Source organism: Triturus cristatus, chromosome 6 (genome assembly GCF_964204655.1).
Source record: "Triturus cristatus chromosome 6, aTriCri1.1, whole genome shotgun sequence".
In the NCBI taxonomy this organism is placed as follows: Eukaryota; Metazoa; Chordata; class Amphibia; order Caudata; family Salamandridae; genus Triturus; species Triturus cristatus.
In genome coordinates this window covers 1610521823-1610593911 of record NC_140589.1, presented here as the reverse complement: position 1 = coordinate 1610593911, position 72089 = coordinate 1610521823, and the positions used below count along the sequence as shown (strand labels likewise).

At 48.8% G+C, this 72089-nt stretch overlaps 1 pseudogene; it reads left to right on the top strand.

The window, feature by feature from the left end:
* The first annotated feature begins 39200 nt into the window (after positions 1-39200).
* LOC146821709 (apolipoprotein L3-like) lies at positions 39201-39837 on the top strand (annotated as a pseudogene).
* The last annotated feature ends 32252 nt before the right edge of the window (positions 39838-72089 follow it).

Genomic DNA, 72089 nt, shown 5'->3' with positions numbered 1-72089 from the left:
TCTCTTCTCTTCTTGCACTCCACCTTAATTGATGCTTTTTTTTTATCCATTGATTTTTCAATAACCCTTTTGTTTTTCCATCTACACTTACTGGCCGGCCTTTACCCTGTGCTATACTGGGAGAAACAACTCACACTTATCTTACCAATCTGCATCAGGCAGGCAGTGGCACCCAAGATTGATGTGCGGAGTGTCCATTGAAGGGAGGACCAAGAGGGTCATTCATCATTCGTCTTTTAATTAATTTGATTCCTGTTGTCTCTTCAATCATTACGACTGTGTGTTGTGTTGTTGTTTCTTTGCTAATTGATCCCTACAACTATTTTTTAAATTTCTTTGCTAGCTTTAAAAGTAAGCCCGGTACAACATGTAATTTGGGTCTCTCTGAGGGCATACAGGCAAGGCAAATTGCATATTAATATACTGCTGCCCTATACTGTCTAATTGTGCAGTTGTAGTTAGTAAGTACTACTCATTAACCATCAAGTTATCTTCATCATCATGCAGGCATTTCCGTTTTCTCCCTTTATAGATTTATTGGATAAGATAATGGTTGTCTGCCAAGATTGCGTTTTGCTTTTGTTGTGTCCATGCGTACTGTTTTTCTTTGTCAAACCTTTCCCCAAACCCCCCAACCCATCCATTCATCAAACCCTAACCCTCTTCCCCCGGGCTGTGTGATTTATATTGAGGTGTGATGTAACTACATTAAATGTACACCAACAATTGATCACACGCTTGCTGGGGCAGATGTGGTGAAAGCAACACTAATTAAATTTCAAGGCAGGGCGAGGATCTTCTTCTGCTTGCCCACCCATGCTCAGTCTATGTGTAAGCCATTTTGTTTTCCAAAGGGACCCACCAAATACATCATAATTAATTGCCGACATTGATTGGATTCATTATCAACATCCTACCACACAGCAGTAAAGGTTACGAATTACGATAGTGTTAAGTGACTCACTCGACACAGCTACAGTTTGTAACTTCTTGTACTAGGCTGTCCCCGCCACCATTATGTTTTATTTTACTTTAGCAGTTGCAATATTGTTTGTTTGGCAGTCTTCTTCTGTACTGTACTTTACTTCATTCTACTACTCCTCCCACAGTCTCTCTCAGGCAAGTGACTGTCTATTTTTTTTGTTTGGGAATGCTACTGCCAGTGTCCACTACTACCACCACAACCATGGCATCTTCTCCATTCTCTTTTTAAACCATGCAGCCATCGCTGTGCAGAACTTAATCCTCATCAATCACAGGTAAGATAAGTTTGGTGGGAAGTATAATGGACTAGGAGGAGAGGCTGACAGTACTAGTAGGACAAATAACTCAGTGAGGTGTACCGCATCTATTTATTTATTTGGGGTATTTGTAGAGCGCAGCATTCATCCCAAGGGATATCAAGGCGCTTAATGAGAAAGGGCTGCTGAGGTTTGGACCGGGGGTTTATTATTTGGGGAAGAGATGAGTTTTGAGTTTTTGCCTGAATACAAGGAGGTTCGTGGTGTGTCTCAGATCCGCCGGTAGTTCATTCCAGCGTTTGGCCGCCAAATGCGAGAAGGCTCGTCCTCCTGTTCTTGTTTTGTAGATACGCCTGGGTTTTGCTAGGGCTGAATTAGTGGATCTTAAGTTTCGGTTTGGAATGTAAAATTCAATTTTCCCTTGCAGGATAGTAGGGCCTGTTTTATGGAGGGTTTTGTGCGCATGACAGAGTAGTTTGAATGTGGCGCGCTGGCGCATCGGCAGCCAGTGGAGTTGTTTTAAGCATGCCGATGCTGAGTCCCTTTTGCCTTTGTTACATACCAGCTTGGCAGCCTGGTTTTGCAGGACCTGGAGGCGAGAGAACAACTGCTCGTTCATTCCTTCGAATAGAGCATTGCCGTAATCCAGGCGGCTAACTAGGAGGGCCTGTGTGATTGTGCGACGACAGTCCAGTGGGATCCATTTGAAGATCTTGGCGAGGAGTTTCAGGATTGCAAATCCCTTACCCCAAAGTGTGCGTACGTGGTCCTTCATGGATAGTGCGTCATCCATCATGACACCCAGATTCCTGGCGTGTTGTTTCGGGGCGGGGGCTGTCCCCAGAGCCGGTGGCCACCAAGAATCATTCCATGATAGTTTAGCTCCTCCGAACAGTAGAATTTCGGATTTTCCGGCGTTGAGCTTAAGACAGTGGTTACGCATCCAGTCGGCCATTTCGGAGAGGCAGCTGTGGAGTTTATTTTTAGTTGTTTCTAATTTCTCCGATCTTTCATCCAAGGTCACCATCAGCTGCGTGTCGTCGGCATATGAGCAAATGCCGATGCCCCACTTTCTCCCGATGTCGGCCAGAGATGATACATAGGCATTGAAGAGAGTGGGGCTTAGGGAAGCCCCTTGTGGGACTCCGCGATTGATGGGGCGGGGTTCAGAATGGAATTGGCCCATGTGCACTGCCTGGGTGCGGTTGCACAGGAAGGATTCGATCCATTGCAACGCTGTGCCTTGTATACCTTTGCACCGGAGGATGTTCAGTAGGCATTTGTGTGAAACAGTGTCGAACGCTGCCGACAGGTCTAACAGTATCAGAGCCACCGAACCCCCTTGGTCAGTGATGCATCTGACGCTGTCCGACACTGCCAGCAGCGTGGCCTCGGTGCTATTGTTGGATCTGAAGCCGGTTTGGGTAGGGTCCAGAAGCAAGTTGTCCTCAAGATATTTGGATAACTGTGAGTTAACCATCTTCTCCAATGCTTTGGAGAGGTAGGGGAGTTGTGAAATTGGCCTATAGTTCTCTGGGTTGAGAATATCGGCTCCAGCTTTTTTCAGGAGGGGGGTTACAGATGCGTGTTTCCAGCAGTCTGGAAAAGACGCAGAGGTGAGGGATTGATTAAAAAGTTTGGTGATGATTGGGCATAAGGTTGGTGCAATTTCCGAGAATACAAAGTGTGGACAGGGGTCTGTGGGGGAGCCAGATTTTATTGCTCTAAGGACTGTTAGTACTTCCTCTTCAGAGAGCGGTTGGAAGTTGGATAAGCGAGGGGAGTTGCCCAGGTCTGTGCGATCATTGTCATTGTCGGATGTAGGTGGTCGTGCGTCAGAATTATCATGAGGAGGGACGGTTTGGGGGAGAGTAAAAGTTGAGTAAATTTTATTGATTTTTTCAGAAAAGAAGCAGCTTATCCGTTCGCATGCTTCTGTCGAGGGGGTAAGGTTTTGCGAGGTGCAGGATGGATTGCTAAGCTCCTTCACAATTTTAAACAACTCTTTTGCCGAGTTGTGGTTTTCGTTGATTCGTTGCACGAAAGATGCCTTTTTTGCCTCTCGGATGGCAAGGATGTATTGTTTCCTTTTGGCAGTGTAATTGACTCTGGTTGTGGGGTTTTTCGCTTGTCTCCATTGGTGTTCCATCTTTTGGCATTCCCTTTTAAGGCTCTTGAGGGAGGGGGTGTACCATTTTTCGTTGATGGTTGTTTTTTTTCTGACGTCTCGCAGGGGTGCAATTTTGTCTAATGTTTGGCGGATGCTGGTTTCTAGCCGGATGGCGTTATTCCCAGTAGGTTCGTTATCTGGAAGGGAGACATCTGTCACGTGAAAATGATTTTGGAAATTGGAGTCTTTGATTAGTTTCCAGACTCTGTTGGAGGTGAGGGGGGAGTATTTGATTTTTACGGGTTTGCCAGGAAGTTCAAGTAGAAATGAAAGCATAAAGTGATCAGACCATGACAGGGGGAGAATTTCCTTGAGAGTGGTCCGCTCGATGTTTGTAAAGAGGAGATCCAGGGTGTGCCCTGCTGTATGAGTAGGGTTGTCGATCAGTTGTTTCAGTTGGAGGATTTCCATGTCGTATTTAAGCTGAGCGACTCCAGGGGCATTGGAATTTTCGTAGTGGACGTTAAAATCTCCGATGATCATGTAGTGTTTGTGTTTTAGGCACAAAGGGAGTACTTGGTTCAATAGTTTCGCACTGAGGTTAGTTTGTTGTCCAGGTGGATTATAGATGACTGCACCCGCTAGCATGACATGATTCTCGGCGAGGATTCTAAATGGTAATAGCTCATGCTCAGGCTCCGCATTAGTTGTATCCGTTAGGCAAGTTAGGTGGTCCCTAAAGATTACGGCTACTCCACCTCCTTTTTTGTTATTTTGTCTGTTTTGTGTTATTATTTTATAATTGGGGGGGAGAGCGTTAGCTAGATCCGGGGCACTGGCATCTGATAGCCACGTTTCGGTGACGAAAACCAGATCTGGCGTTTTAGAGGTTAGGATATCCCATATGTCAAGTGCATGCTTGGGTAGTGATCTAGCATTAAAATATAAACATTGTAGTTCATGCTGAGGGTTGGTGGGGGTCATATGAAGATCCGTTGGAGATTGACCCAAGCTGGTCCAATGACAGGAACGGCATGAGATGGGACCGTAGGATAGACCTGGGCCGGTTAGAATACAATTTGATGTTTCAATAGGTTTACGTAGGGCTAGTAGGTCGGTGCGGTTATAGCGAATGATGGTTACCTCGGGTGTGCTGGGGCTGGCAGGGGGTATGGCCCCTGGTCCCGGTCGGTCGCGGACGGGCGCAGACGGGCTTGCCTTAGGCGCGCCTTCGGCGCGCAAAAGTCGCGCCCGCTGCGCTCGTCCGCTGCGCCTCCTCCCAAGACACATACTTTATACCAGTGGGCGAGGAGGTTGGGGGGGGTGTGGCCAGCCGAGGGGGCGTGTCTCGCCTCGCCCTCGTGAATGGCGCCTGAGGGAAGAGTTCGTTGCAGCGCGAGGCGCTGTTCTGAGCTGCCAAGATTCAGGTGAGGGTGGATAGCAGTTTTAAAATCACGTTAAGTAAATGCACACAATACGATTTTTAAAATGTCCCTGCTCCCGGCTTTCCGCCTCAGGAGCCAATTAGCAATGCAGCGCCTGAGCTGGCGCGCGCTATTTGTATTCGCGGCGGGGGGGCGTGGCCAGCCGAGGGGGCGTGTCTCGCCTCGCCCTCGTGAATGGCGCCTGAGGGAAGAGTTCGTTGCAGCGCGAGGCGCTGTTCTGAGCTGCCAAGATTCAGGTGAGGGTGGATAGCAGTTTTAAAATCACGTTAAGTAAATGCACACAATACGATTTTTAAAATGTCCCTGCTCCCGGCTTTCCGCCTCAGGAGCCAATTAGCAATGCAGCGCCTGAGCTGGCGCGCGCTATTTGTATTCGCGGCGGGGGGGCGTGGCCAGCCGAGGGGGCGTGTCTCGCCTCGCCCTCGTGAATGGCGCCTGAGGGAAGAGTTCGTTGCAGCGCGAGGCGCTGTTCTGAGCTGCCAAGATTCAGGTGAGGGTGGATAGCAGTTTTAAAATCACGTTAAGTAAATGCACACAATACGATTTTTAAAATGTCCCTGCTCCCGGCTTTCCGCCTCAGGAGCCAATTAGCAATGCAGCGCCTGAGCTGGCGCGCGCTATTTGTATTCGCGGCGGGGGGGCGTGGCCAGCCGAGGGGGCGTGTCTCGCCTCGCCCTCGTGAATGGCGCCTGAGGGAAGAGTTCGTTGCAGCGCGAGGCGCTGTTCTGAGCTGCCAAGATTCAGGTGAGGGTGGATAGCAGTTTTAAAATCACGTTAAGTAAATGCACACAATACGATTTTTAAAATGTCCCTGCTCCCGGCTTTCCGCCTCAGGAGCCAATTAGCTCCTATCTGTTTGTGTGTTACAAAATCGGCAGCTATTTTAAATCAAACATGGCTGCGGCACTGCATCAGCAAGGAAACCATGTGACGTAAATTCGTAAAACAGTAACCCCCCCACAAAACATTAACATCGTATGTTTAAGTATAAATATAATGTATTACCCTAACAAAAATAAACTATCCCACTGTGACCTGACCCACCCCTCTCCCTAACCCCAACCAATGTCCTAAACAAAAAAGTCCAAACAATGTCCATAAACCCCAACGCTCAATTCCCACCCACCAACAAAACGAATGAAAAAGGGGCAATCCAACATGGTCCTAAATTCAGCGGGCTTTGAGGTGTTTATCCACGAGGATCTTGACCCGCTCCTCTAGGTGCTCCTCTAGGCGTGCCATCTGGAGGAGCATCTGGTGGTGAAATGCCCTGCAGTTTGATCCAGGGTGGGGGGCAGCAGTGCTAGATGTTAAAGAAGTGCGGCAGTGGGCGGCTGCCTGACCGCGGAGCCGTACCACTGGAGGTGGGACCTGGATGGGGCCCGGGGAATTGGAGGAGGCTGCATCTGCAGCCGCCTCCTACTCCTCCGCCTGAGCCACTAGCCGCCGGTACTCTTCGCAGATGGCCTCCAGTTTCCGGCGCCGGGCTCTGGCTGCCAACTCCTTCCATGTTGGTCTTTCTTGGGAAGGAGGATCTATATCAAGAAAGAAAAAGAATATTGTAACCAATACTCTTAGCAAAACAGTAACACAAAATTAATTCAACACATAGTGGCACAGTAGCACTAGCAAGCACAGTACATAACATTTGTGGTAAGTATCTATCCTCCCACTTCCTCGGCCTCTAACATTTGTGGGAGTTTCAGGCATTATACTAGCACTGTGGACTCCAGTACATAGTACACCAGTCGTCTTCTTCTTATCTCTAGTTTAGCAAAATTACATAACCATGTTGTAGTCGGCATGCCAGCTCAGTCAGCTAAGCTTGCACCCAAGACAAACATACGAGTCATGATGCAGACTCACATTACTTTTATTTACTACTACTGTCTGCAGGTGGGGAAGCTCGTATTTTTCTATTACGGGTGGCACTGGCCATACTCTCTCTGTTACATGAGGGCAATTGCTCAATTACACTTTCACCCTGCCCTGGCTACTACAAAAAGGCAGATTATATATCTGATCCAATGATCATTGCTTATATATGGTACGACGACATAAGGTCAGTAGCGGTCGGTGGTGGGAGTGCTGTCGGGCGGTGATGTGGGGAGGGGCAGGGTGGGGGGTAGTAAACTATGGATTACGGCCGATTGCCGGTAAGTAAACATATAAATAAATAAAACTAATTTTGTTGCGCGCACTGCATCGCATTTGGCAGTGCAGTGCGCACAATGAAATTTGTTTTATTTATTTTTAAGTTTACTTACCTGTATTTGGCCATAATCTATAGTTTACTACCCCCCACCCTGCCCCTCCCCCTCGCCACATCACCGCCCGGCAGCACTCCCACCACCGACCGCTACTGCCTAAGGTACTTTGTTTTGATTGATTGTGTAACCATCAGATAGGCCACCCTTTGCAGGCTGGCTGCACAGTCGAAAATATATTAACATAGGTAGGGAGTGGTCCTCGGAGTCGGAGGAAGGCGCTTGATAACTATACACAATATATCTATATGATGTGCTTGCAAACTACTGTGAGTCAACTGTATTCTGAAAATACAAGTTATTATATTCCCCTCGGCATTGCTACTCTGGCGCGGTTTCTTTTACGTTCTCTTCAAACTAAGACTCTGCATCCAGTGACAGTCTCCACCTATGCTGTCTATGATGAATACATCCAGGTATCCATCCATTCAAAGTAAATGTCTATCAGTCTTCTTAATCTCTCAACAAACCTTAGTTTGTTTCACCAACAACCACCCATGCGTCCACTCCTTCCTTGCTTGCCTTGGCTTTGAGTTTGACCCAAACACCACTGATGATTCTTGCTATCCAGTATCCACCCACACTGTGTCGCCTACCCAGGCAGGCATCTTCTTTCACCTTTCATCCATCCTTCAACAACCCATACATCTGATTCCTATCAGCCACCTATGCATTCTGCTTCCAACGTATCCTTCTCTGCCAGTCGTATTACATCTCGCCCGTCCTTCCTCCTTCCACCCTTCTTTCCCTTTTTGTTCAACACATCCATCAAGGTCATCTGATCTGACTTTTAGTCTTCTCCATAAAACATTCACAGCTGAGTTGGAGTCAGATAGAAGAGGCCATTGGTTACTCAACTCACACTGCTAATGCTATTGCTAATGCCATTGCTAAGTAAAGGGTGTCTTCTTCAACCGTTGTCTAATGTTCACTACAACTTCATACTTGCTAAGTCTCAACAATGCAGTGGGTGTACAGTACACCCTTCCCGCTAGTGTAATGTCAAAAAGTAAGGAATATAACTTACCACCGCCCGCTGCTGCTGCTGGCTCACCCCCTGTAGTAGCTCCTGCAGGTGCCGCTGCCACATCTCCTGCCCCCTCCAGAATGGCCACATCACCATCGCCGCTGGCCCTGCCAGCACTGGTGGTTGGTAGTGCGCCTAGAAAAAACATTACACTTTTTAGAGGCCTGTACACCTCCCCCTATTTATTCGTTTTCACTAGCAAGATTGAAAAACAAGTTAATACATACATATACAACATACATCACTAGTCCAAATCGGGTACTAGAGTAGAGTCAGTAGAGACTAGTAGTGTAGGGTCATTATAGTCTACTCTACTCTTTGCAAAGTTAGCTTGAGACATGCAACCATTTTAGCTTCATGTCTTTTGCGCATGTTACCTCACAGCTTGTTGTGCAGTAGACGCCTTTGAGCCCACATGAGCTCATACAGCTACTGTCTGAGCGTTGCGTTACAAGAGGACGAAAAACAAGCCACTTAGTTATGGAGTTCGGTTAGTCCGTATTGCTTAGCCATAACATGTACATGTTACACTTTTTGGCGTGACTGAGAAATGCTTGCATTATACTATCTAACGCGCACCATTTTTCTCATAACAGGTGGAAGATTGCCTTCTACGAACCAGAGGATTGCACAGCTTATGATGCATGTAACCAGTACTTCTACGTTCTACGGTGAGGGGTCTCCCAGAATTCGCACAGATTTTTTGTCTTCTAGTTCTATCATCCACTTGTAACAATGTTTATTATTTTAATCTTATGCATTTTGCTGTTGGAGCTGGCTGTAGTACACTGAATTTAATAGAACAATGTACAGAGCTTGTTAGTTGAAAATAAACCTTTTGAATTTACAAATAGACTCTGTTGTATTTGGTGTGGTGGTGGACTTACACGAGTGAGTGAGCAAAAGGGTGTTATGTTCTAGGTTGTGTAATCATTGGGTGTCTTCAGGTGGGGGTTCGGGGACCTAATGAGACACTATAGTTAGTCGGTCAGGGGACTGTGGGTTCTGACTGAGGTGTGAGGATGGTCCAACCTCCCATCACCAACATCCTATTTTCTTGTGCATAGTTCTGTATGTGGCTGTGCAGAATCCCCACAACAGTAGTAGTATGTACTATATCCCATCAAAAATAGTCAAATATCGGGTTGGGCATTTTGTTGGTGGGAATTGTCAAAGCCTCAAGATTAAGAAGACTAGAAGAGGACAACCCAAAGGACTTGACTCAGTGGATAGAGCTATTGGTCAATCTGAGTTTTATTCAAAACCTTAAATAAAGAGTGGCCAACTGGGCTAGCTTAGCTACAGACAGACTAATAGTAGTAGTACAGAGAATCATAGCAGGGGCAGTTAGAACTTAGAGAGGCAGGGATAACCAGAATTTAGAAACAGATAGTCAAGAAGATCAAAGAAGCTTTTGTAAAAAATAGAATTAGGAAGTGGAACCAGAATTAATAGTTCGTAAAAAATAAAGTGCAGTAAAAGTTAGGGAAATATCATTGTTAATATTAACCCCTGGAAGACTTACTGGGGCAAGCAGCAGGGCCCTCGGTAGAGTAGCGGTCCTCTGGTTGTCCCGCTGACTCGGACCCCGTCTTCTTGCCCCTGGGTGCTGCTCATGTAAGATATAATGAAGAAAGAGACAAATATTAATGATTGCTGTGATTGTGAAACAAATAAATTATTTTAAAAAACGCTCAAAAAACATTTTTGGGAAACAACAATTGCAATAAAATTGACCTATCTAATCAGATCGACTACTGGCTTGCGGGATTCACGGACCGTCTACTTATTTATGAACACTAATCCAGTGTTCCATTCTGATTCCAGAATACTAACTAAGCCTAAGTACCACCTAACCTAGCCCACCTATTCCAGACGGGCTAATTGTTCACTAAGTCTGCATTTCCATTTTTTTTAGCCCTCAAAAATGCATACATGAGATGGAGGACACATGCATAAATTTGTGCATACACCAAATTGTTGGTTGGTTGCATCTGATGTTCTGCTACTGACTGACACTGCTAAGTCTACCACTCACTAAACAAACTACAAAAGGTTCTACTAAGGACTGGGGTAAGCAGCACTCAGTGACAGAGTATGTGTCACGAAGACCGCTAAAAAATTATCAACTAATACTAACTAAACCTAGTATCAATTAACCCCGGGCGTAGCACTACGCTTCGCCCACGTAGTGTACGTAGCGCTGCCTGCTTCGCACTTTCCAAAGTAGGCGAAGCAGGGCAGCGCTACGCACACGCCGAGGGCGAAGCGTAGCTGCTTGCCACCCGCCACCCACCTCCCGCCTGCCCTCCTTTTAATAATATCAGCAATGAAAAATAAATTAAAGTACAGCGACTTACCGTAAGCGCGGCGTCTCCGGGGCTTCCTCTTTCTCGTTTCTAATTTCTTCTGGCAAATGCGCATGCGCGGACACCCGCGCATGCGCATTTCTTGCGAGAAATGCGCATGCGCGGGCGTCCGCGCATGCACATTTGTCAGAAGAAATTAGAAACGAAGAAGAGGGAGCCCCGGAGACGCCGCGCTTACGGTAAGTCGCTTTACTTTAATTTATTTTACATTGCTGATATTATTTAAAAGGAGGGCGGGTGGGAGGTGGGTGGCACGTAGTGGGGCTACGCGAAGCGCGTAGTGTGCGTAGATTTGGGCACACTACGTGCTGCTTCACGTAGCCCCACTACGCCCACTACGCCCACCCTTAGTATCAATCCATCCACCACTATTTGACAGGAGGACAAAGGAAGGACTAGAGAGTCTCTCTAGCAATAGCATTACCTAACCTAAGTTCTCTGAAGTAAACTCTTACATAATAATCAGCCCAAGCTAGCGCAAAGTTGCAAACAAGTAAGAGTAGCGCCGAGCACCTGTGCCCTACAATCACAGAAGATTTTGAAATGTAATTTACCTGCAATGTTCGCAGCAGTATTCTTGTTATTCGTAAAAAAATTATACCCAATACTTATACTACCATATATTAGCTACTCACTAAGCCCCACAACCTCGACACCTAGAAGGTCCAACAGGTCCTGCTCCCAGTCCAGGATGTCTGACCACCGGTGGGCCAGCTGGTTATGGGTGCACCGGACCCCTGAGCAGCGAGCCTTCACCCACTGGCAGTGACGCTCCTGGGTAGGGTACCCGGAGCCTGGCCTGCCGCCTGCTGCCAAGGTCAAGGGGAGGTGGCGCTGCACAAAAAAACAAGGGCAGCCACCTCCGCCTCGCAAAAAAGCTCCCGGGTCTGCACCCCTGCAGGCCGCAGTCTGCCGCAAGGCATGCGGCTCTTGGGCGCAGGCGCCTTGCCCTTGGAGCCGCTAGTGCTGCTGCTACCCTTCTCCATGGTTCTGGGGTGTGTGGGGGTGGAAAAGAAAAGTTAGAATGAAAAAATAAAGTTAGGGGAAGAAGTAGGAGCTTACAGAAGGAAGTAATATAAAACAGTAGAAAAGTAAAAAAAGCACAGTAAAAGTAGAAATAAAATGCCAAATATAGACTTAGGGACAGAGAGAGATAGATAATAAATAAAAAAAATCTGAAAAACAGTGTAAAAAACTAAGGATTGCAAAGATTGAGGGAGGATAGAAAAGCAGGCCCAGAACCATAGCATAGAGTAAAAAACAAGATGGCCGCGCCCATCGCGACCGCGTGGGTAAGTTTGTGCGATATTTTCCCCCGAGCACGCAAAAAGCATCGCAAACAAGTAAAACGCATTCCCGAACATGAATTACTCATCGCAAACACGCTATACGCTACTCGGAACAGGAAATAAGGCATCACAAATGGGCGGGACAATTGAAAAACAAGATGGCCACACCCATAGGTGCCCGCATGGGCAAGTTCGCGAGGTACTCTACTATCCCCCCGAGCACGCAAAAAGCGTCCCGAACATGCACAACACGCTCCCAAACAAGAAAAACTCATCGCGAAGGGGTGCGACAAGCAACTACGCATGCTCACGTAGCTACCCGTAGCTCGCATAGCGTGGTAACAACTTTGCGTAGATTCGCGTAGCGCGACTACGCGAACTACGCCCAGGGTTAATTACTAGTCTTGAATTCTGAAGCCCTGTTCATAATTCTTTGACTTTGTTTACTCAATGTCTCCTTGTTGTCTTGTCTGTCCTGTATTCATGTTCATTCTTTCCACTCTTGTTGTCTCTTCCATTTCAAATGCAGTCAACTGTCTGTTGCAGTCCATGGGCCCTATTATGACTTTGGCGGTCCAATGACTGCCATCGCAATTGTGCAGTCCGACCACCTGCATACCTGGTGGTCGATCGACAAATTAGAATTCGAGCATCAGACCGCCACAAGACCGCTGCCACTACCGGAATCTTGGGTCCTGCTGTAGCAGTGGTGGGGAAAGCAGCGGTCTATGGAGGCAGTACCGGCATTGACCCCGTCATGAAAAGTCGGAGGAAAGGAAGGAAAGGGGCCTGAAACAGGGCCCCAAGGCAATTTAGCCTATGGGCATGGTGACCAGAGGCACTTGTTGTGCCCCTTATGCCTACACTGTTGTGCGTGCACTGAGAGCCATGCATGACATGGATCATGGCAGCAGTGTGCCTGACATGCAAGATGTGCTCTACAGCGATGGCATTTGCTTAAGGCTCTCTCTGTGAGCTGAAGCATGCCACTACCATGGCACTGCCGCTGCAACACCGCCATCTACTTGATGATCAGTTTGCAATGAGGCCATCAGGATACCACCGGATTGACGGCCTTTTCCGACCACCACCGCTGCGGCTTGGCAGTCCAACCGCCAAGGTCGTAATCAAGGCCCATACCCATTTATAGTGTGATCTCTACTTTGGTCTCAGTCCTGATCAGATATGGGACTTGTGTGGTTACACCAAGTTCTTTTGGATTCATACCTGTTTCAGTGTTGTTGGTCCATCTTGCTCTAAGTAAAAAAGTATCTAAACCAGCAGGTCCAAATTTGGCTTAGCTGTATGATTGTTGTTTAGAGCAATTTGCTGGTGTCAATCTAATAAGGTTTCCCTATGCTACTAAGAGACGTCTTTTTTTAATCAGTATATCCCTTACTTTGACCAAACCTTGTTTTTTACTGCCACCTGTCTCTCTCTGCTTGTTCCTGCTTGCCACCATCTCTTATCCTTTTTCTAATTCTGTTACCACAATTATACTTTGGATAGCCTCATATTTACCTAGCACTGTCACCTTGCCAATTATTACTTCTGGAATCACCCTTTCATGTCTTCACTCCCTGACAGAAGCATATCTTTCATCCTCCATTGCAGCAAATAATAATTCTTTTGTGCTGGCGCTTTACGAAAATATCAAATACAATTATTTTGTTACCAAAATATTGTTGCCTTTATATTGCAATTACCAAAATATTGTTGTTTTTAAATATTACAGAGAGTAATATTATTTTTGTGTTTTATTTAAAATCATCATATACATTATTGTTAAATGTTTGTATAATTTGTTTATTATTCATTCTTATTCCAAATGAAATGTTTTAGGAGCGGGATGTTTTATTAAAGTGGTATGGGATATGTTTTACATGATTTGCAATTCTGTAACTTTTTCATTTCATTTTTTTAAGTATTCACATACATTTTTGTTATTTTTGTATTTTGTTATGTTAGGGAGTGTTATTTTGCTTATGTTTTTATTGTGGGCTTTAGGGTTGAGAGAGGAAAAATGTGGGCAGTGATTTTTAAATATATAACTGGTAAAAAAGTTATTTTAAAATTATTATTGATTGTTTATTTTTCTTTGCATACTCTGGAACCTTTTAAAGTAAATATTTGAAACTGTAAATTATTCTAATTTTTATTTTACATTTTATTATATTTCTTTCTTGGTAAAAATCCATGGCGCTTGACATTTTCTTTCCATCCAGGTTGCGCTGCCATGGAGCTTAGCTGCTTTCTGCACTCACGGCCACATTCTTCACATCTTCTGGCTTCCCTGACCAAGGGAAGTCTTACAGCTATGTGCACCGTGAAGGTCTGACATACATGGAGGCCATGGTGGAGCAAGCATGCCCTGTGTGCCACCGAACCACATTTGCGTGCTGGCTTACCTTCTCTGTGATTCCAAGGACTCCGATTTGGAGACAATTGACATGTAAAGAGAAGGCCTTGCTTTGACAGCGATGAGTGGCCATTCCTTTTTCAAGTCATGTCTAGTTTCGTCCTTGGGGCCAGAATTCATCCACAAGATAAAGTGGATCTATAAATCCCATAAGGCACAGATCAACAGAGCAGAGCACCTTACATACCTGATATGCATCTGCATGTGTATGCTTTACATGTGCACATTTGTTTGGGGGTGCTTCAGGGGAACCTCAGGCTCCCAGGCACCCTTGCTTTTTCATTACCTAATTTGCATTTACCAATTAGGTAATTGAAAATTAGGTAATGCAAAACCATTCGCACCTATGAGCCTTTATGCCTAAAGGAACGAATTGAGTGGTATTACATATTAGCGATGACCTAATTGGGATTACGCCTCTGTAGGAATCGCTATTAGGTAATCACTATTTTCTTACATACCATTTTGCATTCCTTAAACAGCGCTTACCTAAAATTATCTGTTTTGGGGATGCAAAATGGGTTTTTGATAAATTTGGCCCTTACTCTCCTAAGGCTTGAGATTTGCTGATGTGTGACCACAACATCCTACTCTGTTAAGTGAGACTGACATTTGTGTATATCAAACTTTTACATAACTGGCATTGGTCCCCTGCTAAATCATGTAGGGCTGGACTGTTACCCCGTGACACCTGCTGGTGATGTGGGGAGGGTGATTGTGATGGTACAGATCCTTTGGGAATGCCCACAATTGTCCGGCTACTGGAAGGAGGTCTGGATTGTCAAGACAAGATCAGAAGATGCAGTTGTCTGCCAGTCTGCTTGTCCTGTCCTTCATCGTTCCCTCCAAGCACAGGGAGCATTGGCTTTCAACTGGATTGACAGTGGCTAACGGAGCATTGTATACCGGTGGAGACAGCCAGTCCTTCCTACTGAGATGGAATAACTTGAAGAACTTGAAAAAAAATGCATAACGCAATTGCATACTTTACAGTCTGAATGACCAGATGGGCCTCTATGGCACAATATGGGAACCCTTCCAATGAACAGAGGGTGAGGTTTAGAAGTCCCCACCATCGACCATGGTGAAAGGAGAAATGTAAATACCAACTGTCTGTGATCCCCACCCCTACCTTTGCTTCTTCATACTGAAAGGGATATCTGGGCACCGGAACCTTGTCTGACCCTTAGATTGGGTGATAGGCCAGCTAGTGGGCCCTGTTACACCAGCCTAGTGCTGGGGAGATGCTGCAGGTGAGCATTATCTTGACTGAGGCTATTACATTCTTTACTTATCCATGACTAAGGGCTACATCATATGATTAACCACTGTTCGGACATAGAATGAGGGTTGCCTGAGAGGGTTGTGGGAGGGAGGCATGTTTTTGTGTATTGCTGTTTCAGGGGAGGCTGTTGGTCCTTTCTTTGGTTCTCCTAAGAAGTTGTTGCTTTTTGTACTGCCCATCTTGTGCTCCCAAGAGTTGGGGAGGTTGAGTTGTAATCCTATGCCTAGGATTTCCTTACTACTTGTATGACACTACATCCATTTTACATTATGTATTCAAATATTCCTCCTTTCAAGCCCTCCTTGGGCAGAGAATGTGCAACATATACACACTCTTTCATAATCATTTAAAGATATCAAAGAGGGGGCATGGCTAGCAGCCGAAGCAAATGGCAGCTGGCTAGCAGAGCTCCGCATTCCAGGCATAAATCCGGCATTATCCTGACCTCACAGCAGCAGCACTAGTACCAGAAAAGATGGTTCCCAACACCGGGGACACCGTTAGCAGGCAATTGGCTACACTGGCATTGACAGGAGTCATGAATCACCCGAAAAACCCGAGGCGGACGGCGGCTGGTGAATGGGACGGCACCCGGGCCAGTAGCAGAGGAAGCGAAGATTCCGGCGACTTTGGCCTATACGTAATTGGAGGTGACTCCGCTTGGCTGCGCGGCGGCTGATGTGCCTGGCACCGGGGACGTTTAAGAGCCTGCCCAGGGAGAGGAGACTGCGTGCGGGAGGTGTGTGCGTGAAACTGCCGGGTGACGCTACTTGAGGTCCCGGCTTGCAGGCCTTCACGGAGGCTTCCCCGAGCCCTGGTGTCGTTGGGGGTGGGGCCAGTGAATTGCGCGACAACGGGGTAGGAAGCAGCCGCGCGATGAAGTAAGACTTTGGCTGGCCTTACCTTCGCGTGTGGATGATCCTGTGCCCCTGGACAGGTTTTGGCAGATTCACGGGCCGCGCTGAGCGCGTTTGAAGTGGCATTTCCGGCGCGATCCAGGCCCCAGCGGGAGGTGTTCTGTGCGCGGGGCAGCCGCTTGTTTCGGCAGAGCTCAGGGGACTGCAGGCCTGAGGAGGGGGTGTCTGTGGTGCCGGGCCTAAGGACACCAGGTGGCCTGGGCTCTCCGCCCCCCTTCCCACTGTTTCTGCCTAGGCCACAGTTGCTTGTTGCAGCCCCCCCAGAGGACTTGAACAGACTTCCGTGCAGGGGGGGCTGTTGCTCACCCCTGAGGCTGCTGAGTGAGGTGGGAGCCCTCACTGCAGGACAACAAAGGCTGCACTCAGTAATGGGGGGGCAGATATCGTGAACAAAGCCAGAGGTGCCGGTGTCGGGGTCTGACCCCTCCCTGTTGACCTGGGGAAGTTTGCGGCGATGGAAGGAGGCGATAGAGATCCGCTGACCTGATAGCTGTGGGAGGCTGTGGCGGAGGGAAGTCCTCACCAGGGCAACCTCGGGATCCGAGTCTGCAGGAAGCCTACCCATTGGAGCTGTGGATTGCGGCAGTAACAGGATCTCAGTGGGCTAATCTTAGGTACGGCCATATTGACCTGCTTGGCACCTCATCTCTGCTGCTGCCCCGTAGACAGCTACGTCAATCATGGCGACCGGACGAGGCATGAGGGTGAGCGTACAGGGTAAGCTTGCAAAATTCACCTGGAATAAGACTGGGGAGGACCGGGAGACACAGCGACCAGAGGACCCAGGGTCACAAAAAGAGTCAGGACCGCAGTCGGATCCTACCCTACGGGATGTGCTGGTGGCATCAGTGGAGTGAGGTCCTCCCTGGATTCTGTCACCACTGAAGTATCCCTACTACGGGCGGACTTTCGGAAAATCAACGAAAAAGTTAAGGACCTCCAATTGATCACGTCGTCGCTGCAGGATGACACGGCTCAACTCCAAACCCAGGTTGCCGAGCTTCAAAGCCAACACGTGAAGATGGCGCAACAGCTAGATGAGTATGAAGGAAGGGCCCACAGGAACAATATCCGCATTTTAGGTGTGCCTGAACGGGCGGAGGGGCCAGCAGCGGACTTCTTTGTTGAAGATCTTATAGTGAAACATCTGCAGCCCAAAAGTCTCTCCAAGTATTTCTCCATTGAATGAGCACATCGGGTCCCGGGAGGGAGGCCAAAACCTGGGGCCCCTTCGAGACCACTAATAGCCAGAGTATTTAACTACAGAGACAGGGATATTATCCTGCAAACGGCATGGCGGGCCCTCACTAAAGTTAGAAAACAGCGACATAACGTTCTTCCCAGACTTCACGGCCAGGGTCCAGGCCCAACACCGTAGCTTTCAGGCAGTGAAGAAAGAGCTCCGGGATCGAGAGGTGAAATACGCCATGTTGTTTCCAGCTAAACTGAGAGTGGAATCGGAGGGAAAGACGCGGTTCTTCACCTCGCCAGAAGGCGCGTGGGAATGGCTGGAGGGATGGCGCAGAAGCGGTGGCCACCGTCGAGATCACAATACAGGGACAGGAAGGCACAGAGAGACTGAGGAGACTCCTTCAGAGGATGGCCCCGCTGGTACTAAGGACCTATAGGCGTAACTTTGGTGGAACAGCTGTACAGATGTACAGATGCTGGGGACTGCAGAAAATTCTACCTCCAGGGATGCTTCGAGACATTCGTTCCTATCATAACAGTGACTTACTGGTTTGGAGGGCATTTGATAGAGTATTTGTTACTGTCGTTCGGCCTTCTTCGAGATTAATGTTACTTTGTTCCTTCATGGGTCGAGCTGGGAGACCCTAGAATTGAGGTATATTATTGATGGCTGTAGGTGGGGATGGGAGACCGCGTACCCACATTTTTTGGTATTTTTGGGTGGGGGAGAGGCACTCTGCCTAGTTGGGGAGTGAGTAGTTCTGAATCCACGGGCAGGAAGGCAGGGAGGGGGGCGGCGAGGGGGGGTAGGGTGTTTATCGTCTTTAGGAACGTTTGATTCACAAAGTAGTCTGGTTCGAGCCAGGCAATGTCCTGGCTATATCACCACCGGGGATTGTTAAACACGTACTTCTGCTAAACTGTTGCATTTTTATTGTCACCACTTGGGAAGATGGGGGGTAATATGGATTCGTCGATCTCTATACTTTCCTGGAACATAAACGGACTGGGGGATAAAATTAAACGAGGGGTTGTCCAGCAGTATCTGAAACGACAGGCCCCGGACATAGTATTGTTGCAAGAAACGCATATGGTGGGGAAAAAAAGTAAAGCCCTCACACGATGGGGGTATAAACTACTAGTACATGCTGACTTTACTACGGGGTCCAGGGGGACTGGGATTCTAGTTAAGAAGAACCTAGCTATTATGGTAAAGAATACCTGGGCAGACCCGGGGGGTAGATATGCTGTCCTGGAAGCCCAATGGGAAGGGAGAGCGCTTAACATAATTTCAGTGTACCTGCCTCCTGCGTTGGGTAAAGCAGCTCTGATAGCTCTTGGGAAAATCTTGACTGACCTTCCGGTGGGCACACTGGTAATGGGGGGGGACTACAACATGATCATGGAGGAAGAAAAGGATAGATACCCCCGGTGGGCGGGACGCGTTCCAATGTGCAGATGAGGGAATTCACCACAGCTATGGGTCTAGTAGATGCGTGGCGTACTTTGAAACCCAAGGATACTCACTTCACGCACTATTCCAATGCGCATAGAAGCTCATCTCGAATAGATTATTTCCTAACGCATGCTGCCTCTATTGGAGATTTTCAAAAACCCAATGTTCTGCCAAGAGGCATCTCAGACCACTCTCTGGTTACAGTTGAACTCAGGCACTGGGAAAGACAGCCACGTTCCACAATAGTTTTAAACCCGTGGTTACTGAAAATCCCGGATATTAAAGCAGAACTATGTCAACGAACTTGTAATTATTTCAATGAAAATGCAGGCTCGGTAGAGTCAGCGAACACTTTATGGGAGGCCTGTAAAGTGGTGATAAAGGGACATGCCTTGTCCCTGAAGGTGGGATACATAAAAAAGAAGCATAGCCAGTTAGCCCACTTAGAAAACGAGTTTCATGACTTAGAACAAGAAAGCTCAGACAAGCCCTCAGAGGAAGTGGTGCATCTCCTTGAAATAAAACGTGAAGAGTATAGGATCAAAACTAGGGAACATATGTTGGCCAAACACCTCAACATACAACATCATTTATATGAACTCGGAGACAGGACAGGAAAGACGCTCGCCTGGTTGGAAAAGAGAGAGCAAGGGAAAAGGTGGGTATCGAGCCTGACCATGCCTAATGGCAGTACTATAACACATCCCAAAGACACAGCGCAAGCCTTTGCAGATCATCTAGAGCGCATCTACTCTCCCTCCACCGCATACACTGCGGAGGATTCCCGCCAACTTCTTTCTGATAGTAGTATAGCAACTCTTTCAGAAACAGACAGGGATGCACTAGAGGGTGACTTGACGGATGAAGAGATTCACAAGGCGATAAGTCAAATCCATTCAGGGAAGGCCATGGGACCTAATGGGCTCCCCATTGAATTTTTGAAAGCAACGGCCTCACAGGTTACATTTGCGTGCCATGTACAATGAAAGCTACGAGCAAGGGAAGCTGCCTAGAGACCAGCGAGTAGCATCTATAGTTGTAATCCGTAAACCAGGGAAGCCTGGGGATCAGTGTGGCTCCTAACGGCCAATCTCATTGATCAATTCGGAAGCTAAGATCCTAGCTAAAGTTTTGACCACCAGATTGGCCCCGGTAATCTCATCACTGGTGCACCCTGACCAGTCGGGGTTCATGCCCGGGCGCAACACAGCACTGAACATCCGTCGACTCAACAATGTGCTGGCACGGAGGGAATTTCTGGAGGAGGATACTGTGGTGTTATCATTAGATGCCTCTAAGGCGTTTGATTCCATTGAGTGGCCATATTTGTTTGAAGTCCTCACCAAGATGGGATTTGGCCTGAAATTTTTAGGCTGGATCAAACTACTCTACACAGATCTAAAGGGCCAAGTGAGAGTTAATAACTATACCTCACGCACATTCACACTACGAAGGGGAACCCGACAGGGCTGCCCTCTGTCCCCATTGATATTTTCCTTGATGCTGGAACTGCTGGCCGCCTGGATCCGTCGAGATGAGATGGTGCGGGGCCAAAAATGGGTGCAGGGTCTGCAAGATCGAATATCCCTGTACACAGACGATATCTTGCTGTACCTAGCCTCCCCATATAAGTCCATTCATGGCGTCCTGGATATATTAACGAATTTTGGAAAGTACTCTGGCTATCAAATACACTGGAGTAAATCGGTGTTGTTCATGCTCCGGGGGCAAGTACCCCGTCTCCCCCCAAACTGCCTTGCCTGTTCCTTTGACTATCTTGCCGACGGCTCCTAGTACCTAAGAAAGCAGTTCAATAAACAAACACTGATTAAAATTATATTTAAAAACACATATCAAAATACTTCTCCAAAATCTGTCTCCCTTCTCAGAGATGACTACCAAAATCAGTCTTGTAATAAATGTACAAAGGTTGAAATTAAAAGTGCATTTAAATAGGTCTTACTATCACTGACAAGGCATTGAAGAGTAGCACAGTAACTGTCCATTGGTTTTCCATGCAATCACTCCAGTTTCTTTATGGCACATTAGGGACTTATATGTGATGATTAGAGGGGTCTCTTTTAGAAACAAATACTTGCTAAAATTAAAGAGCTCAAGACAGTTAGACAAAACATTTAGAGTAGTTTTTCTTGCATGTGTGCATAACTGGCATACTTTTCTCTAGCATAATTACTTGTAATTACCCCAAAATTACTCGTAATTATGTGTAGTTATGTGAGAAGCAAATACAATATTAGCTGTATTTTCTTAGTTCAAAATACACACTTGCATCCAGAATGGGACGAGGATGCATTTAAAAAAAAAAATAGCACTAAATGCTACAGCACACAAATAGCAATAGCCAGCAGATGCCTGCTGCCTTTTAGGGCCTGATTTAGATCTTGGCAGAACTGGTGTGCTGTCGCTTTTTCAACGGTCTTCTCACCAGGTGGCTTGGCAGTCCACCTGCTGTTTTTCGATTTTGGTGGGTCGTAGGAGGAGGAGCTGTGAGTGGTTGTTGCTTGTGGTGACTGTGGGTGTACATACAATAGTGTGTGTATGTTGTTGGTGTGCAATGCTATGTGACAAAGGGCATTACACATGAACTACTTATACATTATGACATATCCACTACATATATATAAAAAAATGCTAGCTGAAGCCAAATCAACGTGGGAGATAGATAAATGGGAAGCAATTAAAAAAGCTCTAGACAATAGAGACATGAGAGGCTTTTGGAATCTAGTGAAAACTTGAAAAACTGAAGGCAACTCATCAATTGAGCCAAACATGGGGGAAGAAGTTTGGAGATCCCATTTTAAAATTTTAGAGCCTTAGATGGAGATGTAGTGGCTAGGGAATCTGCAATAAACAAAACCCCCCTAAATACTAGTGCACCCCCCTGTACGATGATAGAGGTCACTGCGGCATTGGGCAAATTGCTCCCAGCAAAGGCACCGGGTCTGGATAGAATTCCCGGTGACCTATTTAGGAATTAACAATTAGTGCGGGCACCTTACCTATGGTTATTTTTTAACGCTATCCTTCAAGGTATGATGCTGCCTCCGACTTGGGCAGGAGCAGAAATCATTCCCATTTATAAAAAAGGCTCCCCGTTAAACCCGGCAAATTACCGCCCAATAAGTCTTATTGATGTTACTCAAAAGATATTTGCCTGTGTTCTCCTGAGACGATTGCAATCATGGATGGATGAAAAGAATGTTTTAACATCTTTACAAGCTTGTTTTAGGGCTAAAATTTCAACTATTGACCAGATTTTCAGATTGCAATTGATCCATTGGAAAACAGTAATTTTGGAGGGTGGTAGCCTATATCTAACCTTCGTGGACCTTAAATCCGCATTCGATATGGTGCAGTGCGACCAGCCATGGGGCCTACTCCATGACATGGGTGTACCAACTTATTTATGCCACCAGCTGAAGAGCTTACAACAGAATACGTACGCGAGAGTAAGCTATGGCAAGAAAGGGGAATTGACAGCTCCTTTCCCTGTAGAGAAAGGGGTGAGACAGGGATGTGTCCTAGCCCCGACCCTGTTCTCCCTCTTTTTAAATGGTCTAATTGAAACCTTATTGGCAGTGAAAGATATGGACTCACCGAGGTTAGCGAACCGCAAAATACCAGCTTTAATGTTTGCGGACGATACGCTGCTACTGTCTAAGACTCCTATGGGTATGCAGCGGGTACTGGAGGAGTTCTGCACATTTTGCAGGAAGAGGAAACTGGAGATAAACCTCCAGAAAACAAAGTACATGGTTTTCCACGCTAACACTAGAAATTGCCACACCCTCAAATGGATGGCAGGCCCATAGAAAGGGTGTCGATTTTTGACTACTTGGGCCTCACTCTTAATGATAAGATGGATTGGGGAACCCAAGTAAAAAAAGCTAATCTAAAACTGACACAGTCTATAGGGACATTTTAAAAGTATACATAAATAGCACTCAAAAAGTGGTAGGCCCACCCGTAGAAATATATAAAATTCAGGCAAGGGGAGCATCATTATATGGAACAGAGCTTTGGGGCCACTGCCCATCTAATACCTTATCCATTATAGAGAACACCTTCCTTAGGCAGCTCTTGGGTCTTTCCAAAAGCACACCTCTAACACCACTAAGGATGGACCTTGGCGTTGGCCCAATTGCTGATATAATTGCTTCCCGACCACTTTTGTTTTGGCGCCGTCTATGGAGCACGCCTGAGTTAGCAAATTATAGGGAGGTACTGAAGGATGTTATGACCATTTTGGGAGCAGGGAAAATACCATGGCTGTCCCATATTAGGAAAACTTCTCAAGCATTGGGGAGGGAAAACATATGATTAACACCAGAAGAGACTTGCCCCTCCATTTCTAAAAAGTCCCTGTTCCTCGCCTATAAAGAACACAAATTTGCCAAATTATCGCAGAGCATCAACTCATCAAGTCTGACTTCCAGGTTTCTGGATGTCAAACAGCAATACAATTTAGAGTTGGCTCTGGATAATATTCAACCCGTTCTCGCAAAGAAATTGTTTCTACAATTTAGACACGGGGTGCTCCCACTCCGTGCACTTACTAACAAATGGAAAGGAGCTACAAAATTAGACTGTCCTGGGTGTATTGAGACCGAAGAAACAGAACTCCATGTTCTGTCCTGCCTACAGAATGTCAAGGTCTAAGTGGGTGCTCCAGCTCTGCAGAAATGTTGGGATCAGAGACCATACTGATGCCTTTAGGTTATTAAAATATGAGACACACCCTCTATTTGTCTTTGCTACTTCCAGATTTTTATTTGCAATGTGGAGTATACGTAGAGGCATTATAAAGAAAAAAGAGCTCGGAAATGACCCAATTGTGCCCATCTGTTAATTATTCTGCTAATCTATATTTGCACATCTCTCTGCCATCAAAATTGTTTTGAAATCTACCCCCTTCAGCTATTTGACTATTTTTTTTTAAATCCTATTTATAGTAGCTGTTTTTAAACGTTTTTAAATGTTTTAAATGTTTTAAATTGTGTTAATAGATCTCCTGATTACGATTGATACCTAAGGTTGTAAACTATAGGGTGACGAGTAGTAGTGGTGCTGGTAAACACTTCATGAAATTGTAGTATATCATTTCTTGCCGGTTTTTAATGATATTCTGTATTACTATTAATTCCATAAATTGCTGTGTTTTATAATTTTTGTAATTTATGAATGAATGTTATATTTAATTGTGCTTTTATAGCTGTACTGCTGAAATAACGTTTTTTTTTACTTGACTACATATATATGTGTATTGAGATAATAATAAGTAGTACTTACCTGTCTCCACACCAGTAGGGCCTTAGTCTGTCAGGACTCTGTCACCAGCACATCACCAGCACAAAGGGGACATCTAAATCGACTCAGCGTAAACCTGAGCAGAGAAGGCGGTGGTGAGACCCTGTCTACTGCCACAACATCTAAATACGGTGGGCGTATCGCTTTTAGCTTGATGAAGTACTTGGGACAACTGCTGCGGTGGGGGGGAACTGTAGTCCCACCAAAATTAAATCAGACCCTTAGTTTGTTGTTCGTGCACTACTGCTGTAGGATTTATGCCCCATATTACTCGTAATTTCTCAAGCTGGCACAATCATACAATTTTTACAATTTCAAATTACAAGAGTAATGCTTAATTACTGAAATGACTCTGATTATTCTGCCGTAATTAAATTTAGCCTAGGCCTGCAATGCCGTAGGAGGAGATTTTTTTGCCATAACATGCAATTTGAGGATGTGATCCTGTGGAAAGAAACAGTTTTAAATTCTGCTCACACAGAATGTGTGTTCTAACAGGTATGCTAGAGACACTTTTGACAACATGGCTAATACTTGGGTCATGGCAAAAAACAAGCCCAATGCTAGTTGAGACCCCGTTATGAGCCACCGTCAAGTGGTGGGAAATTTAGGCACATTCCAGGACAGTTTCAGTGTTTTAAATTAGTTATATCTAGATCAGGTAACTATAACTTCTGCCCTTAAGTAAATATAAATCATGTCCCCACCATGCAGAGTTAATTTTCATATATATGTATTGGTTAAGGCACATATATATTAAGTTAGGCAAAGTAAGCCTATCCTTACCTTCACAATACTCGAAATTTGTTATTTTGGCACATGATATTTTGTAGTCAATATTCTGATGGAATACTACTAATATCTAGGACCCTACTAACTAATATCTAGGACTGGACAAGATTTTGACTACTCCCTGGTATTCGGAGTAATTTTGGTAATTCTACATTACTCCTTGAAGCTGAATTACTTATAGTTATGCAATTACTCCTTCTCTTAAAATTAAGCGTAATTTGATGAAGAATATCCTACTGTGAGAACACATTTAGTTAGAGCAAGCGACCGATATCCAAGAGCCTGGTCGGTCTCACTATTTCTGTTCTGTTGCATTTAGCGCTAGGTCTTAGCACAAAATGCATCATTACATCCATTTTGCATGTGAGGGTACACTTTGTGCTCAGAAAATAGCAATACATGCTAGGAGAATGTTTGGGGAAATCCCTAACCTAGTAGCACATTTAGCAAGCGTGAGTGGCTGCTCTCTCTTATTATTATATTCTGTTACATTTAACTGTCCTGCTTAGTGGAAAATACATCAATTTTAGATGCAAGGGAACTTTTTGCGCTAAGGAAATAGCGCTAAATGCTGGCAGTATGTTGGGGGTAGATCAGTGCACTAAATGGGCCGGTACTGAGTAGCCGTACTCTTTCATTTTGAGAGGTAGAGTACCTGGACTTCTCAAGAGTGATGGAATACTTTTAATTGGAGACTACCAGCAATTCTAAGAAACACACAGGTACTCTGTTAAAGGGTACCTGCGCTTCTATTTTTCCATTTCAAGCACTTGTGTACATCCTACTCCAAGAGTACATTTAGAGAACACGAGTTGCAGCTTGCATTTGCTATTTGTGTGTTGGTGAACATTTTAAACTATGTGTATTCATAGTACTTTATGCTGGAATGGTGCTCTTTCAATACAATTTCTATGCTAGACACCACACATTATGCAGGCGTGTATGAGTGAGGCAAGATAGACTAAAGTGTGCCAGAGATAAGGAGATGCAGAGAGAGCAATGTGAAAAACTTTAGTAGATAGAGCGCTGTCCCTTTAGCTCCCTTTTACACAGTGCAGTACAGCAACTTTGGTTGCAACACTTGATTGGATGATTTCCTACTACACTTTTCCCTCATTAATCAGGTCTCCTGATCTGTGCTTTCAGCCTAACTCCCAAACATCACAAGCTAGTGACTCTCCATGTGAGCTCTGCTTAAAGCGTTCAATTCCAAAAACGATGATATAACATGAACTTGCCCATATTTGCTCTGCCAAGAAAGAGCAAGTACCCCATGGCACAGCAATGTTAGAGATCCACCTGCTATCTTCTTTTCAAGGACAAGTACATGGTTCAATATGTGGGCCTAGGATGCCCCAGGATACTGCAAATCCCACTCATGACTGTTGCAGAGATTCTGCAGAGTCACAGAACTATGCTTGAGATTATGGAACATCAGTAGGCATGTACTGAATCATCTTACCACCTGAGTACCCATGAGCCCGGGACCAACTAGCTATAGTTTCTCACTTGCCCTCCTACTCACTCACAGAGGACCAAGTGATTAGATACCCCAGAACACGGCACTCCCGACCCTCACAGGAATTGCAGTTACAGGACACAGCCTTTCACTCTCACACTCATACTAGTCCACAATAAATTCTGACAAAGATACAAGGAAAGTTTTAAATGCTTATTTTCACTATCATGCTCTAGTATGCAGTATACGTGCCACAACAAGTAGGAAAATGCCTAACAGCAATACAGTTAGCATAGCAAGTAGTCCGTAAATCATAAATTGAACTGTCATTATATACGACAGTGTAGCCTAACCTCCCTCCCCTTCTAGAGAAGCAAAATTTGTATATATCAGAAGATCTCTAGGTGTTAGCAGCAGACCCCGCCACATAGTACACACAAATTAACGTTCTACATCTCAGGTGCTGTCATGATCTTTTGCATGTAAAGGTACCTTTCCAAGTGTGTGTTACCTATCTGTGCATACCTATATGACAAAAGTATGTGAACCCAACCAACATCTGCATTTACGTGTTTTGTCTAGATGCTAAGGCCTGATCAGAACAGAATAAAAAAGGGCATTGTTGTTCGACCTTGTCTACATGTTCAGACTAAATCCCAGGAAGAACAGAACGCAAAATCAACAGCGTGTTCTATGTGAAAGTACAGTGTGGCACAAAGCAAAATGTGTCTGTAGAGTAACTTGTGCAAACCAGAGGGCAGTCTGCAATGTGCTCATGCTAACATAGGGAAAACGACAATGGGGCCGCACAAGACACATTACACCCTCCTCTTGGTCAGGATAGTAGCACTGAATGACAATAGAAATCAGAGAATAAGCAGAACCAAAGTGCATAAGCAATTGCGGGTCATTATTGTCTGAAAAATAGTATTGCCGAATGAGATGGAAAGTTTTGTGCACCTTAATATATCTAATCACAGCGTTTCTCTGAGACCCAAAATATAGGATGCCAAAGGGAACAACTTCAATTCCAGTAATATATCAGAGCCTTCCAAATTGGAAATGAATGCCATCCAATTGAGCAAGTCAAAGGAACAAACATGTTCCCCATTTCCAGTTGTCGATAGGACCATCCAAGGAGAATCTGTGTTGAATTTGATGAAACTGAGATCCAGGAGACGCTGTGCAGTTGTACAGGGACCACCTCTGGCCACTGGCCCCAATGCTGGGTTGTACATAAGCCACATACCCAAGGAACAGTCCTGGTTATGGGCCCACTAAGGAACCTATCAACAGTTCAAAATCCAGAGCAGAATGATATGGGGCAGCCAGGCAGATATCCAGGGTGTTAGAATCCAGGTTCTCTGGTTGGCACAGGTAGGTACTTGTGACAAGCAGGGAACCTTTCCTCGAGTCAGGGTAAGGGGTTGCACTACTAAAACAACCCCTGCTCACCCTCTAGGTAGCTTGGCGCGAGCAGACAAGGCTTATCTCGGAGCGTTATAGGTTAAGCATTTGTGAACACATACAGTAACCAAGTGACAACACTACAAATGGACACCACACAGGTATTTATATTAACAATAAGGATTCTTTATATAGGATTATCACAAGACCATTAAACGATTAAAAATACACAATACGGTTGCTTAGTTGGTAGAAGATTGCTTAGTTTCTCTTAAGTTCTTAAATGCGACACTTTAAGTCAATGTACCTTAGATGCGACACGCAGGGCAACGAAAGTGTTGCAGCGATGCAGATGCGTTGAAGTTCTTGGTGCAAAAGAAATAAAGACGGGATCTTCCAGATGCGTTACGCTTCTCCGATGTTGCGAGAAGGCTCGACTCGATGCGTCAGCTACAGCGGCATCACCCTTGACGAGATGCGATGACAGCGGCCTTGGCAGCGGCACTCTTCTCTGCCGTTTCGAGACGCTTCCGCTCGATGCGATGCTGCAGCGACGACACCCCTTCTGCGAGATGCAACGACAGCGGCTCCGACGGCGGCATGCTTCCCCGTGGATGCGAGGCGCTTCTCTCGATGTGGTGCAATGTGACGGCTACGATGGCTGCGATGGCGACACGTTAACTTCGGCGTTGCGAGACACTTCCGGAATGATGCGAGACGCTTCCGCTCGATGCGATGCTGCAGCGGCGACACCCTTTGCGAGATGCGACGACACCGGCTCCGACGGCGGCATGCTTCTCTTCCTTGCATCGCGCTTCCAGCTCCTTGCGACACGCAGTCCCTCAGAAGGCCCAACAACAGCAGCAGGCACTTCCAAAAGACTCTGGGGAGCTGGGGGTGAAGTCCACTGGTCCTGGGACTTCGTTCAGGGGGCAAGCTCAGTTCAAGCCCTTGGAGACCTTTTCAAAGCACAAGTTGAAGCAAAGTCTTTAGTAGTCTTTCTCCTCTCCTTCAGCAGTAAGGCAACCACTGCAGGCCAATCCCCCAGGTCAGGGACAGTACTCCTCCTACAGCTTTCCCAGTTCCTTCTCCTCTTGCAGAGGTTCTTCTTGTTTCAGCAGGATCTAATTTCTTGGGAGCAGGGTCCCAATACTTATACCCCTAATTCCTTTGTTCCTCTGGGGTTGAGGGGCCTTTGCCCAGTCCAAACCAGTTCTTGAGCACTCTGTTGACATGACTCTGCCTTTCTATTCAGGGTGCAGGGCAGAGACATCAGCCGCTCCGCAGGAGGTGGAGCCAGCATTGTGGTAGCAGAGCACAACCCTATTCAGAGCCCAGGTGTACTCCTCCCACCCATCTGACTGCCAGTCTTCCTATTCACCACCAGGCTACCTAGCCCTGCCCCTCTGGGTTTCCCCAGCCCTGTCACTCACACAACCAGACAGGCAGATACACATCATAGCAGAGGCGGGCTGAAATGGTCAGGCAAGCAACTACCAACTTTCTAAAAGTGGTATTTGCAAACACAGAATATTAAAATAAACTTTACTAAAAGGTGTATTTTATTATTCTGAGTTCAGGCATACTAAACTCAAATTTCTACCATGTTCCCTGGGTCTGTTAGGATCATAGGATGTAACAATTCTAACAGCCCATTCTGGCCTATGGGAACAGGTAACCTTACAATAGTGAAAAACGAAAATGGTTGTAATTCACTATTAGGACATGCCACACACATCAGGGCTTGTCCTACCTTATGCTTGCAATGCACCCTGCCCTTGGGCCTACCATAGCGGTGACTAATATGAAGTTAAGGGAAGGTTTAGGGACTGGTAAGTGTGTGCACTTACCCAGTCAGCATGACAGTACCAGACTGCACGCAGGTTCTGCAATGGCAGACCTTAGATACATTTTACCAGGCCGCTCCTGTGGGTGGCACAACCAGTGCTGCAAGCCCATCAGCAGCATTTGTATTTACAAGCTCTGGGCACTCCTGGTGCACTTTACTGGGGTCTGACAGTAAACCAAATAAGCCAATCATGGAATCCAACCAACATATACATTTTACATAGGGAGCACTTGCACTGTGGCACTGGTTGGCAGTGGCACAGTGCTCTGAGCAGCTAACACCAGCAAAACACATGAGGCACAGCGACAAAAAGTGGAAGGGAGACTCACGCCAAGGTGCCAGGTCTAACACAGGGCCCATTAAAAGGGGCACCGGATGCAATGAAACACAGGTTGCACACAGGTGAAGTTAGCATACTGGATAGTCAGACTAAATTTGGCATCTAGAGCAGCTTGAGGCACCATCACAAAACATTGGAGCATTTGCTCTTGGTACACCTGTAGCGATGGCTGTCCAGGCAGGACCACAGGTGGAGCAGCCATTGGGGAATAGAAGGAACAGCACAATGATGCTACAAATCAAGATGAGCAGCAGCAAAAACCCACCAAATACGCTGGAAAAAATAGAATGTATAAAAGCTGGGATTACTTCGAAATTAGTTTGAAAAGAAGTCACAAGGCCAGAGTGCACGAGTTGAAAAAAGTGTGCCAGGCATTGATATATCAATTCTCCGAAAAGCAGGGGTAGATTTGTGTTCAGTAATGATTGTATTTCACTAGACGTTGTCTCCACCTGCAATTCGAAGGTCTCGCGTGCCGAAATGAGAGACACTTCTTGTTGAAATAATAGTGCTTTGAGTCTGCTTAGATTATTGAAATCAGTTTTCAGGGTTGTAATGGAAGGCCACAACACACTATCTACACATCCATGTAGAGGGGGGAACAGGACGGTATTTCAACAAGTAACTAACTGGGAAACAGACACCATGTATGGAATTCCTGCCTGCAGACCGCAACAGTCATGATTATTAAGAACAAGATAACTGCCATTTGAAAGCAATTTGAGGGTGGGAATAATTGCAGGAACCGGAGTTCCTTTCAAATGACAAGCCAGATTGGATGCAGACATTACAGGTGCCGTGGATTTTTACTTGTTGACAGACAAGTGAATGGCCAGAAGTGGAATTGCACAGTTCTCCCATGTTGGACTTGGCCCTTCTGGCAGGTTCACCCCTAAACTTTTTGCTTTTCCTGGTGAACTGGTGGTAGTGATTTTTGGTTTCTGCGCACTTTACCGCTGTGTCCCAGGGTAAAGTGCGTGCGTGTAGTGAGGTTGGCCTGCCCTCCCATAGGAATGCATGGGGGAATGTATGTGTCCCTGGTAGTTCCTGATGCGTGGGGAGTGCAAGTGCGAGTTTGGTATGTGCGGACTCGTGTGATTAAATGCTGCGCAATGATGTGTGCGATGTCCATGTAGCTAGTGGGGAAGTGCCACTTCTAGACGCTGGCATAAATGTGCAGTGACTGCCTGGCGCGTGATTGGCTGGCTGAGTTCATGTGATGGGCTAGGGAATCCCCAGACTCAGGAGGAGTCACCCAGTGGTGAATGGGGAGATCAGCAGCCAGATGGGTGGGAGGAGTACACCTAGGACCTGAATAGGGCTGGGCTTTCCCCACACAATGCTGGCTCCGCCCCCTGTGGTGCGACTGATGACCCTGGCCTGCTCTCTGAATAGGGAGAGGGGCTGAGCAAAACAAAGTGCTCAGGAACCAGTTGTAACTGGTTCGCCCCTCCCCTGCACCTTGAGACAAAGGTAAACCTGTGTATAAGAAGGGGCTGTGACCCCAAGTAAAATGTTCTCTTCCAGGATCCTATCTGAGGGGGGCTGCTGCTGCTGCTGGAGGCCAGGAGGAACCGCCACTTGGGACTGCCTTCCTGCCTGGAGGGCCCAGTGAGCTGGCCCCTGGCCCAGCCTTGCCCCCCTGCCTACCTGCCTGAACTTTCCCAGGACTTTGTTCCTGGACCTTGCCTGCCAGCGCCTGGGAAGCGCTGCACTTTTATTTGAGAAGTGCCTGCATCTGTGGCCAGCAGCGCGGTGCTACGATAATCTAGGAGGGAACCCCGATGTAGGGATTCCCCCGCTTTGCCCTGGATTCATAGCGGGTGCCCACCCCGCATTGTTGTGCTCGTTGGCGGGTGCCCACCCCGCTTATTCGTTTGTATCTCACGGCGGGTGCCCACCCCGCCGTATATTTCTAATAACGAGGGAGCCTACCCCTCTTATTGCCGTAATCTAGAATCACCGCCGCGGCCGGGCTCTCCGGAAGTCAGGCAGCTGCGGACGGGACAGAGGCGTGGCCCAAACAGGAAGCAGCCGGGAGCCCACCCCGCGCTCCTGTGCGGAACGAGGAGGCCGCGCTGTGATTGAGGGAAGCGGACGGGAGCCTACCCCGCACTTCCCCGAAGGGAGGAGATCGAGCGAGTCTGCGAGCAGCAGAGTCGCTGCTGCCCCGCCGGAGGGCTACCGGCCACTGCAGAGAAGCGCAGACGACGCGGGAGTCCCCCAAGAACAGCCCGGTAAGTGAGAAGGGCTGGGGGACTCCGTGCGTGTGCTGTGGGTGCCAATCCCAGACCGGCCTACTCCTCGAGCAGCCCCCGCCTGATAGGCGGGGTCGCTCCAACGCGGACAGTATTGATTTAGAGCCCCGAGAGGCTCCTGCTGCGGGGGCATTTCAGTTGGGCCGAAGCCCGGCAGCAGGCCATTCGCAGTATCGGGCGGCCCCGGAAGGCAGCGGGCCGTCCCAACGTTACGGGGCCAGATTGTTGAGCGCAGAGGTCGCTCCAACGACGGGGCAAATATTTGTTTAGAGCCCCGAAGCTCCAACGGGGCCAGCATTATTTGTATTAGAGCGCGAGGTCGCTCCAACGTTGGGGGCGACATTGCTAAAGAGCCGGAAAGGCTCCACCTGGGCATATGTGTTTTAGAGCCCTGTGAGGCTCCAACGTCTGCCCCCCTCATTTCTGTAAGAGCCCAGAGAGGCTTGACGCAGGTGATATGTTTTAGAAAGGCACAGTGGTGCCCGGACTCATTCCCACAGCTGCCCAGCACTTCGTGGGCAGCTGCAACGTGTCGGCTGTGCCCTTTACGCTTGGCTTGCACAGCCTGCGCAGTCTAGCCCTGACTCTGCTGGACGAAGGACGTTTTGACTTTTGAGCACCTGAAAGGCTAGGTTGGCCTAGGGTACAGTCACAGGTGGTGACATATGTGGGTTGGGCGCAATTGTGTTTTCCTGCACCTCTGAATGTGTTTTTATGCGTCATGTGCCTTGTTTTTTTACACCGCTGAATGTATGTTATGCATCATGTGTTTTCCTTCCCTACACCTCTGAATGTGTTGTGATGCATCATGTGTAATGTGCTTATACCCCTACAGGTATTGTGATACTTAGGTGGTTGTTTTTCTCCTAGTGCAGGTGGTGCTAGTGAGGTCCTGGTTCCCTGCGTAATATTTTCCTAAGGTGGTTAGGGTTGCGCAGGTGGTACTTACCTGTTACCAGTGGTTACTGGTTGTGCGCTACATTTTCTAATTGGTGCTACAGTGATTATATGTGCTATGTTCTAAAGTGATATTTCTACAAAGTGCTTATTCCTGACAGTGGTCCATGAGGCCCTTTTCCATGTAAATAGTTCCCTGTAAATTCTGCCCGTGCCTGTTGGCACATTGTAAAGTGTGTGTTTTTATCTAATGTGTTTGGTATAATACAAAGGCTATTTTTATATAAAACCTTGTGTGGAGTTTCTTTTGTGGTGGGCCTTGTGTGTTGTTGCTGGGTGCGCACGCAAACGCTTTACACATTGCCTCCGGGATAAGCCTGACTGCTCGTGCCAAGCTACCAAGGGGGTGAGCAGGGGTTATCTTTGGCGTGTAACTCCCCAGCCCTGACTAGAGTGGTGGTTTCTGCCTGGCTTTGGCGCAAGCCCTAGCCAACCAGAAATCCCATTTCTAACATTGGTGGCAGCGGTGGGATTGGACTTGCGTTTACGCTGTACCGCAGCAGCAACTGGCTGCACTACAAAACTCTGCATTTAGATAATCACATTTTGGGGATTATTGTTTTTGAAGTCCATTATTTCTTCTCCTGAAGGTATCATTGTTTAATTGTGTCCAGTATATTTGTCCCCCGCCCTGCGCCCAGAGTTTGGTACCTGTGTCACGTGTGGTCAGGTTGAGGAATCAGGGGTGGTAGAAACTGCCTTACCAGTCCGAGGGGGGGGTTGTGTGTGGATGAATGGTGTGTGGCACTAGACAAGTGAGTGTGAGTTCTCTGGGATAGAGAGCTTGCTGAATCCCTTGTGAATTGTGTACTCCTGTGTTAAGCTTAGACCCCTAAGTTCCCTGTGTAATTTTTTTCTCAACAACGTCCGCCAGAATGGAGCCTGCTTTTGATCTCAGTGATCTAGCTTGGTACAGTATGCAGGAGTTGGAAAGGTTCTGTAGAGAGAGAGACATAGGGGTAAGAGAGTCAGACACTCTGTATGAACTTAGGGGCCACCTGATCCAGTGGGTTAAGAATCAAAGGGATCTTGAGCGCAGTAGGATAAGGGCCCGGGCCTCACACCAGGAGGGTGGTGGGTCTGTGGGGAGCCCTGAAGATTCAGAAGAGGAGGAAGAAAGTGACCTGACAGGGACGCCAGTAGATAGTGAAGACCCCATAGATAGGGAGTCCCTTGCTGGGTCCAGTGTCAGGATTAGCACCCCATCCCTTTCCCTGTCCACAGAGGAGTGGGTAGATAGGAGGGAAGAAAGGGAACATCAGCTGGCCATGGAGAAGCTCAGGTTAGAGCATGCGAAGGCGATAGCGCAGCTGAATGTGGAGGAGAAAAAGTTTGAGACCGAGAGGGTCTTAGCGCAGGAGAGGATAGAGGAGGCTGAGAGGGCCTTCACCAGGGAGAAATCAGCTCTGGAGGGTAGACTATCCCCTGCGCACAGTATTAGTTTTCTGGGCTCCCCAGGGAGGGTTGAGTCCAGTGGTGGCAGCTATATAGATTTCAGTGTAGGAAATCCCAGTCCCAGTTCCCCCAGTCTGGTACCTGTTTCCCAAGAAGAGGGATATAGGTTGAAATTCAGGGGCAGTAAGAAACTGCCTTACCAGACTTGGAAGGAGTTTGCGGATGAATGTGATGATGCACTGGACGATTGGGTGGATCTTAGCCCGGAACGCAGTTATTCCGCCATGTATGATCTGGTTATCAAAGAGCAGATGCTCAGTAGTTGTTTTCCAGGGTTGCGCCAACACCTGTTGAGGTATGGCTCTTTTTGTCCTTGGGAACTTGCAGAGGAAGCAGACAGTCGAGAAAGGGCCCAAGGTTCTCTAGAGTCATTAGGGAGTGACTCCAAAAGTAGTGGTTCAGGTATCTTCCAGCCCAGCGTGGTGGAAGAGGCTCAGTGTAGCCCAGCTAGGTCCCAGGATAGCGAGGAGGGTGTAGGGGCTTACTGCCTGGCTCAGTGGAGCGGGAGTAAGTGGGTGACAGAGGGTCCCCAGACGCACAAAACCCTGCCTCAGGATTTGGATGGTTTCATGAGGGAACACCAAGTTGGGGACCTAGGCTGTCCTGTTACTTCACTTGAGGAAGATCTCTTAGTGAGTAGAGGACCTGGAGCACCTGTAAACAGGGCTCCTGTGGTTCTAGAGTCTGTCAGTGCCGCTCCGGTAGGGAGGGTACAGGAGTCAAGTGTGAGGAGTGATTGGGGGATGAGTTCCCCAGTGCAAGAGCCAGTGGGTCAGGGACTACCCAGTTGGGCTAGGATCCCGTGTAGTGACCATGGTGACACCACTTCTATTCTGGGGGATCTCTGCGCACTGTCAGGTGGACAGGGGACGGGAGATCCGCGCCAGACAGACAGTCACACGACATATGTGTCGTTTGTTAGCCTCTGGGGGATGGAGTGTAAATCACCAGAAGGCCTGGAGTGCCAGGCAATTATTCCACCAAAGGTTCTAGACCAGAGGTTGGGAGGCCAGGTTCAGGATCAGCCTGACCTGAAGGGTAGGACGACTGTAACCAGTGTCCTGACCGGTTCGTCTTCCAGAGGTACCGCCCCAGTTGGTAGGGAGCAGGACTCTGGAAGGGGGTGCAGGGGGTGGGAGAGCCCACCTCTGACCCCGGTGCAACCTGAGGGGTTAAACCCTAGGTTGGGAGACCAGTTCTCAGGAAGAGGTCCTGAGCTGGTGGGTGAATTGCGTTATGAGGTCGCCTCTCAGAGGAAGAGAGGGCGGAACCCCAGAAGAGGAGGTAGGGGGAGGAGAGCCTCGCCCGTGACTTTTGGTCAGCTTGAGGGTACAGACCCTAGGCTGGAGGATCAGTGGCAGTTTAGAACTGCCCTGATGAGGGGTAGAGTGGAGAATGGTTGCTATGTGCCAGGGGTTACTACCCCCCACTCTGTGGTTAGGCAAGGACCAGTGGCACCTGGATGGCCTAGGGCCTGGTCCTGGCCGCGGACAGCTGAGGAGTACCAGTGGGGTAGCCCAGTTAGTCCGCCGAGTTTTTTCAGAGGGAACCACGTGGGTTCAGAGTGGCGTAAAACCGGAGAGTGTCCCTGCCGTTGCGGGCCTGCGTCCGTGTTTTATCGCCCCAAGCAGGGAAGACCATCACAGTGGTGATTTGTCTACCCTGCGTTTTGGCTGGAAAGGGGTTGTGTTGGACTTGGCCCTTCTGGCAGGTTCACCCATAAACTTTTTGCTTTTACTGGTGACCTGGTGGTAGTGATTTTTGGTTTCTGCACACTTTTCCGCTGTGTCCCAGTGTAAAGTGCGTGCGTGTAGTGAGGTTGGCCTGCCCTCCCATAGGAATGCATGGGGGAATGTATGTGTCCCTGGTAGTTCCTGATGCGTGGGGAGTGCAGGTGCGAGTTTGGTATGTGCGGACTCGTGTGATTAAATGCTGCGCAATGAGGTGTGCGATGTCCATGTAGCTAGTGGGGAAGTGCCACTTCTAGATGCTGGCATAAATGTGCAGTGACTGCCTGGCGCGTGATTGGCTGGCTGAGGTCATGTGATGGGCTAGGGAATCCCCAGTCTCAGGAGGAGTCACCCAGTGGTGAATGGGGAGATCAGCAGCCAGATGGGTGGGAGGAGTACACCTAGGACCTGAATAGGGCTGGGCTTTCCCCACACAATGCTGGCTCCGCCCCCTGTGGTGCGACTGATGACCCTGGCCTGCTCTCTGAATAGGGAGAGGGGCTGAGCAAAACAAAGTGCTCAGGAACCAGTTGTAACTGGTTCGCCCCTCCCCTGCACCTTGAGACAAAGGTAAAACTGTGTATAAGAAGGGGCTGTGACCCCAAGTAAAATGTTCTCTTCTAGGATCCTATCTGAGGGGGGCTGCTGCTGCTGCTGCAGGAGGCCAGGAGGAGCCGCCACTTGGGACTGCCTTCCTGCCTGGAGGGCTCAGTGAGCTGGCCCCTGGCCCAGCATTGCCCCCCTGCCTACCTGCCTGAACTTTACCAGGACTTTGTTCCTGGACCTTGCCTGCCAGCGCCTGGGAAGCGCTACACTTTTATTTGAGAAGCGCCTGCATCTGTGGCCAGCAGCGCGGCGCTACGATAATCTAGGAGGGAACCCCGACGTAGGGATTCCCCCGCTTTGGCCTGGATTCATAGCGTGTGCCCACCCCGCATTGTTGTGCTCGTTGGCGGATACCCACCCCGCTTATTCGTTTGTATCTCACCCCGCAGTATATTTCTTATAACGAGGGAGCCTACCCCTCTTATTGCCGTAATCTAGAATCACTGCCGCGGCCGGGCTCTCCGGAAGTCAGGCAGCTGTGGACGGGACTGAGGCGTGGCCCAAACAGGAAGCAGCCGGGAGCCTACCCTGCGCTCCTGTGCGGAAAGAGGAGGCCGCGCTGTGATTGAGGGAAGCGGACGGGAGCCTACCCCGCGCTTCCCCGAAGGGAGGAGATCGAGCGAGTCTGCGAGCAGCAGCGTTGCTGCTGCCCCGCCGAAGGGCTACAGGCCTCTGCAGAGAAGCGGAGACGACGCGGGAGTCCCCCGAGAACAGCCCGGCAGCCGGCCATTCGCAGTATCGGGCGGCCCCGGAAGGCAGCGGGCCGTCCCAATGTTACGGGGGCAGATTGTTGAGCGCAGAGGTTGCTCCAACGACGGGGCAAATATTTGGTTAGAGCCCCGAGGCTCCAACGGGGCCAGCATAATTTGTATTAGAGCGCGAGGTCGCTCCAACGTTGGGGGCGACATTGCTAAAGAGCAGGAAAGGCTCCACCTGGGCATATGTGTTTTAGAGCCCTGTGAGGCTCCAACGTCTGCCCCCCCTCATTTCTGTAAGAGCCCAGAGAGGCTCCACGCAGGTGATATGTTTTAGAAAGGCACACTGGTGCCCGGACTCATTCCCACAGCTGCCCAGCACTTCGTGGGCAGCTGCAACGTGTAGGCTGTGCCCTTTACGCTTGGCTTGCACAGCCTGCGCAGTCTAGCCCTGACTCTGCTGGACGAAGGACGTTTTGAGCCCCTGAAAGGCTAGGTTGGCCTAGGGACTTATGTGGGTTGGGCGCAATTGTGTTTTCCTGCACCTCTGAATGTGTTATTATGGGTCATGTGCCTTGTTTTTTACACCGCTGAATGTATGTTATGCATCATGTGTTTTCCTTCCCTACACCTCTGAATGTGTTGTGATGCATCATGTGTAATGTGCTGATACCCCTACAGATATTGTGATACTTAGGTGGTTGTTTTTCTCCTAGTACAGGTGGTGCTAGTGAGGTCCTGGTTCCCTGCGTAATATTTTTCTAAGGTGGTTAGGGTTGTGTAGGTGGTACTTACCTGTTACCAGTGGTTACTGGTTGTGCGCTACATTTTCTAATTGGTGCTACAGTGATTATATGTGCTATGTTCTAAAGCAGGGGTACTCACAAACTTTCTCTCGGGGGCCAAATTTACAGTGTGGTTTCTGGCTGAGGGCCGCACCGGTGGGGGCGGGGCCAGTGGGGGAGGGGGCGGGTCTAGACCCCCCAAAAAAACTATGACCATGAGGTTGAACACAGGCCCCTGCAGCGGACGCCTTTGTCCACTGAGCCACCAGACCAGGCATTCACACATATCTATCTATCTATCTATCTATCTATCTATCTATCTATCTATCTATCTATCTATCTATCTATCTATCTATCTATCTATCTATCACTCTGTCTCCCTCCCTCTCTCTGTTTCCCTCCCTCTGTCTCCCTCCCTCTCTCTCGCTCTCTCCTTCTCTCTATCACTCTCCCTCTCTCTCCGTCTCCTTCCCTCTCTCTCTCTCCGTCTCCTTCCTTCCCTCTCTCTATCTCTCTCTCTCCCTCTGTCTCCATCGGGAACTTTTCAGGTGTTTCTGGTGGACTGCTGGCATTGGGGGGGGCTGGTCCTTGCACCTTTCACAGGGGAGGCATCCCTCGGGGCAGCTGCTGTAGGACTCGGCCTCTCCACCGCAGGGGGAGTGACCTCTGCAGGGGCAAGTGTGGTGGATGCGATCAACAGCAAAATAGACAAAGACGAAGTGGAGGGGCTCTTGAAGGAGTGTGAAAGGGGGCTGGAGAGAATCAAAGAACACATGACGGCTGCCAACCAGCTGGCGGAGGAAATCAGAGATTTGGCCGAGACTGTAAACCCGGATTTTGGGAACATGTGCTTCGGAGTCAGCCAGGCCCGCCTCCATCTCTCCAAATTAGTTAAAACCCTCCGGGTATTGAACAGTGGCCGCCTTCTAGCCAGAATAGCCGGGAGCACAACCGTAGTGTTCAGTGCTTTCTTCGTGGTGTTTGATCTGCTCAGCCTCATACACAGCGACAAGGAGCTCAGCAGGTGGGCCCCATGTGACCTCGCAACAGCCATCCGCAAGGCAGAGGGTGAGCTAAGGGCTCTGCTCACAGAGTTGGAGGTACCTGCCCTTGAACGCACTATGCGAGAGCTGAGAAACCCTCAACCAACAAACAACTAGGGCCCTTTGCCCCCCACACTCCCTCCCTGGCACCCCGTTTCAGAACAGACAAGGGGCGAATCACACAAGTACTTACGAGTGAGAGAAGAGGTACTACAGGGCGACTCTTGCCCACCCCGACAAGTCGTTGAGCATGCACCGCTGTCAGTGCAAGAGCACCGACAGCTCAGTCCTTCCTGTTTCTGCTGTGTGTGAATATTCACATGTTTGATGTTTTCAGGCCCTGTCACACAGACATGTAACAGTATGTAAAGGGGCACTAGGGGGGCTCTTTCACTTGACTCTGAGACCTGTGCGCTTGCGGGTTGGATCTCGAGTCTTCATTTGACAAGCTGATGCCTTCTGGGTGTTGTAGTCTTTACTTCACTTCAGATGACATTCATTCCCAGGCAGAGCCAGGCGCGATGAGAGGGGAGGCGGGGCGGGGCACAGAGTGGACAGAGCACACACAGCCGCCGCACCCAAGTACTTCACGGGTCTTTTAAAGACCATTCACTTGTTAATGAGGCTTTGTTGTGCTTCACCTCTTCTTAGCGCCCCTGCATCTCCACTCATTCAGAGGGGAGATGCAGGGGCGCTAAGAAGAGGTGAAATACAACAAAGCCTTATTAACAAGTGAATGGCTTTTAAAAGAATCACCCGGCCCGGCCCCCATAGCTCCACGCTGCTGCAACCGGCACGATGTCTGCAAGGTCTGCGGGCCGCCAAGGAAGGCTTGCCGGGCCGCTGGCGGCCCGCGGGCCGTACTATGAGTATCCCTGTTCTAAAGTGATATTTCTACAAAGTGCTTATTCCTGACAGTGGTCCGTGAGGCCCTGTCCCATGTAAATAGTCCCCTGTAAATTCTGCCCGTGCCTGTTGGCACATTGTAAAGTGTGTGTTTTTATCTAATGTGTTTGGTATAATACAAAGGCTATTTTTATATAATACCTTGTGTGGAGTTTCTTTTATGGTGGGCCTTGGGTGTTGTTGCTGGGTGCGCGCGCAAACGCTTTATACATTGCTTCCGGGATAAGCCTAACTGCTCGTGCCAACCTACCAAGGGGGTGAGCAGGGGTTATCTTTGGCGTGTAACTCCCCAGCCCTGACTAGAGTGGTGGTTTCTGCCTGGCTTTGGCGCAAGCCCTAGCCAACCAGAAATCCCATTTCTAACATTCCATAATAAAAACTTCTTTATCAGCAACTATATTTAAATGGCAGGAACCATAACGCATGTTATTAACTGCTCCCAAGGGGTTCATATCTACCTATAGGGAAATGTTTCATGCAGGCAGTAAACTGAAACATTGAGATGGGCAACGAGATAACCCCGTGTATCAACTAAACCATTGAATGAGTTTTGGCTACAGTTAAGATAAGCTGTTCAAGTTTTTCTATATGTAGCATCTACTCTAGACTCTACTCTTTCATAGCCATTAATTGCTGTTTATGTATGTAAGAACAATGCGCTACCATTGCAGTTGAATTAAATGTACCATTTTGTATCATACTATTTAGTTGGTCTGCAGTATAATTGGTATTAGATTGCCAATCATCAAACAGGGCCAAGGATTAAATAGTCTTCCTATTCAATTCTATAATCTTAGCCAATCCTAGACAAGTTGTCTGTTGGACCGTGTCATTAGGAAAAACAATTTGAGCAGGTATCAGATGCACTGAATAAATATTCAATACCTTAGACCTGCCAGGACTTAGTAACCCATACTGATTTCTAATCGATATTATCTTTCCAATATTTGTATGCTTTCAGGACTAAGTTGTCAATAAAATGAGATGCATAAATTAACTTGGAGTAAGCATGTATTTTTTTTGAAATATTGGAACCCAATTTAAAATAATATGACATTGGATCAGAAAAGTTATAAGCCATAAAGTAAGTGTACTTCATTTTTTGTGTGCTGGAACTACCCAGAGATCGAGTTGGGCAATGTTCCCATCAAGCATAGTTAAAGTGGTGACACTTCTTTTGTCCTGTGCATAAAATGATTACCATAATGTTGATAACAGAATACATTGGTATAGTTAGCAGAATTTGAATATAAATATTCAGCATCAAAAACAGAATAATATTGCAATTTGGAAAAATTGAATTCACAGCATTGATATCCCACTCATCTGATTGCAAACCAGGTATTATCACATCACCCATAGAAGCATGGACTACATATGGAATCTGTAGGGTCTCCTTAGGACCAAATATATCAAATAGTACTTTATCCCATACAACTCCATCAGTGACTGGAGCCGGTGAAATGTTAACAAGGGATTAGTCTCTTGTCATTTTATGTGAGGATGAATGTGAGGTCAACACCCAGTCGACAAGTTCTGCAGCAGAACATTCCAGGAGGTAATAGCCATTAATCAAAAGAAAAAAACAGTCACAAATCCAATCCACATGAACAAAATGACCAAGGAAAACACGATCCAAACAAATGTCCAAGGTGGAACCAGATAAGTGTGTTTTAACCCCTTGAATGCCCATGACTAGCTGGACTCGTCATGGCACACAGTTCTCGTGTGCCCATGACGAGTCCAGCTCGTCATGAAGCATCCCCTGGGAAATCCCTCTGGTGCGGGCACCAGAGGGATACCCTTTAAACCAAAATAGTCTCGGGAGCTGGGTAAGAGCTTCCCCAGCTCCCGAGGCCCCCCCCCCCCCTGATTTCCCTGAAATGACGATCGGCGCGCATGTTGCGCTGACGTCATTTCAGTGAAACCGAAACTGAAATGAGCCAAGAAGCTCATTTCAGCTTCCCTTTCTACGTGCTCAGGGGGCTATCTCAGCCCCCTGAGCACGTAGAAAGACGGGAGAGGTATCGTTGGAAAGGGGAGAATCTCCCCTTTCCTATGGTATCCCTTCCCAGTGGATCCCTGCTTGGGGGTTTGTCACAGGAGGGCGATCCCCAAGCATGCATCCACCCACTAGACACCAGGGAGGGGGGAGCGGCCCTTTGGGCAAGGGCCTTTTTTTCCCCCCAGCTTATTTTGGCATCATTTAGTCTTTTTGCCCCCCCCCTGGGGGGCAGATGGGGGCAGTAGCCCCCATCTGCCCCCCCGGGGGGGCAAAAAGCCCACTAGACACCAGGGAATTGTTTTTAAAGTAAAAATAGGGGTGGGGGCTGCCCAAAATGGGCAGACCCATGCCCCCACCCCACCCCCCCAATTATTACAGTCTTTCTGCCCCCCCTGGGGGGCAGATGGGGCAGTGGCCCCTAATCTGCCCCTTCGGGGGGGCAGAAATCCCACTAAACACCAGGGATATATTTTTAGGTTTTTTAGGGTGGGAGCTGCCCGAAATGGGCAAGCCAATGCCCCCACCCACCCACCCCCATTACAGCCTTTCTGCCCCCCAGGGGGAAGATGGGGCATTGGCCCATAATCTGCCACTTCTGGGGGGTGGAAAGCCCACTAGACACCAGGGATTTTTTTAGAAACTAAAAATAAGGGTGGGGCTGCCCAAAACAGGCATGCCCATGCCCCCACCCCCCCAATTATTACAGTCTTTCTGCCCCCCCTGGGGGGCAGATGGGGCATTGACCCGTAATCTGCCCCTTCGGGAGGGCAGAAAGCCCACTAAACACCAGAGATTTGTTTTTAAAAGGTTTTTTTTAGGGTGGAGGCTGCCTGAAACAGGCACGCCAATGCCCTCACCCTCCCGCCACCATTACAGCCTTTCTGCCCCATCTGCCCCCGGGGGGGGCAGAAAGCCCACTTGACGCCGGGGATTTTTTTCGCGCAATTTTATTTAGGATGGTGAATTTTATTTAGGGTGGTGGCTGCCCGAAACGGGCTCGCCAATGCACCCACCCCCTGCCACCATTAAAGCCTTTTGGGCAGTAGCCCCCAATCTGCCCCCCCGAAGGGGCAGAAGACTTACTAAATGCCAGGGATTTTATTTTGCACAATTTGTTTTAGGGTGGGGGCTGCCCAAAATGGGCATGCCAATGCCACCAACCCCCGCCACCATTACAGCCTTTCTGCCCCCCGACAGGCAGATGGGGACAGACGCACCCAATCTGCTCCCGGGGGAGGGCAGAAAGCCCACTTGACGTGAGAGATTTTTGTTGCGCATTGTTTTAGGGTGGGGGCTGCCCAAAATGGGCACCCAAATGCCCCCTGCCACCATTACAGCCTTTCTGCCCCCCCCCAGAGGGGCAAAAAGCCCACTATCCACCAGGAATTTATTTTGTGCAACTTTTTTTAGGGTGTGGGCTGACAAAAACGGGCACGCCAATGCCCCCACCATCCCCCCCACAAAATTACAGTCTTTTTGCCCCCCAGGAGGCAGATGGGCACTGTAGCCTCCAATCTGGGCCCCCCTGGGGGGCGCAGAAAGCCCACTAGAAACAATGGCTTTTTTGTTTTATTATAGTAGGGGAAGGGGTTCCCCAAAATGGGGATGACGATACCCCCACCCCACCCCCAGAGAAATTCCAGTCTTTCTGCCCCCCCGGGAGGGCAGATGGTGGCAGTGGCCCCTGATCTGCCCCCTGGGGGCCAGTGAGTACGCAGGCATTTTTTATGTGTGGGGGCTGCACAAAAAGGTCATACCAATGCCCCCACCCCCACAAAAAATAGCCACAGTCTTTCTGCCCCTTTAGGGCCAAAAAACCAAGTGACCCCCCTTGCAAAACCAGGTCGTTTTGAGATAGGCAATTTTCATGTTGCCTCAATACGTTGTGGGCACTTGCCTGTCGCGGGTACTTGGGCCTCCCACAGGAGTGAGGCATCGTTTTTATCGGGAGACCCGGGGGAACGCTGGGTGGTAGGAAATTTGTGTCAGCCCGGTGATGCCACAACTTACCCACACAAAAATGTGTGAAAAGGGTGATTTTTTCAGCTAAATTTAAGGTTTGCAGGGCATTCTGGGTAAGGAAACATTGGGGATCCACGCAAGCCATACCTCCCTTGAATCCCCCGGCTGTCTAGTTTTCAGAAATGTGTGGGTTTGGTAGGTTTCCATAGGTGGCCTCCGAGCACTGGGCCAAAAACCCAGGTGACCCCCCTTGCAAAACCAGGTCGTTATGAGGTAGGCAATTTTGATGTTGCCTCAATACGTTTTGGGCCCTTGCCTGTCGCGGGTACTTGGGCCTCCCACACGAGTGAGGCACCATATTTATTGGGAGACCCGGGGGAATGCTGGGTGGTAGAAAATTTGTTTCAGCCCGGTGATGCCACAACTTTCCCACACAAAAATGTGTGAAACAGGTGATTTTTTCAGCTAAATTTGAGGTTTGCAGGGCATTCTGGGTAAGGAAACGTTGGGGGATCCACGCAAGTCATACCTCCCTGGAATCCCCCGGGTGTCTAGTTTTCAGAAATGTGTGGGTTTGGTAGGTTTCCCTAGGTGGCCGCCGAGCACCGGACCAAAAAACCAAGTGACCCCCCTTGTAAAACCAGATCGTTTTGAGATAGGCAATTTTCATGTCGCCTCAATACGTTGTGGGCCCTTGCCTGTCACGGGTACATGGGCCTCCCACACAAATGAGGCACCGTTTTTATCGGGAGACCCGGGGGAATGCTGGGTGGTAGGAAATTTGTGTCAGCCCAGTGATGCCACAACTTTCCCACACAAAAATGTGTGAAAAAGGTGATTTTTTCAGCTAAATTTGAGGCTTGCAGGGCATCTGGGCAAGGAAACCTTGGGGGATCCATGCAAGCCATACCTCCCTGGAATCCCCCGGGTGTCTAGTTTTCAGAAATGTGTGGGTTTGGTACAGTTCCCTAGGTGGCCGCCGAGCACCGGGCCAAAAAACCAAGTGACCCTCATTGCATAAACAGGTGGTTATGAGATAAGCAATTTTCATGTCGCTTCAATACGTTTTGGGCCCTTGCTTGTCGCAGGTACTTGGGCCTCTCACATGAGTGAGGCACTGTTTTTATCGAGAGACCCGGGGGAACCCTGGGTGGTAGGAAATTTGTGTCAGCCCGGTGATGCCTTAACTTTCCCACACAAAAATGTGTGAAAAAGGTGGTTTTTTTCAGCTAAATTTGAGGTTTGCAGGGCATTCTGGGTAAGGAAATGTGGGGGGATCCACGCAAGCCATACCTCCCTAGAATCCCCCGGGTGTCTAGTTTTCAGAAATGTGTGGGTTTGGTAGGTTTCCCTAGGTGGCCGCCGAGCACCGGGCCAAAAACCCAGGTGACCCCCTTGCAAAACCAGGTCGTAATGAGGTAGGCAATTTTGATGTCGCCTCAATTTATTTTGGGCCCTTGCCTGTTGCGGGTACTTGGGTCTCAAACACGAGTGAGGCACCATTTTTATCGGGAGACCCGGGGGAATGCTGGGTGGTAGGAAATGTGTGTCAGCCCGGTGATGCCACAACTTTCCCACACAAAAATGTGTGAAAAAGGTGATTTTTTTCAGCTAAATTTGAGGTTTGCAGGGCATTCTAGGTAAGGAAACGTTGGGGGATCCTCGCAAGCCATACCTCCCTGGAATCCCCCGGGTGTCTAGTTTTCAGAAATGTGTGGGTTTGGTACATTTTCCTAGGTGGTCGCCGAGCACCGGGCCAAAAAACCAAGTGACCCTCATTGCAAAACCAGGTCATTTTGAGATAGGCAATTTTCATGTCGCCTCAATACGTTGTGGGCCCTTGCCTGTCGCGGGTACTTGGGATTCCCACACGAGTGAGGCACTGTTTTTATCAGGAGACCCGGGGGAATGCTGGGTGGTAAGAAATTTGTGTCAGCCCGGTGATGCCACAACTTTGCCACACAAAAATGTGTGAAAAAGGTGATTTTTTCAGCAAAATTTTAGGTTTGCAGGGCATTCCGGGTAAGGAAAAGTTGGGGGATCCATGCAAGCCATACCTCCCTGGAATCCCTCGGGTGTCTAGTTTTCAGAAATATGTGGGTTTGGTAGGTTTCCCTAGGTGGCCGCCGAGCACCTGGCCAAAAACCCAGGTGACCCCCCTTGCAAAACCAGGTCGTTTTGAGGTAGGCAATTTTGATGTTGCCTCAATACGTTTTGGGCCCTTGCTTGTCGCAGGTAGTTGGGCCTCTCACATGATTGAGGCACTGTTTTTATCGGGAGACCCGGGTTAATGCTGGGTGGTAGGAAATTTGTGCCAGCCCGGTGATGCCACAACTTTCCCACACAAAAATGTGTGAAAAAGATGACTTTTTCAGCAGAATTTGAGGTTTGCAGGGCATTCTGGGTAAGGAAACGTTGGGGGATCCACGCAATCCATACCTCCCTGGAATCCCCCGCGTGTCTAGTTTTCAGAAATGTGTGGGTTTGGTACATTTCCCTAGGTGGCCGCCGAGCAACGGGCCTAAAACCCAGGTGACCCCCCTTTGCAAATCAGGTAGTTATGAGGTAGGCAATTTTGATGTCGCCTCAATACATTGTGGGCCCTTGCCTGTCGTGGGTACTTGGGCCTCCCACACGAGTGAGGCACCGTTGTTATCAGGAGACCCGGGAGAATGCTGGGTGGTAGGAAATTTATGTCAGCCCGGTGATGCCACAACTTTCCCACACAAAAATGTGTGAAAAAGGTGATTTCTTTCAGCTAAATTTGAGGTTTGTAGGGCATTCTGGGTAAGGAAACTTTGGGGGATCCACGCAAGCCATACCTCCCTGTAATCCCCCGGGTGTCTAGTTTTCAGAACTGTGTGGGTTTGGTACAATTCCCTAGTTGGCCGCCGAGCACCGGGCCAAAAAACCAAGTGACCCTCATTGCAAAACCAGATCGTTTTGAGGTAGGCAATTTTCATGTCGCCTCAATACGTTTTGGGCCCTTGCTTGTCGCAGGTACCTGGACCTCTCACACGAGTGAGGCACTGTTTTTATCGGGAGACCCGGGGGAACGCTGGGTGGTAGGAAATTTGTTTCAGCCCGGTGATGCCACAACTTTCCCACACAAAAATGTGTTTAAAAGGTGATTTTTTTCAGCCAAATTTGAGGTGTGCAGGGCATTCTGGGTAAGGAAATGTTGAGGGATCCATGCAAACCATACCTCCCTAAAATCCCCCGGGTATATAGTTTTCAGAAATGTGTGGGTTTGGTAGGTTTCCCTAGGTGGCCACCGAGCACCGGCCCAAAAACCCAGGTGACCCCCCTTGCAAAACCAGGTTGTTTTGAGGTAGGCAATTTTGATGTCGCCTCAATACTTTTTGGGCCCTTGCCTGTCGTGGGTACTTGGGCCTCAAACACGAGTGAGGCATCATTTTTATCAGGAGACCCGGGGGAATGCTGGGTGGTAGGAAATTTGTATCAGCTCGGTGATGCCACTACTTTCCCACACAAAAATGTGTGAAAAAGGTGATTTTTTCAGCTAAATTTGAGGTTTGCAGGGCATTCTGGGTAAGGAAACGTTTGGGGATCCACGCAAGCCATACCTCCCTGGAATCCCCCGGGTGTCTAGTTGTCAGAAATGTGTGGGTTTGGTAGGTTTCCCTAGGTGGCCACCGAGCACCGGGCCAAAAACCCAGGTGACCCCCCTTGCAAAACCAGGTCGTTATGAGGTCGGCAATTTTGATGTCGCCTCAATACGTTTTGGGCCCTTGCCTGTCGCGGGTACTTGGGCCTCCCACATGAGTGAGGCACCGTTTTTATCAGGAGACCTGGGGGAATGCTAGGTGGTAGGAAATTTGTGTCAGCCCGGTGATGCCACAACTTTCCCACACAAAGATGTGTGAAAAAGGTGATTTATTCAGCTAAATTTGAGGTTTCCAGGGCATTCTAGGTAAGGAAACATTAGGGGATCCAACCAAGCCATTCCTCCCTGGAATGCCCCGGGTGTCTAGCTTTCAGAAATGTGTGGTTTTGGTAGGGTTCTCTAGGTGGCCGCCGAGCACCGGCCCAAAAACCCAGGTGACCCCCCTTGCAAAACCAGGTCGTTTTGAGGTAGGCAATTTTGATGTCGCCTCAATACGTTTTGGGCCCTTGCCTGTCGTGGGTACTCGGGCCTCAAACACGAGTGAGGCACCATTTTCATCGGGAGACCCGGGGGAATGCTGGGTGGTAGGAAATTTGTGTCATCCCAGTGATGCCACAACTTTCCCACACAAAAATGTGTGAAAAAGGTGATTTTTTTCAGCTAAATTTGAGGTTTGCAGGGCATTCTGGGTAAGGAAACGCTGGGGGATCCACACAAGCCATACCTCCCTGGAATCCCCCAGGTGTCTAGTTTTCAGAAATGTGTGGGTTTGGTAGGTTTCCCTAGGTGGCCGCCGAGCACCGGGCCAAAAACCCAGGTGACCCCCTTGCAAAACCAGGTCGTAATGAGGTAGGCAATTTTGATGTCGCCTCAATTTATTTTGGGCCCTTGCCTGTTGCGGGTACTTGGGTCTCAAACACGAGTGAGGCACCATTTTTATCGGGAGACCCGGGGGAATGCTGGGTGGTAGGAAATGTGTGTCAGCCCGGTGATGCCACAACTTTCCCACACAAAAATATGTGAAAAAGGTTATTTTTTCAGCTAAATTTTAGGTTTGCAGGGCATTCTGGGTAAGGAAATGTTGGGGGATCCACGCAAGCCATACCTCCCTGGAATCCCTCGGGTGTCTAGTTTTCAGAAATGTGTGGGTTTGGTAGGTTTCCCTAGGTGGCCGCCGAGCACCTGGCCAAAAACCCAGGTGACCCCCCTTGCAAAACCAGGTCGTTTTGAGGTAGGCAATTTTGATGTTGCCTCAATACGTTTTGGGCCCTTGCTTGTCGCAGGTAGTTGGGCTTCTCACATGATTGAGGCACTGTTTTTATCGGGAGACCCGGGGTAATGCTGGGTGGTAGGAAATTTGTGCCAGCCCGGTGATGCCACAACTTTCCCACACAAAAATGTGTGAAAAAGATGACTTTTTCAGCAGAATTTGAGGTTTGCAGGGCATTCTGGGTAAGGAAACGTTGGGGCACCCATGCAATCCATACCTCCCTGGAATCCCCTGCGTGTCTAGTTTTCAGAAATGTGTGGGTTTGGTACATTTCCCTAGGTGGCCGCCGAGCACCGGGCCTAAAACCCAGGTGACCCCCATTGCAAAACCAGGTCGTTATGAGGTAGGCAATTTTGATGTCGCCTCAATACATTGTGGGCCCTTGCCTGTCGTGGGTACTTGGGCCTCCCACACAAGTGAGGCACCGTTGTTATCAGGAGACCTGGGAGAATACTGGGTGGTAGGAAATTTATGTCAGCCCGGTGATGCCACAACTATCCCACAAAAAAAAGTGTGAAAAAGGTGATTTCAGCTAAATTTGAGGTTTGCAGGGCATTCTGGGTAAGGAAACTTTGGGGGATCAACGCAGGCCATACCTCCCTGTAATCCCCCGGGTGTCTAGTTTTCAGAACTGTGTGGGTTTGGTACAATTCCCTAGTTGGCCGCCGAGCACCGGGCCAAAAAACCAAGTGACCCTCATTGCAAAACCAGATCGTTATGAGGTAGGCAATTTTCATGTCGCCTCAATACGTTTTGGGCCCTTGCTTGTCGCAGGTACCTGGACCTCTCACACGAGTGAGGCACTGTTTTTATCGGGAGACCCGGGGGAACGCTGGGTGGTAGGAAATTTGTTTCAGCCCGGTGATGCCACAACTTTCCCACACAAAAATGTGTTTAAAAGGTGATTTTTTTCAGCCAAATTTGAGGTGTGCAGGGCATTCTGGGTAAGGAAATGTTGGGGGATCCATGCAAACCATACCTCCCTAAAATCCCCCGGGTATCTAGTTTTCAGAAATGTGTGGGTTTGGTAGGTTTCCCTAGGTGGCCACCGAGCACCGTCCAAAAACCCAGGTGACCCCCCTTGCAAAACCAGGTTGTTTTGAGGTAGGCAATTTTGATGTCGCCTCAATACTTTTTGGGCCCTTGCCTGTCGTGGGTACTTGGGCCTCAAACACGAGTGAGGCATCATTTTTATCGGGAGACCCGGGGGAATGCTGGGTGGTAGGAAATTTGTATCAGCTCGGTGATGCCACAACTTTCCCACACAAAAATGTGTTTAAAAGGTGATTTTTTTCAGCCAAATTTGAGGTGTGCAGGGCATTCTGGGTAAGGAAATGTTGAGGGATCCATGCAAACCATACCTCCCTAAAATCCCCCGGGTATATAGTTTTCAGAAATGTGTGGGTTTGGTAGGTTTCCCTAGGTGGCCACCGAGCACCGGCCCAAAAACCCAGGTGACCCCCCTTGCAAAACCAGGTTGTTTTGAGGTAGGCAATTTTGATGTCGCCTCAATACTTTTTGGGCCCTTGCCTGTCGTGGGTACTTGGGCCTCAAACACGAGTGAGGCATCATTTTTATCAGGAGACCCGGGGGAATGCTGGGTGGTAGGAAATTTGTATCAGCTCGGTGATGCCACTACTTTCCCACACAAAAATGTGTGAAAAAGGTGATTTTTTCAGCTAAATTTGAGGTTTGCAGGGCATTCTGGGTAAGGAAACGTTTGGGGATCCACGCAAGCCATACCTCCCTGGAATCCCCCGGGTGTCTAGTTGTCAGAAATGTGTGGGTTTGGTAGGTTTCCCTAGGTGGCCACCGAGCACCGGGCCAAAAACCCAGGTGACCCCCCTTGCAAAACCAGGTCGTTATGAGGTCGGCAATTTTGATGTCGCCTCAATACGTTTTGGGCCCTTGCCTGTCGCGGGTACTTGGGCCTCCCACATGAGTGAGGCACCGTTTTTATCAGGAGACCTGGGGGAATGCTAGGTGGTAGGAAATTTGTGTCAGCCCGGTGATGCCACAACTTTCCCACACAAAGATGTGTGAAAAAGGTGATTTATTCAGCTAAATTTGAGGTTTCCAGGGCATTCTAGGTAAGGAAACATTAGGGGATCCAACCAAGCCATTCCTCCCTGGAATGCCCCGGGTGTCTAGCTTTCAGAAATGTGTGGTTTTGGTAGGGTTCTCTAGGTGGCCGCCGAGCACCGGCCCAAAAACCCAGGTGACCCCCCTTGCAAAACCAGGTCGTTTTGAGGTAGGCAATTTTGATGTCGCCTCAATACGTTTTGGGCCCTTGCCTGTCGTGGGTACTCGGGCCTCAAACACGAGTGAGGCACCATTTTCATCGGGAGACCCGGGGGAATGCTGGGTGGTAGGAAATTTGTGTCATCCCAGTGATGCCACAACTTTCCCACACAAAAATGTGTGAAAAAGGTGATTTTTTTCAGCTAAATTTGAGGTTTGCAGGGCATTCTGGGTAAGGAAACGCTGGGGGATCCACACAAGCCATACCTCCCTGGAATCCCCCAGGTGTCTAGTTTTCAGAAATGTGTGGGTTTGGTAGGTTTCCCTAGGTGGCCGCCGAGCACCGGGCCAAAAACCCAGGTGACCCCCTTGCAAAACCAGGTCGTAATGAGGTAGGCAATTTTGATGTCGCCTCAATTTATTTTGGGCCCTTGCCTGTTGCGGGTACTTGGGTCTCAAACACGAGTGAGGCACCATTTTTATCGGGAGACCCGGGGGAATGCTGGGTGGTAGGAAATGTGTGTCAGCCCGGTGATGCCACAACTTTCCCACACAAAAATGTGTGAAAAAGGTGATTTTTTCAGCTAAATTTTAGGTTTGCAGGGCATTCTGGGTAAGGAAATGTTGGGGGATCCACGCAAGCCATACCTCCCTGGAATCCCTCGGGTGTCTAGTTTTCAGAAATGTGTGGGTTTGGTAGGTTTCCCTAGGTGGCCGCCGAGCACCTGGCCAAAAACCCAGGTGACCCCCCTTGCAAAACCAGGTCGTTTTGAGGTAGGCAATTTTGATGTTGCCTCAATACGTTTTGGGCCCTTGCTTGTCGCAGGTAGTTGGGCTTCTCACATGATTGAGGCACTGTTTTTATCGGGAGACCCGGGGTAATGCTGGGTGGTAGGAAATTTGTGCCAGCCCGGTGATGCCACAACTTTCCCACACAAAAATGTGTGAAAAAGATGACTTTTTCAGCAGAATTTGAGGTTTGCAGGGCATTCTGGGTAAGGAAACGTTGGGGCACCCATGCAATCCATACCTCCCTGGAATCCCCTGCGTGTCTAGTTTTCAGAAATGTGTGGGTTTGGTACATTTCCCTAGGTGGCCGCCGAGCACCGGGCCTAAAACCCAGGTGACCCCCATTGCAAAACCAGGTCGTTATGAGGTAGGCAATTTTGATGTCGCCTCAATACATTGTGGGCCCTTGCCTGTCGTGGGTACTTGGGCCTCCCACACAAGTGAGGCACCGTTGTTATCAGGAGACCTGGGAGAATACTGGGTGGTAGGAAATTTATGTCAGCCCGGTGATGCCACAACTATCCCACAAAAAAAAGTGTGAAAAAGGTGATTTTTTTCAGCTAAATTTGAGGTTTGCAGGGCATTCTGGGTAAGGAAACTTTGGGGGATCAACGCAGGCCATACCTCCCTGTAATCCCCCGGGTGTCTAGTTTTCAGAACTGTGTGGGTTTGGTACAATTCCCTAGTTGGCCGCCGAGCACCGGGCCAAAAAACCAAGTGACCCTCATTGCAAAACCAGATCGTTATGAGGTAGGCAATTTTCATGTCGCCTCAATACGTTTTGGGCCCTTGCTTGTCGCAGGTACCTGGACCTCTCACACGAGTGAGGCACTGTTTTTATCGGGAGACCCGGGGGAACGCTGGGTGGTAGGAAATTTGTTTCAGCCCGGTGATGCCACAACTTTCCCACACAAAAATGTGTTTAAAAGGTAATTTTTTTCAGCCAAATTTGAGGTGTGCAGGGCATTCTGGGTAAGGAAATGTTGGGGGATCCATGCAAACCATACCTCCCTGAAATCCCCCGGGTATCTAGTTTTCAGAAATGTGTGGGTTTGGTAGGTTTCCCTAGGTGGCCACCGAGCACCGGCCCAAAAACCCAGGTGACCCCCCTTGCAAAACCAGGTCGTTTTGAGGTAGGCAATTTTGATGTCGCCTCAATACTTTTGGGCCCTTGCCTGTCGTGGGTACTTGGGCCTCAAACACGAGTGAGGCACCATTTTTATCGGGAGACCTGGGGGAATGCTGGGTGGTAGGAAATTTGTATCAGCTCGGTGATGCCACAACTTTCCCACACAAAAATATGTGAAAAAGGTTATTTTTTCAGCTAAATTTGAGGTTTGCAGGGCATTCTGGGTAAGGAAACGTTGGGGGATCCTCGCAAGCCATACCTCCCTGGAATCCCCCGGGTGTCTAGTTTTCAGAAATGTGTGGGTTTGGTACATTTCCCTAGGTGGTCGCCGAGCACCGGGCCAAAAAACCAAGTGACCTTCATTGCAAAACCAGGTCGTTTTGAAATAGGCAATTTTCATGTCGCCTCAATACGTTGTGGGCCCTTGCCTGTCGCGGGTACTTGGGCTTCCCACATGAGTGAGGCACCGTTTTTATCAGGAGACCCGGGGGAATGCTGGGTGGTAGGAAATATGTGTCAGCCCGTTGATGCCACAACTTTCCCACACAAAATTGTGTGAAAAAGGTGATTTTTCAGCTAAATTTGAGGTTTGTAGGGCATTCTGGGTAAGGAAATGTTGGGGCATCCACGCAAGCCATACCTCCCTGGAATCCCTCGGGTGTCTAGTTTTCAGAAATGTGTGGGTTTTGTAGGTTTCCATAGGTGGCCGCCGAGCACCTGGCCAAAAACCAAGGTGACCCCCCTTGCAAAACCAGGTCGTTTTGAGGTAGGCAATTTTGATGTTGCCTCAATACGTTTTGGGCCCTTGCTTGTCGCAGGTAGTTGGGCCTCTCACATGATTGAGGCACTGTTTTTATCGGGAGACCCGGGGGAATGCTGGGTGGTAGGAAATTTGTATCAGCCCGGTGATGCCACAACTTTCCCACACAAAAATGTGTGAAAAAGATGACTTTTTCTGCAGAATTTGAGGTTTGCAGGGCATTCTGGGTAAGGAAACGTTGGGGGATCCATGCAATCCATACCTCCCTCGAATCCCCCCCGTGTCTAGTTTTCAGAAATGTGTGGGTTTGGTACATTTCCCTAGGTGGCCGCCGAGCACCGGGCCTAAATCCCAGTTTACCCCCCTTGCAAAACCAGGTCATTATGAGGTAGGAAATTTTCATGTCGCCTCAATACGTTTTGGGCCCTTGCTTGTCGCAGGTACTTGGACCTCTCACACGAGTGAGGCACTGTTTTTATCGGGAGACCCGGGGGAACGCTGGGTGGTAGGAAATTTTATTTCAGCCCGGTGATGCCACAACTTTCCCACACAAAAATGTGTGAAAAAGGTGATTTTTTTTCAACCAAATTTGAGGTGTGCAGGGCATTCTGGGTAAGGAAATGTTGGGGGATCCATGCAAACCATGCCTCCCTGAAATCCCCCGTGTGTCTAGTTTTCAGAAATGTGTGGGTTTGGTAGGTTTCCCTAGGTGGCCACCGAGCACCGGGCCAAAAACCCAGGTGACCCCCCTTGCAAAACCAGGTCGTTATGAGGTAGGCAATTTTGATGTCGCCTCAATTAGTTTTGGGCCCTTGCTTGTCGCGGGTACTTGGGCCTCAAACACGAGTGAGGCACTGTTTTTACCGGGAGACCCGGGGGAACGCTGGGTGGTAGGAAATTTGTGTCAGCCCGGTGATGCCACAAGTTTCCCACACAAAAATGAGTGAAAAAGGTGATTTTTTCAGATAAATTTGAGGTTTGCAGAGCATTCTGGGTAAGGAAACGTTGGGGGATCCACGTAAGCCATACCTCCCTGGAATCCCCCGGGTCTAGTTGTCAGAAATATGTGGGTTTGGTAGGTTTCCCTAGGTGGCCGCCGAGCACCGGCCCCAAAACCCAGGTGACCCCCCTTTCTAAACCAGGTCATTATGAGGTAGGCAATTTTGATGTTGCCTCAATATGTTTTGGGCCCTTGCCTGTCGCGGGTAATTGGGCCTCCCACACGAGTGAGGCACCGCTTTTATCGGGAGACCCGGGGGAATGCTGGGTGGTAGAAAATTTGTGTCAGCCCGGTTATGCCACAACTTTCCCACACAAAAATGTGTGAAAAAGGTGATTTTTTCATCTAAATTTGAGGTTTGCAGGGCATTCTGGGTAAGGAAACGTTGGGGGATCCATGCAAGCCATACCACCCTGGAATCTCCATGGTGTCTAGTTTTCAGAAATGTGTGGGTTTGGTAGGTTTCCCTATGTGGCCACCGAGCACCGGGCCAAAAACCCAGGTGACCCCCCTTGCAAAACCAGGTCGTTATGAGGTAGGCAATTTTGATGTCGCCTCAATACGTTGTGGGCCCTTGCCTGTCGTGGGTACTTGGGCCTCCCACATGAGTGAGGCACCGTTTTTATTGGGAGACCCGGGGGAATGCTGGGTGGTAAGAAATTTGTGTTAGCCCTTTGATGCCACAACTTTCCCACACAAAAATGTGTGAAAAAGGTGATTTTTTCAGCTAAATTTGAGGTTTTCAGGGCATTCTGGGTAAGGAAACGTTGGGGGATCCACGCAAGCCATACCTCCTTGGAATCCCCCGGGTGTCTAGTTTTCAGAAATGTGTGGGTTTGGTAGGTTTCCCTAGGTGGCCGCCGAGCACCGGGCCAAAAACCCAGGTGACCCGCCTTTCAAAACCAGGTCGTTATGAGGTAGGCAATTTTGATGTCGCCTCAATACGTTTTGGGCCCTTGCCTGTCGCAGGTACTTGGGCCTCCCACACGAGTGAGGCAACGTTTTTATTGGGAGACCCGGGAGAATGCTGGGTGGTAGGAAATTTATGTCAGCCCGGTGATGCCACAACTTTCCCACACAAAAATGTGTGAAAAAGGTGATTTTTTTCAGCTAAATTTGAGGTTTGCAGGGCATTCTGGGTAAGGAAACTTTGGGGGATCCACGCAAGCCATACCTCCCTGTAATCCCCCGGGTGTCTAGTTTTCAGAACTGTGTGGGTTTGGTACAATTCCCTAGTTGGCCGCCGAGCACCGGGCCAAAAAAACCAAGTGACCCTCATTGCAAAACCAGATCGTTTTGAGGTAGGCAATTTTCATGTCGCCTCAATACGTTTTGGGCCCTTGCTTGTCGCAGGTACCTGGACCTCTCACACGAGTGAGGCACTGTTTTTATCGGGAGACCCGGGGGAACGCTGGGTGGTAGGAAATTTGTTTCAGCCCGGTGATGCCACAACTTTCCCACACAAAAATGTGTTTAAAAGGTGATTTTTTTCAGCCAAATTTGAGGTGTGCAGGGCATTCTGGGTAAGGAAATGTTGGGGGATCCATGCAAACCATACCTCCCTAAAATCCCCCGGGTATCTAGTTTTCAGAAATGTGTGGGTTTGGTAGGTTTCCCTAGGTGGCCACCGAGCACCGTCCAAAAACCCAGGTGACCCCCCTTGCAAAACCAGGTTGTTTTGAGGTAGGCAATTTTGATGTCGCCTCAATACTTTTTGGGCCCTTGCCTGTCGTGGGTACTTGGGCCTCAAACACGAGTGAGGCATCATTTTTATCGGGAGACCCGGGGGAATGCTGGGTGGTAGGAAATTTGTATCAGCTCGGTGATGCCACTACTTTCCCACACAAAAATGTGTGAAAAAGGTGATTTTTTCAGCTAAATTTGAGGTTTGCAGGGCATTCTGGGTAAGGAAAAGTTTGGGGATCCACGCAAGCCATACCTCCCTGGAATCCCCCGGGTGTCTAGTTGTCAGAAATGTGTGGGTTTGGTAGGTTTCCCTAGGTGGCCACCGAGCACCGGGCCAAAAACCCAGGTGACCCCCCTTGCAAAACCAGGTCGTTATGAGGTCGGCAATTTTGATGTCGCCTCAATACGTTTTGGGCCCTTGCCTGTTGCGGGTACTTGGGCCTCCCACATGAGTGAGGCACCGTTTTTATCGGGAGACCTGGGGGAATGCTAGGTGGTAGGAAATTTGTGTCAGCCCGGTGATGCCACAACTTTCCCACACATAGATGTGTGAAAAAGGTGATTTATTCAGCTAAATTTGAGGTTTCCAGGGCATTCTAGGTAAGGAAACATTAGGGGATCCAACCAAGCCATTCCTCCCTGGAATGCCCCGGGTGTCTAGCTTTCAGAAATGTGTGGTTTTGGTAGGGTTCTCTAGGTGGCCGCCGAGCACCGGCCCAAAAACCCAGGTGACCCCCCTTGCAAAACCAGGTCGTTTTGAGGTAGGCAATTTTGATGTCGCCTCAATACGTTTTGGGCCCTTGCCTGTCGTGGGTACTCGGGCCTCAAACACGAGTGAGGCACCATTTTCATCGGGAGACCCGGGGGAATGCTGGGTGGTAGGAAATTTGTGTCAGCCCAGTGATGCCACAACTTTCCCACACAAAAATGTGTGAAAAAGGTGATTTTTTTCAGCTAAATTTGAGGTTTGCAGGGCATTCTGGGTAAGGAAACGCTGGGGGATCCACACAAGCCATACCTCCCTGGAATCCCCCAGGTGTCTAGTTTTCAGAAATGTGTGGGTTTGGTAGGTTTCCCTAGGTGGCCGCCGAGCACCGGGCCAAAAACCCAGGTGACCCCCTTGCAAAACCAGGTCGTAATGAGGTAGGCAATTTTGATGTCGCCTCAATTTATTTTGGGCCCTTGCCTGTTGCGGGTACTTGGGTCTCAAACACGAGTGAGGCACCATTTTTATCGGGAGACCCGGGGGAATGCTGGGTGGTAGGAAATGTGTGTCAGCCCGGTGATGCCACAACTTTCCCACACAAAAATGTGTGAAAAAGGTGATTTTTTCAGCTAAATTTGAGGTTTGCAGGGCATTCTAGGTAAGGAAACGTTGGGGGATCCTCGCAAGCCATACCTCCCTGGAATCCCCCGGGTGTCTAGTTTTCAGAAATGTGTGGGTTTGGTACATTTCCCTAGGTGGTCGCCGAGCACCGGGCCAAAAAACCAAGTGACCCTCATTGCAAAACCAGGTCATTTTGAGATAGGCAATTTTCATGTCGCCTCAATACGTTGTGGGCCCTTGCCTGTCGCGGGTACTTGGGATTCCCACACAAGTGAGGCACTGTTTTTATCAGGAGACCCGGGGGAATGCTGGGTGGTAGGAAATTTGTGTCAGCCCGGTGATGCCACAACTTTCCCACACAAAAATGCGTGAAAAAGGTGATTTTTTCAGCTAAATTTTAGGTTTGCAGGGCATTCTGGGTAAGGAAATGTTGGGGGATCCACGCAAGCCATACCTCCCTGGAATCCCTCGGGTGTCTAGTTTTCAGAAATGTGTGGGTTTGGTAGGTTTCCCTAGGTGGCCGCCGAGCACCTGGCCAAAAACCCAGGTGACCCCCCTTGCAAAACCAGGTCGTTTTGAGGTAGGCAATTTTGATGTTGCCTCAATACGTTTTGGGCCCTTGCTTGTCGCAGGTAGTTGGGCCTCTCACATGATTTAGGCACTGTTTTTATTGCGAGACCCGGGGTAATGCTGGGTGGTAGGAAATTTGTGCCAGCCCGGTGATGCCACAACTTTCCCACACAAAAATGTGTGAAAAAGATGACTTTTTCAGCAGAATTTGAGGTTTGCAGGGCATTCTGGGTAAGGAAACGTTGGGGCACCCATGCAATCCATACCTCCCTGGAATCCCCTGCGTGTCTAGTTTTCAGAAATGTGTGGGTTTGGTACATTTCCCTAGGTGGCCGCCGAGCACCGGGCCTAAAACCCAGGTGACCCCCATTGCAAAACCAGGTCGTCATGAGGTAGGCAATTTTGATGTCGCCTCAATACATTGTGGGCCCTTGCCTGTCGTGGGTACTTGGGCCTCCCACACAAGTGAGGCACCGTTGTTATCAGGAGACCTGGGAGAATACTGGGTGGTAGGAAATTTATGTCAGCCCGGTGATGCCACAACTATCCCACAAAAAAAAGTGTGAAAAAGGTGATTTTTTTCAGCTAAATTTGAGGTTTGCAGGGCATTCTGGGTAAGGAAACTTTGGGGGATCCACGCAGGCCATACCTCCCTGTAATCCCCCGGGTGTCTAGTTTTCAGAACTGTGTGGGTTTGGTACAATTCCCTAGTTGGCCGCCGAGCACCGGGCCAAAAAACCAAGTGACCCTCATTGCAAAACCAGATCGTTATGAGGTAGGCAATTTTCATGTCGCCTCAATACGTTTTGGGCCCTTGCTTGTCGCAGGTACCTGGACCTCTCACACGAGTGAGGCACTGTTTTTATCGGGAAACCCGGGGGAACGCTGGGTGGTAGGACATTTGTTTCAGCCCGGTGATGCCACAACTTTCCCACACAAAAATGTGTTTAAAAGGTAATTTTTTTCAGCCAAATTTGAGGTGTGCAGGGCATTCTGGGTAAGGAAATGTTGGGGGATCTATGCAAGCCATACCTCCCTGGAATCCCCCGGGTGTCTAGTTGTCAGAAATGTGTGGGTTTGGTAAGTTTCCCCAGGTGGCCACCGAGCACCGGGCCAAAAACCCAGGTGACCCCCCTTGCAAAACCAGGTCGTTATGAGGTAGGCAATTTTGATGTCGCCTCAATTTATTTTGGGCCCTTGCCTGTCGTGGGTACTTGGGCCTCAAACACAAGTGAGGCACCATTTTTATCGGGAGACCTGGGGGAATGCTGGGTGGTAGGAAATTTGTATCAGCTCGGTGATGCCACAACTTTCCCACACAAAAATATGTGAAAAAGGTTATTTTTTCAGCTAAATTTGAGGTTTGCAGGGCATTCTGGGTAAGGAAACGTTGGGGGATCCACGCAAGCCATACCTCCCTGGAATCCCCCGGGTGTCTAGTTGTCAGAAATGTGTGGGTTTGGTAGGTTTCCCCAGGTGGCCACCGAGCACCGGGCCAAAAACCCAGGTGACCCCCCTTGCAAAACCAGGTCGTTATGAGGTAGGCAATTTTGATGTCGCCTCAATTTATTTTGGGCCCTTGCCTGTCGCGGGTACTTGGGCCTCAAACACGAGTGAGGCACCATTTTTATCGGGAGACCCGGGGGAATGCTGGGTGGTAGGAAATGTGTGTCAGCCTGGTGATGTCACAACTTTCCCACACAAAAATGTGTGAAAAAGGTGATTTTTTCAGCTAAATTTGAGGTTTGCAGGGCATTCTGGGTAAGGAAACGTTGGGGGATCCTCGCAAGCAATACCTGCCTGGAATCCCCCGGGTGTCTAGTTTTCAGAAATGTGTGGGTTTGGTACATTTCCCTAGGTGGTCGCCGAGCACCGGGCCAAAAAACCAAGTGACCCTCATTGCAAAACCAGGTCGTTTTGAAATAGGCAATTTTCATGTCGCCTCAATACGTTGTGGGCCCTTGCCTGTCGCGGGTACTTGGGCTTCCCACATGAGTGAGGCACCGTTTTTATCAGGAGACCCGGGGGAATGCTGGGTGGTAGGAAATATGTGTCAGCCCGTTGATGCCACAACTTTCCCACACAAAATTGTGTGAAAAAGGTGATTTTTTCAGCTAAATTTGAGGTTTGTAGGGCATTCTGGGTAAGGAAATGTTGGGGCATCCACGCAAGCCATACCTCCCTGGAATCCCTCGGGTGTCTAGTTTTCAGAAATGTGTGGGTTTTTCAAGGTTTCCATAGGTGGCCGCCGAGCACCTGGCCAAAAACCAAGGTGACCCCCCTTGCAAAACCAGGTCGTTTTGAGGTAGGCAATTTTGATGTTGCCTCAATACGTTTTGGGCCCTTGCTTGTCGCAGGTAGTTGGTCCTCTCACATGATTGAGGCACTGTTTTTATCGGGAGACCCGGGGGAATGCTGGGTGGTAGGAAATTTGTATCAGCCCGGTGATGCCACAACTTTCCCACACAAAAATGTGTGAAAAAGATGACTTTTTCTGCAGAATTTGAGGTTTGCAGGGCATTCTGGGTAAGGAAACGTTGGGGGATCCATGCAATCCATACCTCCCTCGAATCCCCCCGTGTCTAGTTTTCAGAAATGTGTGGGTTTGGTACATTTCCCTAGGTGGCCGCCGAGCACCGGGCCTAAAACCCAGTTTACCCCCCTTGCAAAACCAGGTCGTTATGAGGTAGGCAATTTTCATGTCGCCTCAATACGTTTTGGGCCCTTGCTTGTCGCAGGTACTTGGACCTCTCACACGAGTGAGGCACTGTTTTTATCGGGAGACCCGGGGGAACGCTGGGTGGTAGGAAATTTTATTTCAGCCCGGTGATGCCACAACTTTCCCACACAAAAATGTGTGAAAAAGGTGATTTCTTTCAACCAAATTTGAGGTGTGCAGGGCATTCTGGGTAAGGAAATGTTGGGGGATCCATGCAAACCATGCCTCCCTGAAATCCCCCGTGTGTCTAGTTTTCAGAAATGTGTGGGTTTGGTAGGTTTCCCTAGGTGGCCACCGAGCACCGGGCCAAAAACCCAGGTGACCCCCCTTGCAAAACCAGGTCGTTATGAGGTAGACAATTTTGATGTCGCCTCAATTAGTTTTGGGCCCTTGCTTGTCGCGGGTACTTGGGCCTCAAACACGAGTGAGGCACTGTTTTTATCGGGAGACCCGGGGGAACGCTGGGTGGTAGGAAATTTGTGTCAGCCCGGTGATGCCACAAGTTTCCCACACAAAAATGAGTGAAAAAGGTGATTTTTTCAGATAAATTTGAGGTTTGCAGAGCATTCTGGGTAAGGAAACGTTGGGGGATCCACGTAAGCCATACCTACCTGGAATCCCCCGGGTCTAGTTGTCAGAAATGTGTGGGTTTGGTAGGTTTCCCTAGGTGGCCGCCGAGCACCGGCCCCAAAACCCAGGTGACCCCCCTTTCTAAACCAGGTCATTATGAGGTAGGCAATTTTGATGTTGCCTCAATATGTTTTGGGCCCTTGCCCGTCGCGGGTAATTGGGCCTCCCACACGAGTGAGGCACCGCTTTTATCGGGAGACCCGGGGGAATGCTGGGTGGTAGAAAATTTGTGTCAGCCCGGTTATGCCACAACTTTCCCACACAAAAATGTGTGAAAAAGGTGATTTTTTCATCTAAATTTGAGGTTTGCAGGGCATTCTGGGTAAGGAAACGTTGGGGGATCCACGCAAGCCATACCACCCTGGAATCTCCATGGTGTCTAGTTTTCAGAAATGTGTGGGTTTGGTAGGTTTCCCTATGTGGCCACCGAGCACCGGGCCAAAAACCCAGGTGACCCCCCTTGCAAAACCAGGTCGTTATGAGGTAGGCAATTTTGATGTCGCCTCAATACGTTGTGGGCCCTTGCCTGTCGTGGGTACTTGGGCCTCCCACATGAGTGAGGCACCGTTTTTATTGGGAGACCCGGGGTAATGCTGGGTGGTAAGAAATTTGTGTTAGCCCTTTGATGCCACAACTTTCCCACACAAAAATGTGTGAAAAAGGTGATTTTTTCAGCTAAATTTGAGGTTTTCAGGGCATTCTGGGTAAGGAAACGTTGGGGGATCCACGCAAGCCATACCTCCCTGGAATCCCCCGGGTGTCTAGTTTTCAGAAATGTGTGGGTTTGGTAGGTTTCCCTAGGTGGCCGCCGAGCACCGGGCCAAAAACCCAGGTGACCCCCCTTTCAAAACCAGGTCGTTATGAGGTAGGCAATTTTGATGTCGCCTCAATACGTTTTGGGCCCTTGCCTGTCGCAGGTACTTGGGCCTCCCACACGAGTGAGGCAACGTTTTTATTGGGAGACCCGGGGGAATGCTGGGTGGTAGGAAATTTATGTCAGCTCGGTGATGCCACAATTTTCCCACACAAAAATGTGTGAAAAAGGTGATTTTTTCAGCTACATTTGAGGCTTGCAGGGCATTCTGGGCAAGGAAACTCTTGGGGGATCCATGCAAGCCATACCTCCCTGGAATCCCCCGGGTGTCTAGTTTTCAGAAATGTGTGGGTTTGGTAGGTTTCCCTAGGTGGCCGCCGAGCACCGGGCCAAAAACCCAGGTGACCCCCCTTGCAAAACCAGGTCATTATGAGATAGGCACTTTTGATGTCGCCTCAATACGTTTTGGGCCCTTCCCTGTCGCGGGTACTTGGGCCTCCCACACGAGTGAGGCACCGGGCCTGATTCACAGAACTAACTTAAGACAAAATCCTAAACTTACTACCATTTTCGTATTCACAGAAGGCACTTACTCATTTTGGTATTCACAGAAGACACTTACTCACTTCGGTATTCACAGAAGTTAGGAGTCCTAACTTTAGGACTTCTAAATGCCTTCTGTGAATACCGAAAGTCTGAAAATTAGGATTTTTCTCAGTTTAGGAGTCCTAAAGTTAGGACTCCTAACTTTCCTACTACAAAACTGAGAAAAACCCTAATTTTAAGGCTTTCGGTAGTCACAGAAAACATTTAGAAGTTCTAAAGTTAGGAGTCCTAACTTTACTACTGCTAAATTGAGAAAAATCCTAATTGTAAGACTTTCGGTATTCACAGAAGGCATTTAGAAGTCCTAAAGTTAGGAGTCCTAACTTTACTACTACTAAATTGAGAAAATTCCTAATTTTAAGACTTTTGGCATTCGCAGAAGGCATTTAGGAGTCCTAAAGTTAGGAGTCCTAACTATACTACTACTAAACTGAGAAAAATCCTAATTTTAAGGCTTTCGGTATTTGCAGAAGGCATTTAGGTGTCCTAAACTTAGGAGTCCTAACTTTACTACTACTAAATTCAAGAAAAATCCTAATTTTAAGACTTTCGGTATTCACAGAAGGCATTTAGGAGTCCTAAAGTTAGGACTCCTAACTTCTGTGAATACCGAAATGAGTAAGTGCCTTCTGTGAATACCAAAATGAGTAAGTGCCTTCTGTGAACACCAAATGGTAGTAAGTTTAGGATTTTGTCTTAAGTTAGTTCTGTGAATCGGGCCCACCGTTTTTACCGGCAGACCCGGGGGAACGCTGGGTGGTAGCACATTTGTGTCAGCACGGTGATGCCACACCTTTCCCACACAAAAATGTGTGAAAAAGGTGATTTGTTCAGATAAATTTGAGGTTTGCAGGGCATTCTGGGTAAGGAAACGTTGGGGGATCCACGCAAGCCTTACCTCCCTGGAATACCCCGGGTGTCTAATTTTCAGAAATGTTTGGGTTTGGTACATTTCCCTAGGTGGCCGCCGAGCACCGGGCCAAAAACCCAGGTGACCCCCCTTGCAAAACTATGTCGTTATGAGGTAGGCAATTTTGATGTCGCCTCAAGACGTTTTGGCCCTTGCCTGTCGCGGGTACTTGGGCCTCCCACACGAGTGAGGCACCGTTTTTATCGGGAGACCCGGGGGAATGCTGGGTGGTAAGAAATTTGTATCAGCCCTTTGATGCTACAACTTTCCCACACAAAAATGTGTGAAAAAGATGACTTTTTCAGCAGAATTTGAGGTTTGCAGGGCATTCTGGGTAAGGAAACGTTGGGGGATCCACGCAATCCATACCTCCCTGGAATCCCACGGGTGTCTAGTTTTCAGAAATGTGTGGTTTTAGTAGGGTTCTCCAGGTGGCCACCGAGCACCGGCCCAAAAACCCAGGTGACCCCCCTTGCAAAACCAGGTCGTTTTGAGGAAGGCAATTTTGATGTCGCCTCAATACGTTTTGGGCCCTTGCCTGTCGTGGGTACTTGGGCCTCTAACACGAGTGAGGCACCATTTTTATCGGGAGACCCGGGGGAATGCTGGGTGGTAGGAAATTTGTATCAGCTCGGTGATGCCACAATTTTCCCACACAAAAATGTGTGAAAAAGGTGAGTTTATCAGCAAAATTTGAGGTTTGCAGGGCATTCTGGTTAAGGAAACTTTGGGGGATCCACGCAAGCCATACCTCCCTGGAATTCCCCGGGTGTCTAGTTTTCAGAAATGTGTGGGTTTGGTAGGTTTCCCTAGGTGGCCGCCGAGCACCGGGCCAAAAACCAAGGTGACCCACCCATGAAAAACCAGGTGGTTATGAGGTAGGCAATTTTGATGTCGCCTCAATACGTTGTGGGCCCTTGCCTGTCGTGGGTACTTGGGCCTCCTATACGAGTGAGGCACCGTTTTTATCGGGAGACCGGGGGGAATGCTGGGTGGTAGGAAATGTGTGTCAGCCCGGTGATGTCACAACTTTCCCACACAAAAATGTGTGAAAAAGGTGATTTTTTCAGCTAAATTTGAGGTTTGCATGGCATTCTGGGTAAGGAAACGTTGGGGGATCCTCGCAAGCCATACCTCCCTGGAATCCCCCGGGTGTCTAGTTTTCAGAAATGTGTGGGTTTTGTAAATTTCCCTAGGTGGTCCGCGAGCACCGGGCCAAAAAACCAAGTGACCCTTATTGCAAAACCAGGTCGTTTTGAGATAGGCAATTTTGATGTCGCCTCAATACGTTGTGGGCCCTTGCCTGTCGCGGGTACTTGGGCTTCCCACTCGAGTGAGGCACCGTTTTTATCAGGAGAACTGGGGGAATGCTGGGTGGTAGGAAATTTGTGTCAGCCCGGTGATGCCACAACTTTCCCACACAAAAATATGTGAAAATGTGAATTTTTCAGCTAAATTTGAGGTTTGCAGGGCATTCTGGGTAAGGAAATGGTGGGGGATCCATGCAAGCCATACCTCCCTGGAATCCCTCGGGTGTCTAGTTTTCAGAAATGTGTGGGTTTGGTAGGTTTTCATAGGTGGCCGCCGAGCACCTGGCGAAAAACCCAGGTGACCCCCCTTGCAAAACCCGGTCGTTTTGAGGTAGGCAATTTTGATGTCGCCTCAATACGTTTTGGGCCCTTGCCTGTCGTGGGTACTTGGGCCTCTAACACGAGTGAGGCACCATTTTTATCCGGAGACCCGGGGGAATGCTGGGTGGTAGGAAATTTGTATCAGCTCGGTGATGCCACAATTTTCCCACACAAAAATGTGTGAAAAAGGTGAGTTTATCAGCAAAATTTGAGGTTTGCAGGGCATTCTGGTTAAGGAAACTTTGGGGGATCCACGCAAGCCATACCTCCCTGGAATTCCCCGGGTGTCTAGTTTTCAGAAATGTGTGGGTTTGGTAGGTTTCCCTAGGTGGCCGCCGAGCACCGGGCCAAAAACCAAGGTGACCCACCCATGAAAAACCAGGTGGTTATGAGGTAGGCAATTTTGATGTCGCCTCAATACGTTGTGGGCCCTTGCCTGTCGTGGGTACTTGGGCCTCCTATACGAGTGAGGCACCGTTTTTATCGGGAGACCGGGGGGAATGCTGGGTGGTAGGAAATGTGTGTCAGCCCGGTGATGTCACAACTTTCCCACACAAAAATGTGTGAAAAAGGTGATTTTTTCAGCTAAATTTGAGGTTTGCATGGCATTCTGGGTAAGGAAACGTTGGGGGATCCTCGCAAGCCATACCTCCCTGGAATCCCCCGGGTGTCTAGTTTTCAGAAATGTGTGGGTTTTGTAAATTTCCCTAGGTGGTCCGCGAGCACCGGGCCAAAAAACCAAGTGACCCTTATTGCAAAACCAGGTCGTTTTGAGATAGGCAATTTTGATGTCGCCTCAATACGTTGTGGGCCCTTGCCTGTCGCGGGTACTTGGGCTTCCCACACGAGTGAGGCACCGTTTTTATCAGGAGAACTGGGGGAATGCTGGGTGGTAGGAAATTTGTGTCAGCCCGGTGATGCCACAACTTTCCCACACAAAAATATGTGAAAATGTGAATTTTTCAGCTAAATTTGAGGTTTGCAGGGCATTCTGGGTAAGGAAATGGTGGGGGATCCATGCAAGCCATACCTCCCTGGAATCCCTCGGGTGTCTAGTTTTCAGAAATGTGTGGGTTTGGTAGGTTTTCATAGGTGGCCGCCGAGCACCTGGCGAAAAACCCAGGTGACCCCCCTTGCAAAACCCGGTCGTTTTGAGGTAGGCAATTTTGATGTCGCCTCAATACGTTTTGGGCCCTTGCCTGTCGTGGGTACTTGGGCCTCTAACACGAGTGAGGCACCATTTTTATCCGGAGACCCGGGGGAATGCTGGGTGGTAGGAAATTTCTATCAGCTCGGTGATGCCACAACTTTCCCACACAAAAATGTGTGAAAAAGGTGATGTTTTCAGCAAAATATCAGGTTTGCAGGGCATTCTGGGTAAGGAAACTTTGGGGGATCCACGCAAGCCATACCTCCCTGGAATTCCCCGGGTGTCTAGTTTTCAGAAATGTGTGGGTTTGGTAGGTTTCCCTAGGTGGCCGCCGAGCACCGGGCCAAAAACCAAGGTGACCCCCCCTTGAAAAACCAGGTGGTTATGAGGTAGGCAATTTTGATGTCGCCTCAATACGTTGTGGGGCCTCCTACACGAGTGAGGCACCGTTTTTATCGGGAGACCGGGGGGAATGCTGGGTGGAAGGAAATGTGTGTCAGCCCGGTAATGTCACAACTTTCCCACACAAAAATGTGTGAAAAAGGTGATTTTTTCAGCTAAATTTGAGGTTTGCAGGGCATTCTGGGTAAGGAAACGTTGGGGGATCATCGCAATCCATACCTCCCTGGAATCCCCCGGGTGTCTAGTTTTCAGAAATGTGTGGGTTTGGTACATTTCCCTAGGTGGTCGCCGAGCACCGGGCCAAAAAACCAAGTGACCCTTATTGCAAAACCAGGTCGTTTTGAGATAGGCAATTTTCATGTCTCCTCAATACGTTGTGGGCCCTTGCCTGTCGCGGGTAGTTGGGCTTCCCACACGAGTGAGGCACCCTTTTTATCAGGAGAACCGGGGGAATGCTGGGTGGTAGGAAATTTGTGTCAGCCCGGTGATGCCACAACTTTCCCACACAAAAATGTGTGAAAATGTGATTTTTTCAGCTAAATTTGAGGTTTGCAGGGCATTCTGGGTAAGGAAATGGTGGGGGATCCATGCAAGCCATACCTCCCTGGAATCCCTCGGGTGTCTAGTTTTCAGAAATGTGTGGGTTTGGTAGGTTTCCATAGGTGGCCGCCGAGCACCTGGCCAAAAACCCAGGTGACCCCCCTTGCAAAACCAGGTCGTTTTGAGGTAGGCAATTTTGATGTTGCCTCAATACGTTTTGGGCCCTTGCTTGTCGCAGGTAGTTGGGCCTCTCACATGATTGAGGCACTGTTCCTAAATTTGAGGTTTGCAGGGCATTCTGGGTAAGGAAACTTTGGGGGATCCACGCAGGCCATACCTCCCTGTAATCCCCCGGGTGTCTAGTTTTCAGAACTGTGTGGGTTTGGTACAATTCCCTAGTTGGCCGCCGAGCACCGGGCCAAAAAACCAAGTGACCCTCATTGTAAAACCAGATCGTTATGAGGTAGGCAATTTTCATGTCGCCTCAATACGTTTTGGGCCCTTGCTTGTCGCAGGTACCTGGACCTCTCACACGAGTGAGGCACTGTTTTTATCGGGAAACCCGGGGGAACGCTGGGTGGTAGGACATTTGTTTCAGCCCGGTGATGCCACAACTTTCCCACACAAAAATGTGTTTAAAAGGTAATTTTGCAAAACCAGGTCGTTATGAGGTAGGCAATTTTGATGTCGCCTCAATTTATTTTGGGTCCTTGCCTGTCGCGGGTACTTGGGCCTCAAACACGAGTGAGGCACCATTTTTATCGGGAGACCCGGGGGAATGCTGGGTGGTAGGAAATGTGTGTCAGCCTGGTGATGTCACAACTTTCCCACACAAAAATGTGTGAAAAAGGTGATTTTTTCAGCTAAATTTGAGGTTTGCAGGGCATTCTGGGTAAGGAAACGTTGGGGGATCCTCGCAAGCAATACCTGCCTGGAATCCCCCGGGTGTCTAGTTTTCAGAAATGTGTGGGTTTGGTACATTTCCCTAGGTGGTCGCCGAGCACCGGGCCAAAAAACCAAGTGACCCTCATTGCAAAACCAGGTCGTTTTGAAATAGGCAATTTTCATGTCGCCTCAATACGTTGTGGGCCCTTGCCTGTCGCGGGTACTTGGGCTTCCCACATGAGTGAGGCACCGTTTTTATCAGGAGACCCGGGGGAATGCTGGGTGGTAGGAAATATGTGTCAGCCCGTTGATGCCACAACTTTCCCACACAAAATTGTGTGAAAAAGGTGATTTTTTCAGCTAAATTTGAGGTTTGTAGGGCATTCTGGGTAAGGAAATGTTGGGGCATCCACGCAAGCCATACCTCCCTGGAATCCCTCGGGTGTCTAGTTTTCAGAAATGTGTGGGTTTTTCAAGGTTTCCATAGGTGGCCGCCGAGCACCTGGCCAAAAACCAAGGTGACCCCCCTTGCAAAACCAGGTCGTTTTGAGGTAGGCAATTTTGATGTTGCCTCAATACGTTTTGGGCCCTTGCTTGTCGCAGGTAGTTGGTCCTCTCACATGATTGAGGCACTGTTTTTATCGGGAGACCCGGGGGAATGCTGGGTGGTAGGAAATTTGTATCAGCCCGGTGATGCCACAACTTTCCCACACAAAAATGTGTGAAAAAGATGACTTTTTCTGCAGAATTTGAGGTTTGCAGGGCATTCTGGGTAAGGAAACGTTGGGGGATCCATGCAATCCATACCTCCCTCGAATCCCCCCGTGTCTAGTTTTCAGAAATGTGTGGGTTTGGTACATTTCCCTAGGTGGCCGCCGAGCACCGGGCCTAAAACCCAGTTTACCCCCCTTGCAAAACCAGGTCGTTATGAGGTAGGCAATTTTCATGTCGCCTCAATACGTTTTGGGCCCTTGCTTGTCGCAGGTACTTGGACCTCTCACACGAGTGAGGCACTGTTTTTATCGGGAGACCCGGGGGAACGCTGGGTGGTAGGAAATTTTATTTCAGCCCGGTGATGCCACAACTTTCCCACACAAAAATGTGTGAAAAAGGTGATTTCTTTCAACCAAATTTGAGGTGTGCAGGGCATTCTGGGTAAGGAAATGTTGGGGGATCCATGCAAACCATGCCTCCCTGAAATCCCCCGTGTGTCTAGTTTTCAGAAATGTGTGGGTTTGGTAGGTTTCCCTAGGTGGCCACCGAGCACCGGGCCAAAAACCCAGGTGACCCCCCTTGCAAAACCAGGTCGTTATGAGGTAGACAATTTTGATGTCGCCTCAATTAGTGTTGGGCCCTTGCTTGTCGCGGGTACTTGGGCCTCAAACACGAGTGAGGCACTGTTTTTATCGGGAGACCCGGGGTAACGCTGGGTGGTAGGAAATTTGTGTCAGCCCGGTGATGCCACAAGTTTCCCACACAAAAATGAGTGAAAAAGGTGATTTTTTCAGATAAATTTGAGGTTTGCAGAGCATTCTGGGTAAGGAAACGTTGGGGGATCCACGTAAGCCATACCTACCTGGAATCCCCCGGGTCTAGTTGTCAGAAATGTGTGGGTTTGGTAGGTTTCCCTAGGTGGCCGCCGAGCACCGGCCCCAAAACCCAGGTGACCCCCCTTTCTAAACCAGGTCATTATGAGGTAGGCAATTTTGATGTTGCCTCAATATGTTTTGGGCCCTTGCCCGTCGCGGGTAATTGGGCCTCCCACACGAGTGAGGCACCGCTTTTATCGGGAGACCCGGGGGAATGCTGGGTGGTAGAAAATTTGTGTCAGCCCGGTTATGCCACAACTTTCCCACACAAAAATGTGTGAAAAAGGTGATTTTTTCATCTAAATTTGAGGTTTGCAGGGCATTCTGGGTAAGGAAACGTTGGGGGATCCACGCAAGCCATACCACCCTGGAATCTCCATGGTGTCTAGTTTTCAGAAATGTGTGGGTTTGGTAGGTTTCCCTATGTGGCCACCGAGCACCGGGCCAAAAACCCAGGTGACCCCCCTTGCAAAACCAGGTCGTTATGAGGTAGGCAATTTTGATGTCGCCTTAATACGTTGTGGGCCCTTGCCTGTCGTGGGTACTTGGGCCTCCCACATGAGTGAGGCACCGTTTTTATTGGGAGACCCGGGGGAATGCTGGGTGGTAAGAAATTTGTGTTAGCCCTTTGATGCCACAACTTTCCCACACAAAAATGTGTGAAAAAGGTGATTTTTTCAGCTAAATTTGAGGTTTTCAGGGCATTCTGGGTAAGGAAACATTGGGGGATCCACGCAAGCCATACCTCCCTGGAATCCCCCGGGTGTCTAGTTTTCAGAAATGTGTGGGTTTGGTAGGTTTCCCTAGGTGGCCGCCGAGCACCGGGCCAAAAACCCAGGTGACCCCCCTTTCAAAACCAGGTCGTTATGAGGTAGGCAATTTTGATGTCGCCTCAATACGTTTTGGGCCCTTGCCTGTCGCAGGTACTTGGGCCTCCCACACGAGTGAGGCAACGTTTTTATTGGGAGACCCGGGGGAATGCTGGGTGGTAGGAAATTTATGTCAGCTCGGTGATGCCACAATTTTCCCACACAAAAATGTGTGAAAAAGGTGATTTTTTCAGCTACATTTGAGGCTTGCAGGGCATTCTGGGCAAGGAAACTCTTGGGGGATCCATGCAAGCCATACCTCCCTGGAATCCCCCGGGTGTCTAGTTTTCAGAAATGTGTGGGTTTGGTAGGTTTCCCTAGGTGGCCGCCGAGCACCGGGCCAAAAACCCA